Raw genomic sequence first — 72089 nt, forward strand, 5'->3', positions numbered from 1 at the left:
TAAGGTGCCCCCATAGCTGCGGGTCTGCCGATTTGATTCTTGGCTGTGTACCGCTGGAGCGTGTGACGCGTTGTGCGTCATTCAACTGTCGGAGCCAATCAGTGTGAGCGAATTCCCCCTCCCCTGCCTGTGACGGAGAAACACTCAGAGGAACAGTGTTCAGCTGCTGAGGATCGGTCAGTGTCGCGGTGGGAGTCACACTAAAGAGCCCGTGCCCCTGTCCTCCTTCCTCCTGTGGACATGCGGAGGAGGATGTAAAGTGATCCGGGTGAGCTACCACCTACCTGAGTCATCGGGCAGAGGCCAATCACCATGAGAAATCGGAGCAGCTGAGCACACAGCCATTGCGGAATCCATGCAGCAGTCGTGGGAGCACCTGGTCCATACTGGTTAATATATCTACATGCCAATTTTAATTATTCTTTCTGTACGTGCACACACTGCCTTTTATACATTATTCTCTCTGTACGTGCACACATTACCTTCTATACATTATTCTCTCTGTACGTGCACACACTGCCTTTTATACATTATTCTCCCTGTACGTGCATACACTGCCTTTTATACATTATTCTTTCTGTACGTGCACACACTGCCTTCTATACATTATTCTCTCTGTACGTGCACACATTACCTTTTATACATTTTTCATTTCTTAAATACTACACTGAGGATTTTGCGCTTTCTTTTTGCATCCCAGTACATTGGAATGGTACAATGTTACTGGGCCCAAGAGCTAACCCATGGGCACTTATACACGGAAGAGGGGTAACCAAAATGGGCTTGACCTTTATTGTAAAGCCTGGTTACCCTCCCGTCACACCTCTCTCTCTCCAGTCCCTTCAGGGTTAAGCTCCTGGAAATGGAGACCGCGCTCGTCTGTAAACTTCACGGGGAATCTTCAGAAAGGCCTCTTCTCCCGCTGCTCCTTCTCCCTCCGGTGATCAGCCGGCCACAATCAATCCAAAATACAAAACAAAGGGGGAGGTGGAGCGCAGAGAAAAAGAGAAATGCCAAGGTAAGATGAGGTCAATTTATTAAAACAACACTGCACAGTATTACTTACAATTAGTTAAAACCGCATGCATGTTGATGCTCCCACAAAGGTCTGTATACCGCGTCAGTTACAATCCCCCTGCCCCGACTGTGATCCACTGCTGCAGATTCTCACAGGGTCCCTGACCCGGAACCGGAAGTGCAGCAACACAAAGGTGGTAGGCGGGCTCTCAAACTAGGTCAAGAGCTATGGCAATAGCAGCAAACGCTAGCGAGATGACGGGGGGGATATCAAACAACTAATGTATGGGGAGAATCAAACGTGCTAAAACTGCACTCCTACCCAGGAGTGCAACTCAAAAGTAATGAGCAAACCCTCAACGCGTTTCGCGCATTACAGCGCTTCATCAGGAGGTATTAGGGCATTGCAGGAGGTGGTCTTATATAGGTCACCACCTGATTGCCCAACACAAAAAACATGTGTAGACATGCTACAAATTACTTCCTAATGGTAAATGTGACTATTGGTATGTACACATACATATATAAAGACACAAAACATACACATATCACCTAAAAACAATATATACATTGAAACCTGATGCTATATCTAATAATACATATCTACCTACACTTACAACAATGATTTAAATAATTTTTTTAAAATATGATTTAAATAGATAGCTGCCCCTTATTTACAATTAATACTACTACAATTAAACCTTAAAAGCATAGACTTCCTATTCCTAAAAACCATTATTAAAAAGAACACAATAATATATCCATACCTAAAATTATTTACCTAATACAAAGAATCCACATCAATGATTATAATTAGAAGGATGATCTATTTCTCATCTTAGGAAAGGATTTAATTCTATCATCTCATTAAGGCCACCTGGGATTTTACTTTTTAAAGTGTAGATCCAATATTGTTCTCGTTGGAGTACTTTTAGTTCTCTATTACCTTTCCTAATATTTCTTTGTATAATTTCCAACCCTCTAAAATGTAAACCTTTTGTTTCTCCATTATGGTGCTCTAAAAAATGCATTGCCAAATTGTGTACTTTCCTCCCTAATTCAATATTTCTTTTTGCATTTTTTATACCATTGATGTGTTCCCCAATTCGTACTTTTAGTGGGCGAATTGTCTTTCCAATGTAGTATTTTTTACACGGGCAATCGATTATATAGACCAAATGACTTGTTTGACATGTAATGAACTGATTTATTTTATATGTTAGTCCAGTCTGATGGCCATTAAAAACTTTCTCTGGAGACATATATTGACACATCACACATTTGCCACATTTGTAATTGCCCATCGGTTTACTTAAAAAACTCCCTTTTGCAACAGAATTAATCTTTGATTCTTTTAAAAGGCTTGGTGCTAAAATACTTTTTAGGTTTTTAGCCCTTCTAAAAACTACTTTCGGTTTATCAGCCAATTTATTATTAAAAACAGGGTCCATTAGTAGAATATTCCAATGTTTATTAATTAATGTCTTTATCTTAGATTCTTGTTTAATAAAATCAGTGATAAAAAAAACCCTCCAATAGTCAGCTGATACCTGATCTATCCATACCCACATCCAATTCCTTTCAAATTTTGAATGAAATATTAGAGCCGGGTCCAAGTGCCATTTTGGGGGCCCATTCTTCTCCTCCACCATCTTCTCTCGCCCCACTCCCTCCGGTCACCAATTCTACTCCTTTTTTAGGGAGGGGACCCCATCAGGGGATGGGGGCGATACCCAAACATGTAGTGTACCAAGTCTCCGGGCCTATTACCTTGGCTAAGGGGAGGAAGGGAAAAAGAGGGGTCAGGGCGGTCGGGGCAAGAGGGACCAAAGGACATCCTTGCCCGCAGACATCGTTGTCACAGAGGATAGTTTGAGTCAATGGGATATATAATTTTTCAAAGTTTCAACTTTCAACATCCCAATTCAGTGTGCTCAGTAAAGGGCTATAGTTTTCTCCAGTGAATAGGCCCAATGAGTTTAGCCTATACATTGACTTGCAAAAATGTATAAGAAAGCTGACATTAAAAAGACATTATGCCAAAACACAAGTCTATACTAATAGTGGTACAAATGGCCAAAGTCAAGAGCCTATTTCCAACCAAGGGACAGTGACACTAGACCAGGGTCTGATCATACCAATTGGGATTGATAATCCAGAGGAATGGATTGATCTTTTTGGAAGTAATATGTTTGATTTTTTGGGTAAGAATGTGATCCATGCTAATGAAGCCAATGTGTACCCAAATGACTCCCAGGTTTCACCGTCCTCCAATGTCAATGATAGCACTTATCAAAATCTTTTGGATCTATATGAAGAAAGCGATTTAAGGAAAAATTCTGTACATACAGTACAGGTTTGAAACCAAAATCCATTTTTTACCCCTATGAGTCTAAAGGACCCTATATAGAACTGTTTAGTAAACTAGTGGAGCAAGATATCCGAAGTTTATGTAAAAACAACAGGTATCATATGGTTCATGACAACCTTACACGTACAGAGAGAGAAGCGATAAAAAGTTTGAATACAAATGGGGAATTAATAATACTACAAGCCGACAAGGGAGGGGGGATAGTACTACAGAATCGTGAGGACTATATAGGTGAAGCAAATAGATTACTTGGGGACATTATCTCATATGGTAAATTGAGGTCAGATCCAACACAGGAATTTGAGACACTATTAGAGAGCTTTCTGATGGATGCTAGACAAAAAGGTATCTTAAATGCACAGGAATTTAAATTTATATTTACCTCACATTATATTTACCTCACACCCACGAGTACCGATTATGTACCATATCCCCAAAATTCACAAAACTTTGAATAATCCTCCGGGGCGACCAATTATATCCGGTATAGATTCCCTTACGGCTAATTTGTCGAAGTATGTAGATACGTTTCTAGCCCCTCTGACTGCGGCTCTCCCATCATATATAAAAGATAGTACGAATGTGCTTAACTCTCTGGATAAGATTGTATGGGAAAATCATTTTATCTGGGCCACATTGGATGTCAGTTCCCTGTATACATGTATCCAACATAGTTTGGGGATTAATGCGGTTGCCCATTTTTTGTATAAACAAAATACATTGTCGAGTACGCAGCAAGAATTCATTTTAGACAGTATTTTATTCATTTTACAACACAACTATTTTATGTTCGAGGGTGATTTTTATATCCAGACCAATCGCACAGCGATGGGCACACGATTCGCTCCCAATTATGCAGGACTTTTCATGGGACTATGGGAGGAGGACTATGTGTGGTCCAACAATTTACATCGTGAGCATTTAGTTTATTACGGTAGATATATAGATGATATTCTACTGATTTGGTCTGGATCCAAACTAGCCTTAGACGAATTCATTTCATTCCTAAACAGTAATGATCGTAACATAGTCCTTAGTGGTGATATCAATACAACAGAAATTAATTTTTTAGATTTACAAATAAAGGCAATAGGTAACAAAATAACTACGAAAACATTTTTTTAAAAGGTGGACGCCAATTCTTATTTAGATTACACGAGCAACCATTTTGTTAATTGGCTCAACAATATCCCCTATGGACAATTTTTAAGGATACGTAGGAACTGTTCTGAACAAAAGGACTGCGATGATCAAACAAATATTTTAACACAGAGGTTTATAGATAAGGGATACAATAAAGAGATTTTACAGAAATCATTAATGAAAAGTAGAACTAGACAAAGATCAAATTTATTAAGACCCAAAAAGAAGATATTAGAAGTCACAGAAAATTCCACACCTTTTTTTATCACTGATTTTATTAAACAAGAATCTAAGATAAAGACATTAATTAATAAACATTGGAATATTCTACTAATGGACCCTGTTTTTAATAATAAATTGGCTGATAAACCGAAAGTAGTTTTTAGAAGGGCTAAAAACCTAAAAAGTATTTTAGCACCAAGCCTTTTAAATGAATCAAAGATTAATTCTGTTGCAAAAGGGAGTTTTTTAAGTAAACCGATGGGCAATTACAAATGTGGCAAATGTGTGATGTGTCAATATATGTGAAAATATGGTCTGCTTTCCGCCTACGGTAGCAGGTCTACCCTGTGGACTAGACTGCCTCCCGGGAGATCCCTTTCAGGTTCAATGTGCTGGACAGGATAGCTGGACAGGCGCCTGGAGACAAGTGAATAATTCGGACACAATGTATCGTTCTCACTCACTGGTCTGATTTAATAGGCATATACATCAGTTCTTATAGCTTTTTCGGGGTGTTGTCACATAGTTACAATTCATTCAGGTTGCCGAGGTGCCATGTACACGTAACAGAAGCCAGTTGTCCTTAACAATGCCATATTCCTTTCAGTTATCCCCCAGCCCAGCTGTTATTGCTATAGTTATCCTTAACAATGCCATATTCCTTTCAGCTACCCCCCAGCCGAGCTGTCGTTGCTATAGTTATCCTTAACAAAGCTATTTTCTGTCAGCTAACCCCCAGTTGCCGTGGCTATCGTACATTGCTGACAAGACAGTTTGAATATATCAGGATTCTGGTCAAACAGGATATATGGGGCTTGATCTCAGCAAGGAGCAACTGTATTAGAAGTGACTTTTGCTCTCTGTGTTAAAACAGAGTTCCTATACTTTTCCCTACAGCTATACACATTGTACCTGAGCTGACAAAAATGGAGCATATATTCTTAAACATATAAACTTAGGACCCTTACCAAAATATACATTAACAATTCCCTCCTTTTGTCATAACATGACAACATTGCAAAATAGGAGGAGCACATAGTTAATACAGTTGAGGTAGCCAACGGTGTTTCTCTAAAAATCCTAGCACACATAATTTTGTACATCACAACTAGCGCATTATGACGACTAAAGGATTTCTGAGAATTGGTGGGGGCTAATTTCTACTGGGAGCGATTGCACAAATATCCTTGCACGCATCTTTCATACTGCATTTACTCAGAATTGCAAAACAGACAAAATGGCTGCCATGGTCAAAATGGGTGGCTTCCGTTTCTTTCCGTGTGGTTGACTCACGCCCCTGTGTGACCTCCCCGCCTTCCTCATATCCAATCTTCTCAGTTCCCCCATATCCTTAAGAGACAGTCTAATTAAAGAACAATTAACAATTTCATTGTCCTGCTGGACCAGTTATCCAATTCTGCATGACTTTATTCCTTTTCGGCCAACATATCGGCCCAGTTGATTTCTTCTTCGGTCTCTTCTTCTGGGGGACTGCCGACATCTTCATCACCGAAAAGAGACATAGCGTTGGTGGGGGGATTGCAGCGTACTTCTGGACCAAAGTTTTGCTGTACTTAACACATACATAGAGAGCAATGAGTAGGACAGACACACATACAAAAACATCCGCCAGCTTCGCTTCCAGAGAACCAATCCAACCACCAAGTCCCAATGGATACCCTCCCTCATCTCTACCTTTAAACGCTGGAACCACTCTTCCTAAATAACATAACCTGGTCTGGTGCAGGGTCCTCTATCTCTCCTTCTAACACAAAATCAGTAACTTCCCTAGGGCAAACTCATATTTCTACACCCTTCATAACAAATTATTATCCCTGTGAGAATCTGCAGCAGTGGATCACAGTCAGGGCAGGGGGATTATAACTGACGCGGTATACAGACCTTTGTGGGAGCATCAACATGCATGCGGTTTTAACTAATTGTAAGTAATACTGTGCAGTGTTGTTTTAATAAATTGACCTCATCTTACCTTGGCATTTCTCTTTTTCTCTGCGCTCCACCTCCCCCTTTGTTTTGTATTTTGGATTGATTGTGGCCGGCTGATCACCGGAGGGAGAAGGAGCAGCGGGAGAAGAGGCCTTTCTGAAGATTCCCTGTGAAGTTTACAGACGAGCGCGGTCTCCATTTCCAGGAGCTTAACCCTGAAGGGACTGGAGAGAGAGAGGTGTGACGGGAGGGTAACCAGGCTTTACAATAAAGGTCAAGCCCATTTTGGTTACCCCTCTTCCGTGTATAAGTGCCCATGGGTTAGCTCTTGGGCCCAGTAACATTGTACCATTCCAATGTACTGGGATGCAAAAAGAAAGCGCAAAACCCTCAGTGTAGTATTTAAGAAATGAAAAATGTATAAAAGGTAATGTGTGCACGTACAGAGAGAATAATGTATAAAAGGTAATGTATGCACGTACAGAGAGAATAATGTATAGAAGGTAATGTATGCACGTACAGAAAGAATAATGTATAAAAGGCAGTGTATGCACGTACAGGGAGAATAATGTATAGAAGGTAATGTATGCACGTACAGAGAGAATAATGTATAAAAGGTAATGTATGCACGTACAGAGAGAATAATGTATAAAAGGTAATGTATGCACGTACAGGGAGAATAATGTATAGAAGGTAATGTGTGCACGTACAGAAAGAATAATTAAAATTGGCATGTAGATATATTAACCAGTATGGACCAGGTGCTCCCACGACTGCTGCATGGATTCCGCAATGGCTGTGTGCTCAGCTGCTCCGATTTCTCATGGTGATTGGTCTCTGCCCGATGACTCAGGTAGGTGGTAGCTCACCCGGATCACTTTACATCCTCCTCCGCATGTCCACAGGAGGAAGGAGGACAGGGGCACGGGCTCTTTAGTGTGACTCCCACCGCGACACTGACCGATCCTCAGCAGCTGAATACTGTTCCTGTGAGTGTTTCTCCGTCACAGGCAGGGGAGGGGGAATTCGCTCACACTGATTGGCTCCGACAGTTGAATGAAGCACAACGCGTCACACGCTCCAGCGGTACACAGCCAAGAATCAAATCGGCAGACCCGCAGCTATGGGGGCACCTTATGGTGGATTATACGTCCAGGAAAGTCCAGAAAATAGCTTAAATAAGCCAAGTGAACCTAATACACTATTAGGACACCTCACACAACAAATCCAACGCGTTTCGTGACGCAAGGCCACTTCTTCCCTGAATAAGTATACATGGGAAGGATGTTGATCCAGGGATTAATCCGATTGCCAATTCTTGGAGTCAGGAAGGAATTTATTTTTCCCCTTATGAGAAATCATTGGATGATATGATACTGGGGTTTTTTGTTTGCCTTCCTCTGGATCAATAAGTATAGATATAGGATAAAGTATCTGTTGTTTAAATTTAGCATAGGTTGAACTTGATGGACGTACGTCTTTATTCAACCTCTTCTACTATGTAACTCTGGTCTCCCATGACTAAGTATATTTTTTATTTCAAACCCTTATTGTTTTTCTGAAAGGGCACATAAATATTACAGGGCTGTTTGTAGACAGTGTACATAATCATCACACACATTTAACAACCCGTAACATCTCAAAATTGGTTGATTGGGTTCGATCGACCTGCACCTTGCCTTTTGTAACTTCCTACGCTTTCAGAGTGCGCTGTATTGGTCCCGTCCGGGAAGATTAACATTTTTAGGAGGATCCATCTGACCCCTTAGACTATAAATGTAAAGGACAGATGGAGAGAGAGAGGGGGGGGGAAAGAGAGAAAAGATCAGAAGGGGGGAGTGGGGATGGAGGGGTGATAGTGGGGATGGAGGGGGTGGGATCGGGGGAGAGCAAAGAGGAGGGGGGGGGGGAAGTAGTGTCTTCCCCTCCACCCCATCGGCAGCCCTTTAATAGACATAAACCCCAACTCTGAGAGATCAGGGGCCGGGTGCGGTGCCCAACTGAATCATCCACGCCCCATTTTTAACCGCTTTAATTATAAGGCCACTGTACCCAAACTTTATCGAATTGTTCGATATTCTATTTCAGGAGCGCTGACAGGTATTCCATTAGCTTAACCTCTTTTACCCTTCAAAGTATCATCTGCTGAGATGGGGTTTAATCTTTTTCCAATTAGCTGCTATTGAGCAGCGAGCCGCAGTCAGGATGAACGAGGCCAGTTTCTTGAGAGGGGCTGAAATATCTTCGATAGGCTTCGCGAGAAGGATTACCAGCGGGTCCATCCGGACCTCAACCAGTGAGCTTACCCTACTCCAGAAGGTCTGGATTCCTGGGCATGTCACCAGATCTCCTCTCTGGCCACAACCCCTCCAGCAGGGTCTGACAGGCCCGGGAAGATCTGGCTCACCCTACTCGGGGTTAAGTACCATTGAAATAGAATTTGATAAATGTTTTCCTTAGTAGTAGTACAAATAGAAATTTTGGCTGCTGCTTCCCAAATATCCTCCCAGTCATCTGTCTATATCCAGATTGAGGTCTTCAGCCCATTTCATCATATAATTCTGGTTGACGGAACTCATGGACCATGCTATTCCCGCGTAAATCTCTGAGATCAGACCCTTCCGATATGTGCCCACCATACACATCTTTTCGAAAGACGTTGGACCTTCAAACATGGATGTTTGGGATATTGTTAGGAGAAAGTGTCTGATCTGGAGATAACCAAAAAGGGGGAGTTTCATGGGGAGGCATTTCTCCTGCAAATCAAGTAGTGGGATAAGAGTCCCTTTGTCTATTAAATCTCATGCTGATTTTATGTTGGCCAAACTGAATGTTTTAAGGTTCCCTGGGACGCAGCCCGGAGGGAAATCAGGGTTACCGAAAATGGGTGTAAGTATGGAGGGGGAAGATGTCAGTTTATGTCTAATTTTTGTTTTCGCCCATATTTTCTACATGCATCTCATAGCTCCCAGGCCTGTCTTACCCGATATTATCTCCTCTCCCCCTCCGGACCAAAGTATTGCCCCGAGGGAGAGGGGAGCGACACAGGAGGACTCAATGTCCAACCAGCAGCAAGACGCTGGGTCGTTGTTCCAAACTATTGCTTGTTTTAGGTGGGTCACTTGGTAATATTTAATTATATCTGGTACTTCCAGGCCTTCACATTACCGATCTAGCCACCCGCGGCTTTTGTCCTTCCAGATAAATTGGAAAATGCTATTCTGGATGCTTTTGAGGTCTGCCAGCGGTAAACAGACAGGGAGGGTCTGGAAGAAGTACAATAGTCTGGGGAGGATGTTCATCTTAACAGATGCCACCCTTCCGAGCCATGAAATGTGGTACTTGTTCCAGCACTGGAGTTTTTTTATTTTATTTCTGTAAATAGGGGCGGGAAATTACATTTGAATAGGGCAGCGTAAGAGTTTGCGATTTTGACCCCTAGGTATTTAATATTAGTAGAGCTCCATTTATAACCGAAATTAATTTGCAATAGTTTTACCTCAGGGGCGAGGAGCGAGAGGTTCAGGGCTTCTGATTTGTCGCTGATCATTTTATACCCTGATACTCGGCCAAATTTTTCCAGCTGTGACTGGAGATTAGGTAGGGTCGTAATTGGGGACGACAAGGACAAGATTATATCGTCTGCAAATAGAGATATCTTGTGTTCTCGTGCTACAATAACAACCCCTTTTATATCAGCGTACTGTAGCGCCCACGGTTATTCTAACACAAACCAGTGGCAATCGCCAAAAAGACCCAGGTACATGCTGGATAAATGCCTTAAACTTGCCTTAAACTTGCCTTAAACTAGACCCAGTTTTCTGCATTGATTAATGGCCCCTCAGATTAACAGTGGGGGTCCCTGGCAGTCCCATTCAAACTGAATGGGATTGCCAGGGACCCCTGCTGTGTTAATCCTATGGGTCATTAGTCAATGCAGAAATGCCTTAAACTTGCCTTAAACTAGCCAGGTTACACCCAGCACATACCCAGAATGTAACCGGGCTAGTTTAAGGCAAGCTTTAGAATACTTGTGGTCTCGTCTGTAGTTTGTGATTGTTGCCGCAAGGGGTTCAATCGACAATGCGAACAGAAGTGGGGACAAGGGGCAACCCTGTCTTGTACCATTCATAATTTTTATGGGACTTGAGTCTCCTCCTGGGAGTTTTACAAATGCTATTGGATTTTTGTACAGAGCTCTGACCCCCTCTAGAAAGGGGCCCTTGAAGCCAAATTTATTCAATGTTTGATCCAAGAAGTCCCACCTAATTCTATCAAATGCTTTTTCGGCATCCAAGGTCAATAAAAATGCTCTTGTACCTGAGAGATGCACGTGATCGACAATGTTTATTATTTTCCGCGTATTATCCGAAGCTTGTCTGCCCGAAATAAATCCCACCTGGTCTTTATGAATCAAGCTCGGAAGAATTGGATTTAGCCTGTTTGTTAAGATCTTACTGTCACGGGAGCTTGTGCAGGGTTATAATATACACCAAAAATCACTGGGTTGAATCGAATGCGACTAAGATATAATAAAGAAAGTTTATTCCTTGAAAAAGGTGAACACACAGAATATACAAATAACACACAGGATATATACACTTACTTTGGGGAATGGCAATGAAGCAATCAGGATCTGGATTGGCAATTCATTCAGCAATACAGGATACACACAAAGATGAAAACACTGGGCATAGAGATTACAATCAGTTATATAGGATTTAAGCCCTATACCCCAACATTGGGTGCCAGGTATTGGTTACCAATTACCTGCACCCAATTACCTTTTGCCAGTATTGGGAACTTTTGTCATTGTCTATCTAGACGACATTCTGATTTTTTCTAAAAGTTTGGAGCAACATATTCAACATACCAAACTTGTGCTCTCCAGGCTTCGTGCTAACCGTATTTACGCCAAAATGGAGAAATGTTTGTTTCACTAGGCCTCCACGTCTTTTTTAGGCTACATTATCTCCATCCTGGGTTTTTCCATGGACCCAGAGAAACTGAAGGCGGTTCTCGACTGGGCACTTCCCAATTCTCTCAAGGCTGTGCAACGTTTTCTTAGCTTTGCCAATTACTACAGGAAGTTTATAAAAAAAAATTATTCAATTGCATTTCCCATCACCGCCTTGACCAAAAAGGGCACCGACGTCTCATCTTGGTCACCTGAGGCCATTGCAGCCTTTGAGACTCTCAAAAAGGCGTTCGTGTCTGCCCCCATCCTTCGTCATCTGGATACCTCCCTCCCCTTTACTCTAGAGGTAGACGCCTCAGACGTAGGAGCCGGTGCAGTTCTTTCACAGAGGACTTCTCCTCAAGAGAAACTCCACCCTTGTGGGTTTTTTTCACGGAAATTCTCAGCAGCCGAGTAAAATTATGATGTCGGTAATCGTGAACTTTTGGCCATTAAAATGGTGCTCCAGGAGTGGAGACATCTTCTAGAAGGTTCCAAGGAACCAATCGCTTTCCTCACCGACCACAAAAACTTGTTATATATTGAGGGGGCTCGCCGCCTGGGCTCCCGCCAGGCTCGCTGGTCACTTTTCTTCTCCCGCTTCAACTACATCATATCCTGCATTCCGGGGACCAAGAATGTTAAAGCGGACGCTCTTTCCCGTCAGTTTGCCTCTGAGACCGAAGCTAAGGAAATCCCGGAACCTATTCTCCCGGCCAAGTGCATAATTGCTGCCAACAACTTTGACGTACTAGATGAGATTCACAAGGCACAAGCACACATTCCCAGCAGGTTCAGGGTACCAGAAGGACGTCTCTATGCAGCTCCCCGTTTCCGCCATAAAATCCTTCTTTGGGGTCATTCCTCTAGAGCAGTTGGTCATCCAGGCTTCAAGAGAACCGCAGACCTCATTAAACAGACTTTTTGGTGGCCTAAGATGAATCAAGACATTCTTGAATTCACGTCCGCCTGTCCTGTATGTGCCCAGAGTAAAACCCTCCATCATAAACCTTCGGGACTTCTTCTACCTCTTCCCATCCCTGAACAACCCTGGAAACACATCTCGATGGACTTTATTGTTGAGCTGCCTATTTCCAGGGGGATGAACACTATTTTAGTCGTGGTTGATAGGTTTTCGAAACAGGCTCACTTTGTACCCCTCAAGGGTCTTCCCAACTCTGCCACCTTGGCAGATGTCTTCTCTAAAGAGATCTTCAGGTTGCATGGCGTTCCCACTTCTATCGTCTCTGACCGTGGGTCGCAGTTCATCTTAAAATTCTGGCGGGCCTTTTCTCAAAGATTGGGTATCTCTCTCTTATTCTCATCAGGATACCACCCACAAACCACCGGTCAAACGGAAAGGATGAACCAAACCCTTGAACAGTATCTTAGATGCTTCATTTCCGACTCGCAGGATAACTGGGTGGACCTCCTACCATGGGCCGAATTTCCCATTAATTCCTTGAGGAACGAGTCTACTCAGGAGTCTCCGTTCTTCATCAACTGTGGCTTTCACCCCAGTAGTCTTCCTCTCTCCCACTCTCCTTCAGGTGTTCCTGCAGCCGACTCCCATATCACCAACCTACAAGAATCCAGGAAAAAGATTCTCAAATCCTTAGTCTGCGGTTGCCAAACAAAAAACCAAGGCTGATCGTCACTTCCAAAAGGGTCCTTCTTTCAAACCAGGTGATCTGGTCTGGCTGTCGTCCAAAAATATTAGGCTCAAGACTCCTTCGCCCAAACTGTCCTCTAGATTCTTGGGGCCATTTAAAATCTTAGAGAAGGTTAACCAAGTAGCCTATCGTCTGGAGCTTCCACCCTCTATGAAAATTCCGTCTGTGTTTCATGTTTCCCTTCTTAAGGAATTTGTGTCCAGTCCTCATTTTCCGGTCCCCTCTCGAAGACCCAAGCCAGTGTCCACCCTGGGCCAACAGGAGTATGAAATACAGTCTCATCGACTCGCGTTTTTCCAAAAAGGGACTTCAATTTTTGGTACATTGGAAGGGTTACGGTACCCAGGAACGGTCCTGGGTACCTGCAGATCATGTCCACGCCCCAAGGCTACTTTCCCAGTTTCACCAGAAATTTCCCCTTAAGCCGTGGATGGATCACTCGGAAATTGATCCTCACGGGGGGGATACTGTGACGACTCAGGAGATTCCTTGTACCTCTCTCCCATCTCCTGTTACCCCTTCTGCGCTTCTCCCCTTGCCGCAGCACGTCCCCCGCAGGTCCCGTGTACCCACGCGTTCCCTGAGCCCCTGCTTTGACACTTCCTGCTCCCTTGCTCCCGCGGTCATGGCATTACCTGTCCCAGTAGCGCCACCCGATCCGTTGCCTCCTCCTGGCGTGGTGCCCGTGGCGCGGCACTCCGTGCGCCTTGTGATGCGTCCGGTGCGCGCACACACTCTGCCACGGCTTCCCCTGACTCACCTGCCTCCTCCGCTCTGCCGCTGCATGCCATCTCGCGGTCTCAGGCCTTGCGCACGATCCCCTTCTCTGAGCTCCGTCCGCCCCCTGCAGTCTTCCCCTGCTCCCTCTCTGTGTTGCAACCAGTGTGCGCGCACTCCCACTTTACAGAGGGCACGCACACAGGTTCCTCTTGTCCTGTTGCTCAGGTCTCCACCTCCCAATCCCTACAGGCCTTTCCCCTGTCTGCCCCTGCTGTCTCCTCCTCTTCTCTCCCTGTCCAATCCCTGTCATCTCCCACTTCTCTCTCTACTCCTCCCCTGTCTCCCATTGGTAACTCCTCCTTTATAATCCCTGTCTGTCCACTTCTTCCCCGCTCTGCATAGTTCCTGTTTCCCTGTGTGTAACTGACCTATGCTTTGCTCTCTCTGTGTACTCCCTGCTTCCTGCTCCTGTGTTATCTTGCATCTCCCTGGTTTTGACCCCTGCTCGTCCTGGACTACTCTGCTCTCTGGTATCCCTGTGAACACTGCTACGCCTTCTACTACGTTAACCTCTGGACTCCTGAATCTGGCACACGGACACGACTACTCTTTCGGACACTCCCAAGCGTTGCAAGTATACTCTAACAACTCTTTCTACAGGCCCAGCAACGCTATACCACACTCCGGGCTTGCTCCCACTGCTGTGGGTGTGTGGTATCATACCGTTCCCACCTCGGTACTGGGGTCCTGCCAGGTCTGCGGGCATACAGGCGTGACACTCCAGTCCCTTAAGGGTTAAGCCCTAAAGTTCTCCTCACTAGAACATTTAGAAACTTTAACCCACAACAGTTTCTGGATGACCTTACCAACTGCCCATGGCACAGAATCGATTTAATTCCCGATCCTGATTCTGCGCTCGACTATTTCCAATCCGAGTTCTTAAAACTCTGCAATACCCATGCTCCACTACGCAAAATAAGGGTACGGGGGGCCCACCTTCCATGGGTTACACCTGACCTTATAGCACTCTACCAGTTCAGGGATGCCTTGTGGAAAAGCTACAAAGTAACTGGCACTACCAAGGATCTCAATCACTACAGATGCCTGCGGAACATGTGCACAAGGCAAACAAGGCATGCAAAAGCACAATATTACTCTCAAAATCTCCTCCAAAATACATCAAACCCAGCTAACTTCTGGAAGGTTATCAACAATATATTCCAGCCTCCTAACCATCAACAACCAAGTAATATCACTAAGGGGGATATTACTCTGACAAACCCCACTGACATTACAAATGCATTCAATGATTACTTTGTGGGGTGTGCCACTAACTTATTAGCGAAACGCAACTCAAACCACAAACCTGAAAATCATCCTGGGAGTACCCACATAGCCCCACCCCCTCCCAACACTGCCCACAATTTTCAATTTGGCCCAGTATCTGAAGAGGAGATTACACAAGCGCTCCTCAAATTAAAACTAAGCAGCCAATGTGGACCTGACTTACTACAATCTAAGTGCCTAAAACTTGGTGCCCCAGCCATTTCCAAACCAATTGCTTCCATAGTCAACTCTATCCTGTCTGCAGGCCATATCCCTAAGACCTGGAAAACTGCCAGAGTTGTCCCAATCTTCAAAAGTGGGGAGAAAAACACTTTCTCAAACTACAGGCCAATCTCACTTCTCCCGATCCTATCCAAAGTCATGGAAAAATGTGTCCACTCCCAATTAAGCGATTTCTATACCAAGACAAATTTCCCTAGCCAATTCCAATCTGGGTTTCGCCCCAAACACTCCACCGTAACTACCCTGCTAAAAGTTTGCAATGAAATCAAGTGTGGAATGGAACGGGGACAACTCACTGGTGCAGTATTCTTAGATTTTGCAAAGGCTTTTGATACTGTTGATCATGCTATCCTGCTTAACAAACTCCAGAGCTCTGGAATAGGGACGCATGCTTTAAACTGGTTTCAGTCCTACCTACAGTATCAGGTAGATCCCATCATGTGTTCATCTCAGGCTCTAACTCCAACCCCCTGGATATCACCTGTGGTGTCCCGCAAGGCTCTGTTCTGGGGCCCCTACTCTTCTCAGTGTTCATCAATGATCTTTCCACAGCTTGTAAGGAAGCCTCAATACACATGTATGCAGATGACACAATCCTTTATGCACACAGCCAAAGTCTCTCTGACCGGCAACACATACTTCAGTCTGACTTTTTGAGACTCGAAAACTGGATTTCCCACAACAAACTGTTTCTAAACACTGACAAGACTGTAACAATGGTGTTTGGGACCAAGACTAAATTTTTAAAGCTTCCAGTGACTGAGCTCCAGATCAGAACCATCGCGAACACCAGCCTAACTCCTGTTACTAGTTTTAAATACCTGGGCATATGGTTTGACTCCCACTTAACATTCGGAATGCATATTGATACCCTGACATCCAAAACCTATGCCAAACTAGGGGTACTTTACAGGAACAAATCCTCCCTAAGTCTCCTGGTCAGAAAGCGTATCGCACAGCAGATGCTAATGCCAATTATAGACTATGGAGATAGAGTATATGGCTCTGCACCCCAAACCCCACCTTGGCAAACTTGACACCCTCTACAATTCAATTTGTCATTTCATTCTCCAATGCAACTACAACACACATCACTGCGAAATGCTCAAAGAACTAGATTGGTCATCACTTGAGTCTAGGCGCAAAGTTCACCTTTCCTGTCTTTCCTTCAAATACTTTCTGGGCAAGCTACCCGCCTAACTGAACAAGCTCCTCAACCCTACCACATGCAGCACCTATCAACATATCATCATGGTCCCAAGGCTCAACAAAGTATCCGGACGCTCCTCCTTCTCTTACCGTGCACCCCAAAACTGGAACAACCTTCCAGAGACTCTCACATCCACCACCAGTTTAATTTCTTTCAAAACTAAGGCTGTCAATATTGGGAGAGAGTGGAGAAGATGGGGGAGAGAGGGAAAGAAAGCTGGCTCTTGCTACAGTCTATACACTGGCGACACACTTTATTCGAGCTTGGCTAGTCCCACGAATTCGGGTATACCCGGGTGTATTGAGGTTTGTGACTGTTTTCTGCCCGAGTGCATTGAGTTATTTTCCAAGCAGGGATTGAAGCATTTTATTCCCGCTGGCTGCAATACTGCACAGTATATATATATACTGCATTACAATTCATGAATTTATGCCATCTGGTAGACACGCGAAGCATTGCAGCCTATTAAATCCTAATCATTATCATTTAACAGATCAGCCGCCCATCAGCCAGGCATGAACCCAGGCTGGGAAGGCAAAGGCAACGGGGCTTGTCAGAGGTGAGGAGCGGCGCATTCCAGGTATCTGCCAGGTACATACTGGGTATTTGCTCGAATAAAGTGTGTCGGTGCAGTAGGATGGTGCAAGGGGTAAAGGGATAATGAACAAAACTACACTCGCCTAGACGAGTGAAAAAGGCCCCTATATAACTAGCACTCATTGGATAATGGTATACATGTACGTAGTAAAACGTAACCTTTATTGGTATATGAAATAATATATAAAATTAGGATGAACACCAAAACACAGACAAACAACACTTAGTACAACAAATTACATGAATAGTTAAAAAAAAAAATATTAAACAGCACACCTCCAAATCCCCACAGTGATTGGGGTGGTATACAGAGGGACTCGTAAGGACGGGCAACTTGGATACATTTATTTTATTTTAATCCTAATGTGAAAAATTTGCCTCAGGGTGATGAGTATATATAGGTCCGGAAAGTGTGGTGTATATGTGTATTAAGATAACAACCTAAACACCATCCAAACCACTCCTGATTAAATTGTCACTCATAAAATGGTTGTAAGTAAGCGGCCAAAGAAAACAATGAAGGGAGCGGTAGCACAAAGCGCCCCACTGATAGACGGTAGTAAAGTTCTACTAAAAGATCATTATATTTGTGACTAACAGTCAAAGTATCCATTCAACACACTGACAGCGGTATATAAATTCCTCCACATACCAGCGCCTAAAGAGAGCAGTATTTAACGTGCTAAACACTGATTTTTTGTTTCTCTCTAGCTCCCTCCTTTTCCTATCCAACATCTCACTCCTCTTTATGCTTTTCCTCCACCTTTTGTAGAGGGGAGCATCGGCCCACCTCTTCTCTCCGATACTCCATAAGAACGGACCCATTAAAGCACCTCAGTGCTCTATAGTTTCCTTTCTATTGCGTACAGTTAGTCTTCTATTTATTTTCCGTTCGTGTAAGAGCATAATTCTGATGGAATCTCATCTATTCATTAATCACGAAGAAACACCTTTGTCACAAAATTATATCATTTTACTAATTTTACACTTCCTATATTAATGTTCCATAATATTGTTCAGTATTTTTCCAGCGTTTTATACACAATTGAAAAAAAGGGGGGGGGGGGGGTGGGAAACCACATCTCAAATCCATGTTCTCCATTTTTTTGTTTCCAGATATCCTTTGTTCACTTATTTTCTTTTTAATCCATTATACTGATTAAGGTTACATATCTGTACACCATTCGCTGGGGCTTTATACCATATTTTAGGTACCCCTTATTTCTTAATTAGGTATCACTATTAAGTAACCGCTGCCATCACAGAGTAATGGAGCAACACTTTTCCACTCTTGAACCTAGAATTTATTATTAAATATTGGGTCTCACCAGAAACGGATCAGTGTTTAGCACATTAAATACTGCTCTCTTTAGGCTCTGGTATGTGGAGGAATTTATATACCGCTGTCAGTTTGTTGAATGGATACTTTGACTGTTAGTCACAAATATAATGAGCTTGTGGCTTTCCAGTCACCAATCACATATTCCTAGCTACACTGTAGCCCATTTTGATACTACTTAAGTTTTTAATTGCGTTGCTTACAAGGACTATTTGTAATTGTCACCCTTTTATTTTGAATAAATGTGAATACAATATATCAGGCTATATCCAGCCTAAAGTATTTACCTCATTAGGCTGCACTAAGTATATCTGGCTGGAATACTATGGACAAGGAATAGTTCCGTGGGCGCCTATATATATATATCTGGCTGGAATACTAATCTTTTATTAGAACTTAACTTCCGTCTATCAGTGGGGCGCTTTGTGCTACCGCACCCTTCATTGTTTTCTTTTGCAGCTTACTTACAACCATTTTATGAGTGACAATTTAATCAGGAGTGGTTTGGATGGTGTTTAGGTTGTTATCTTAATACACATATACACCACACTTTCCGGACCTATATATATTCATCACCCTGAGGCAAATTTCACATTAGGATTAAAATAAAATAAATGTATCCAAGTTGCCCGTCCTTACGAGTCCCTCTGTATACTGTACCACCCCAATCACTGTGGGGATTTGGAGGTGTGCTGTTTAATATTTTTTTTAACTATTCATGTAATTTGTTGTACTAAGTGTTGTTTGTCTGTGTTTTGGTGTTCATCCTAATTTTATATATTATTTCATATACCAATAAAGGTTACGTTTTACTACGTACATGTATACCATTATCCAATGAGTGCTAGTTATATGAGTGCTAGTTATATAGGGGCCTTTTTCACTCGTCTAGGCGAGTGTAGTTTTGTTCAAAACTAAGGCTGTCTCACATTTTAATCTGGTCTGTAACTGTTACATACGCCCATAATATACATCTTCTCTAACTGTGCATGCAATGTCTTGTATATAATGTATACCCTGCTCATTTATGTAACTGTATTTGTAACCATGTATTATTTGTCATATTAATTATGCCCAGGACATACGTGAAAACGAGAGGTAACTCTCAATGTATTACTTCCTGGTAACATATTTTATAAATAAAAATAAATAAATAAAGCATCTGACCCCACTCTCCAGTCCCTTAAGGGTTAATCACCTGACCCCTCTCTCCAGCCCCTTCAGGGTTAAGCGTCTGAACCCTCTCTATCCTTTCCCTTCAGGGTTAAGCGTCTGACCCCTCTCTCTCTCCAGCCCCTTAAGGGTTAAGCACCTGACCCCTCTCTCTCCAGCCCCTTCAGGGTTAAGCGTCTGACCCCTCTCTCTCCAGCCCCTTCAGGGTTAAGCGTCTGACCCCTCTCTCTCTCCAGCCCCTTAAGGGTTAAGCACCTGACCCCTCTCTCTCCAGCCCCTTCAGGGTTAAGCGTCTGACCCCTCTCTCTCCAGCCCCTTCAGGGTTAAGTGTCTGACCCCTCTCTCTCCAGCCCCTTCAGGGTTAAGCGTCTGACCCCTCTCTCTCCAGCCCCTTCAGGGTTAAGCGTCTGACCCCTCTCTCTCCAGCCCCTTCAGGGTTAAGCGTCTGACCCCTCTCTCTCCAGCCCCTTCAGGGTTAAGCGTCTGACCCCTCTCTCTCCAGCCCCTTAAGGGTTAAGCACCTGACCCCTCTCTCTCCAGCCCCTTCAGGGTTAAGCGTCTGACCCCTCTCTCTCCAGCCCCTTCAGGATTAAGCGTCTGACCCCTCTCTCTCCTGCCCCTTCAGGGTTAAGCGTTCTCTGAGAGGAGAAGAGATTGTTTTTCTGTAAACTTCGCCCCTCCAACCTGACACTGCTGATAAGGTATCTGCCTCCAGCTTACAAGGTGCGAATCTGTCACTACCTGAAGCTTATATAAAGAGAGAGAGAGGGGAGCTGCAGGAGCTGAGACAGGACAAGGTAAGAGAGACATGCAGAGGCAGAGAGATACAGGAGGAGATGTGTGTGCGAGAGAGACATGGAGGAGTATAGCAGAAGAATAGTATTTATTGAAGAGGAGAAATAACTGAAATCTTGAGCAGCGGGGTTTGGGGTTCACTTCTTGTTAGGAGATCTGCAGAAACCTCCTCTCTTCTCCCAGACAGAGCGGGTTTGGGGTTCACTTCTTGTTAGGAGATCTGCAGAAGCCACCTCTCTTCTCCCAGACTGAGTAGAGTTTGGGGTTCACTTCTTGTTAGGGAGGAGATCTGCGGAAGCCTCCTCTCTTCTCCCAGACAGAGCGGGATTTGGGGTTCATTTCTTGTTAGGGAGGAGATCTGCGGAAGCTTCCTCTCTTCTCCCAGACAGAGCGGGGTTTGGGGATCACTTCTTGTTAGAAAGGAGATCTGCGGAAGCCTCCTCTCTTCTCCCAGACAGAGGGGGATTTGGGGTTCACTTCTTGTTAGGAGGAGATCTGCGGAAGCCTCCTCTCTTCTCCCAGACAGAGCGGGGTTTGGGGAACACTTCTTGTTAGGAAGGAGATATGCGGAAGCTTCCTCTCTTCTCCCAGACAGAGCGGGATTTGGGGTTCACTTCTTGTTAGGAAGGAGATCTGCGGAAGCCTCCTCTCTTCTCCCAGACAGAGCGGGATTTGGGGTTCACTTCTTGTTAGGAAGGAGATCTGCGGAAGCCTCCTCTCTTCTCCCAGACAGAGCAGGGTTTGGGGATCACTTCTTGTTAGGAAGGAGATCTGCGGAAGCTTCCTCTCTTCTCCCAGACAGAACGGGGTTTGGGGATCACTTCTTGTTAGGAAGGAGATCTGCGGAAGCCTCCTCTCTTCTCCCAGACAGAGCGGGGTTTGGGGTTCACTTCTTGTTAGGAGGAGATATGCGGAAGCTTCCTCTCTTCTCCCAGACAGAGCGGGGTTTGGGGATCACTTCTTGTTAGGAAGGAGATCTGCGGAAGCCTCCTCTCTTCTCCCAGACAGAGCGGGGTTTGGGGATCACTTCTTGTTAGGAAGGAGATCTGCGGAAGCCTCCTCTCTTCTCCCAGACAGAGCGGGGTTTGGGGTTCACTTCTTGTTAGGAAGGAGATCTGCGGAAGCCTCCTCTCTTCTCCCAGACAGAGCGGGGTTTGGGGATCACTTCTTGTTAGGAAGGAGATCTGCGGAAGCCTCCTCTCTTCTCCCAGACAGAGCGGGGTTTGGGGTTCACTTCTTGTTAGGAAGGAGATCTGCGGAAGCCTCCTCTCTTCTCCCAGACAGAGCGGGGTTTGGGGTTCACTTCTTGTTAGGAAGGAGATCTGCGGAAGCTTCCTCTCTTCTCCCAGAGCGGCTTTGGGGTTCACTTCTTGTTTGGAAGGAGATCTGCGGAAGCCTCCTCTCTTCTCCCAAACAGAGCAGGTTTTGGGGTTCACTTTTTGTTAGGAAGGAGATCTGCTGAAGCTTCCTCTCTTTTCCCAGACAGTCGGGATTTGGGATTCACTTATTGTTAGGAAGGAGATCTGCGGAAGCCTCCTCTCTTCTCCAAGACAGAGCAGGGTTTGGGGATCACTTCTTGTTAGGAAGGAGATCTGCGGAAGCCTCCTCTCTTCTCCCAGACAGTCGGGATTTGGGGTTCACTTCTTGTTAGGAAGGAGATCTGCGGAAGCCTCCTCTCTTCTCCCAGACAGAGCGGGGTTTGGGGTTCACTTCTTGTTAGGAAGGAGATCTGCGGAAGCCTCCTCTCTTCTCCCAGACAGAGCGGGGTTTGGGGTTCACTTCTTGTTAGGAAGGAGATCTGCGGAAGCTTCCTCTCTTCTCCCAGAGCGGCTTTGGGGTTCACTTCTTGTTTGGAAGGAGATCTGCGGAAGCCTCCTCTCTTCTCCCAAACAGAGCAGCTTTTGTGGTTCACTTTTTGTTAGGAAGGAGATCTGCTGAAGCTTCCTCTCTTTTCCCAGACAGTCGGGATTTGGGGTTCACTTCTTGTTAGGAAGGAGATCTGCGGAAGCCTCCTCTCTTCTCCCAGACAGAGCGGGGTTTGGGGATCACTTCTTGTTAGGAATAAGATCTGCGGAAGCCTCCTCTCTTCTCCCAGACAGAGCGGGGTTTGGGGTTCACTTCTTGTTAGGAAGGAGATCTGCGGAAGCCTCCTCTCTTCTCCCAGACAGAGCGGGGTTTGGGGATCACTTCTTGTTAGGAAGGAGATCTGCGGAAGCCTCCTCTCTTCTCCCAGACAGAGCGGGGTTTGGGGAACACTTCTTGTTAGGAAGGAGATCTGTGGAAGCCTTCTCTCTTCTCCCAGACAGAGCGGGGTTTGGGGATCACTTCTTGTTAGGAGATCTGCAGAAGCCTCCTCTCTTCTCCCAGACAGAGCGGGGTTTGGGGATCACTTCTTGTTAGGAAGGAGATCTGCGGAAGCCTCCTCTCTTCTCCCAGACAGAGCGAGTTTTGGGGTTCACTTTTTGTTAGGAAGGAGATCTGCTGAAGCTTCCTCTCTTTTCCCAGATAGTCGGGATTTGGGGTTCACTTCTTGTTAGGAAGGAGATCTGCGGAAGCCTTCTCACTTCTCCCAGACAGAGCGGGGTTTGGGGTTCATTTCTTGTTAGGAAGGAGATCTGCGGAAGCCTCCTCTCTTCTCCCAGACAGAGCGGGGTTTGGGGTTCACTTCTTGTTAGGAAGAAGATCTGCGGAAGCCTCCTCTCTTCTCCCAGACAGAGCGGGGTTTGGGGATCACTTCTTATTAGGAGGAGATCTGCAGAAGCTTCCTCTCTTCTCCCAGACAGAGCGGGGTTTGGGGTTCATTTCTTGTTAGGAAGATCTGCGGAAGCCTCCTCTCTTCTCCCAGACAGAGCGGGGTTTGGGGTTCACTTTTTGTTAGGAGGAGATCTGCAGAAGCCTCCTCTCTTCTCCCAGACAGAGCGGGGTTTGGGGTTCACTTCTTGTTAGGAAGGAGATCTGCGGAAGCCTCCTCTCTTCTCCCAGACAGAGCGGGGTTTGGGGTTCACTTCTTGTTAGGAGGAGATCTGCGGAAGCTTCCTCTCTTCTCCCAGACAGAGCGGGGTTTGGGGATCACTTCTTGTTAGGAAGGAGATCTGCGGAAGCCTCCTCTCTTCTCCCAGACAGAGCGGGGTTTGGGGTTCACTTCTTGTTAGGAGATCTGCGGAAGCCTCCTCTCTTCTCCCAGACAGAGCGGGGTTTTGGGGTTCACTTCTTGTTAGGAGGAGATCTGCGGTAGCTTCCTCTCTTCTCCCAGACAGAGCGGGGTTTGGGGTTCACTTCTTGTTAGGAGATCTGCGGAAGCCTCCTCTCTTCTTCCAGACAGAGCGGGGTTTGGGGTTCACTTCTCTTCTCTTTTCCAGACCTCATGAGAATTCTCTCTTCTATCAGAGGAACATAAAGGAGAACCATGAAGCTTGTGGCTCTGCTGCTGACACTCGGGTTCCTGGCAGGTAATTATTGTGTGGATGTTGCATGCAGATCAATGCTGGGATACATGACAGAGCTAGTGATACTGAGGAACAAAAGAGGGAGTGCAAATTATAAGACCGACAAAGCAACAAGGAATTGGGTGTTGGAATATGTAGGGTATGGTATAACAGTGCAGAAAGTATAAGTTTTTTAGCAGCACCTAAAAAAATAAAGCATACAGAATTAAATAACAAAGTGGTGCATGGGAACAAGGGGGACCCCGATTCCCTCCAATGTTACACAATAGAACAAGAAATTTGTTCCCAGCACTTGAAATAATGATAGAAATGAATAATGTCAGAATAATAGTTTTTACTGGTATAGAAGAATAACAAACAGCAGCAGATATTCGTGCTGCGCAAATAACGGCCGAGGACAGAAGGGGAGATACACATTACATACATTAATGTGGCAAAGTACATAACACGAAAACTCCTCAGTGAGGGGAACACAAGGGATAAACAAGGAGAGAGAAAACAGGGGGGGGGGGGGGAAACAGGGGAACAAGGTGGGCAACGTAACGTTTCGGGGGGCACCTGGCCCCTTCTTCTGGCCTGTTCCCTTAGATCAACAGATCCAGGAACTTCCCGTGTCCCTGTCAACAAAAAAGTGTTCCCTAAAACGTGGTAGAGCAATAATAAATGCAAAAACAGTAGTGTATAGTACCCACTCTGGGGTCTCTAGGTATAGACACAATCCCTGTGTATAGTACCCACTCTGGGGTCTCTAGGTATACACACAATCCCTGTGTATAGTACCCACTGTGGGGTCTCTAGGTATAGACACAATCACTGTGTATAGTACCCACTGTGGGGTCTCTAGGTATAGACACAATCCCTGTGTATAGTACCCACTGTGGGGTCTCTAGGTATAGACACAAACACTGTTTTTGCATTTATTATTGCTCTACCACGTTTTAGGGAACACTTTTTTGTTGACAGGGACACGGGAAGTTCCTGGATCTGTTGATCTAAGGGAACAGGCCAGAAGAAGGGGCCAGGTGCCCCCCGAAACGTTACGTTGCCCCCCTTGTTCCCCTGTTTCCCCCCCCCCTGTTTTCTCTCTCCTTGTTTATCCCTTGTGTTCCCCTCACTGAGGAGTTTTCGTGTTATGTACTTTGCCACATTAATGTATGTAATTTGTATCTGCCCTTCTGTCCTCGGCCGTTATTTGCGCAGCACGAATATCTGCTGCTCTATGGTGTAACCGTGCAGGGTGTTGGGGTATATAGGGAGGGGTATAACAGGGCAGGGTGTTGGGGTATATAGGGAGGGGTATAACAGGGCAGGGTGTTGGTGTGTATAGAAAGGGGTATAACAGGGCAGGGTGTTGGGGTATATAGGGAGGGGTATAACAGGGCAGGGTGTTGGTGTGTATAGGGAGGAGTATAACAGGGCAGGGTGTTGGGGTATATAGGGAGGGGTATAACAGGGCAGGGTGTTGGTGTGTATAGGGAGGGGTATAACAGGGCAGGGTGTTGGGGTATATAGGGAGGAGTATAACAGGGCAGGGTGTTGGTGTGTATAGGGAGGGGTATAACAGGGCAGGGTGTTGGGGTATATAGGGAGGGGTATAACAGGGCAGGGTGTTGGGGTATATAGGGAGGGGTATAACAGGGCAGGGTGTTGGTGTGTATAGGGAGGGGTATAACAGGGCAGGGTGTTGGTGTGTATAGGGAGGGGTATAACAGGACAGGGTGTTGGGGTATATAGGGAGGGGTATAACAGGGCAGGGTGTTGGTGTGTATAGGGAGGGGTATAACAGGGCAGGGTGTTGGTGTGTATAGGGAGGGGTATAACAGGGCAGGGTGTTGGGGTATATAGGGAGGGGTATAACAGGGCAGGGTGTTGGTGTGTATAGGGAGGGGTATAACAGGGCAGGGTGTTGGTGTGTATAGGGAGGGGTATAACAGGGCAGTTTGTTGGGGTGTATAGGGAGGGGTATAACAGGGCAGGGTGTCGGGGTGTATAGGGAGGGGTATAACAGGCCAGTGAAGACAGCAGGATGTTTGGGTGTATAGGGCGGGGTATAAAGGGTACTGAGAAGGACAACAGGGTGTTTGGGTGTATAAGGAGGGGTATAATAGGGCAGTGAGGAGAGCAGCAGGGTGTTGGGGTGTATAGGGAGGGTTATAACAGGGCAGTGAGGAGAGCTGCAGGATATTGGGGTGTTTAGGGAGGGGTATAACAGGGCAGTGAGGAGGGTAGCAGGATGTTGGGGTGTATAGGGAAGGGTACAGTATAACAGGGCAGTGAGGAGGCAGCAGGATGTTGGGGTGTATAGGGAAGGGTACAGTATAACAGGGCAGTGAGGAGGGTAGCAGGATGTTGGGGTGTATAGGGAGGGGTACTGTATAACAGGGCAGTGAGGAGGGTAGCAGGGTGTTGGGGTGTATAGGGAGGGGTACAGTATAACAGGGCAGTGAGGAGGGCAGCAGGATGTTGGGGTGTATAGGGAGGGGTACAGTATAACAGGGCAGTGAGGGGGGTAGCAGGGTGTTGGGGTGTATAGGGAAGGGTACAGTATAACAGGGCAGTGAGGAGGGTAGCAGGGTGTTGGGGTGTATATGGAGGGGTACTGTATAACAGGGCAGTGAGGAGGGTAGCAGGGTGTTGGGGTGTATAGGGAGGGGTACAGTATAACAGGGCAGTGAGGAGGGTAGCAGGGTGTTGGGGTGTATAGGGAGGGGTACTGTATAACAGGGCAGTGAGGAGGGTAGCAGGGTGTTGGGGTGTATAGGGAGGGGTACAGTATAACAGGGCAGTGAGGAGGGTAGCAGGGTGTTGGGGTGTATAGGGAGGGGTACAGTATAACAGGGCAGTGAGGAGGGTAGCAGGATGTTGGGGTGTATAGGGAGGGGTACTGTATAACAGGGCAGTGAGGAGGGCAGCAGGATGTTGGGGTGTATAGGGAGGGGTACAGTATAACAGGGCAGTGAGGGGGTGGCAGGATGTTGGGGTGTATAGGGAGGGCTATAACAGGGCAGTGAGGAAGCGGCAGGATGTTGGGGTGTATAGGGAGGGGTACAGTATAACAGGGCAGTGAGGAGGGTAGCAGGGTGTTGGGGTGTATAGGGAGGGCTATAACAGGGCAGTGAGGAAGCGGCAGGATGTTGGGGTGTATAGGGAGGGGTATAACAGGGCAGTGAGGGGGGTAGCAGGGTGTTGGGGTGTATAGGGAAGGGTACAGTATAACAGGGCAGTGAGGAGGGTAGCAGGATGTTGGGGTGTATAGGGAGGGGTATAACAGGGCAGTGAGGGGGGTAGCAGGGTGTTGGGGTGTATAGGGAGGGGTACAGTATAACAGGGCAGTGAGGAGGGCAGCAGGGTGTTGGGGTGTATAGGGATGGGTACAGTATAACAGGGCAGTGAGGGGGCAGCAGGATGTTGGGGTGTATAGGGAGGGGTACAGTATAACAGGGCAGTGAGGAGGGTAGCAGGATGTTGGGGTGTATAGGGAGGGGTATAACAGGGCAGTGAGGGGGTGGCAGGATGTTGGGGTGTATAGGGAGGGCTATAACAGGGCAGTGAGGAAGCGGCAGGATGTTGGGGTGTATATGGAGGGGTACTGTATAACAGGGCAGTGAGGAGGGTAGCAGGGTGTTGGGGTGTATAGGGAGGGGTACAGTATAACAGGGCAGTGAGGAGGGTAGCAGGGTGTTGGGGTGTATAGGGAGGGGTACTGTATAACAGGGCAGTGAGGAGGGTAGCAGGGTGTTGGGGTGTATAGGGAGGGGTACAGTATAACAGGGCAGTGAGGAGGGTAGCAGGGTGTTGGGGTGTATAGGGAGGGGTACAGTATAACAGGGCAGTGAGGAGGGTAGCAGGATGTTGGGGTGTATAGGGAGGGGTACTGTATAACAGGGCAGTGAGGAGGGCAGCAGGATGTTGGGGTGTATAGGGAGGGGTACAGTATAACAGGGCAGTGAGGGGGTGGCAGGATGTTGGGGTGTATAGGGAGGGCTATAACAGGGCAGTGAGGAAGCGGCAGGATGTTGGGGTGTATAGGGAGGGGTACAGTATAACAGGGCAGTGAGGAGGGTAGCAGGGTGTTGGGGTGTATAGGGAGGGCTATAACAGGGCAGTGAGGAAGCGGCAGGATGTTGGGGTGTATAGGGAGGGGTATAACAGGGCAGTGAGGGGGGTAGCAGGGTGTTGGGGTGTATAGGGAAGGGTACAGTATAACAGGGCAGTGAGGAGGGTAGCAGGATGTTGGGGTGTATAGGGAGGGGTATAACAGGGCAGTGAGGGGGGTAGCAGGGTGTTGGGGTGTATAGGGAGGGGTACAGTATAACAGGGCAGTGAGGAGGGCAGCAGGGTGTTGGGGTGTATAGGGATGGGTACAGTATAACAGGGCAGTGAGGGGGCAGCAGGATGTTGGGGTGTATAGGGAGGGGTACAGTATAACAGGGCAGTGAGGAGGGTAGCAGGATGTTGGGGTGTATAGGGAGGGGTATAACAGGGCAGTGAGGGGGTGGCAGGATGTTGGGGTGTATAGGGAGGGCTATAACAGGGCAGTGAGGAAGCGGCAGGATGTTGGGGTGTATAGGGAGGGGTACAGTATAACAGGGCAGTGAGGAGGGTAGCAGGGTGTTGGGGTGTATAGGGAGGGGTACAGTATAACAGGGCAGTGAGGAGGGTAGCAGGGTGTTGGGGTGTATAGGGAGGGGTACAGTATAACAGGGCAGTGAGGGGGGTAGCAGGGTGTTGGGGTGTATAGGGAGGGGTACAGTATAACAGGGCAGTGAGGAGGGTAGCAGGGTGTTGGGGTGTATAGGGAGGGGTACAGTATAACAGGGCAGTGAGGAGGGTAGCAGGGTGTTGGGGTGTATAGGGAGGGGTACAGTATAACAGGGCAGTGAGGAGGGTAGCAGGGTGTTGGGGTGTATAGGGAGGGGTACAGTATAACAGGGCAGTGAGGAGGGTAGCAGGGTGTTGGGGTGTATAGGGAGGGGTACAGTATAACAGGGCAGTGAGGAGGGTAGCAGGATGTTGGGGTGTATAGGGAGGGGTACAGTATAACAGGGCAGTGAGGGGGTAGCAGGATGTTGGGGTGTATAGGGAAGGGTACTGTATAACAGGGCAGTGAGGAGGGTAGCAGGATGTTGGGGTGTATAGGGATGGGTACAGTATAACAGGGCAGTGAGGGGGTAGCAGGATGTTGGGGTGTATAGGGAGGGGTACAGTATAACAGGGCAGTGAGGAGGGTAGCAGGATGTTGGGGTGTATAGGGAGGGGTACAGTATAACAGGGCAGTGAGGAGGGTAGCAGGATGTTGGGATGTATAGGGAGGGGTACTGTATAACAGGGCAGTGAGGGGGGTAGCAGGGTGTTGGGGTGTATAGGGAGGGGTACAGTATAACAGGACAGTGAGGAGGGTAGCAGGATGTTGGGGTGTATAGGGAGGGGTACAGTATAACAGGGCAGTGAGGAGGGTAGCAGGGTGTTGGGGTGTATAGGGAGGGGTACAGTATAACAGGACAGTGAGGAGGGTAGCAGGGTGTTGGGGTATATAGGGAGGGGTACAGTATAACAGGGCAGTGAGGAGGGTAGCAGGGTGTTGGGGTGTATAGGGAGGGCTATAACAGGGCAGTGAGGAAGCGGCAGGATGTTGGGGTGTATAGGGAGGGGTACAGTATAACAGGGCAGTGAGGGGGTAGCAGGATGTTGGGGTGTATAGGGAAGGGTACTGTATAACAGGGCAGTGAGGAGGGTAGCAGGATGTTGGGGTGTATAGGGATGGGTACAGTATAACAGGGCAGTGAGGGGGTAGCAGGATGTTGGGGTGTATAGGGAGGGGTACAGTATAACAGGGCAGTGAGGAGGGTAGCAGGATGTTGGGGTGTATAGGGAGGGGTACAGTATAACAGGGCAGTGAGGAGGGTAGCAGGATGTTGGGATGTATAGGGAGGGGTACTGTATAACAGGGCAGTGAGGGGGGTAGCAGGGTGTTGGGGTGTATAGGGAGGGGTATAACAGGGCAGTGAGGAGGGTAGCAGGATGTTGGGGTGTATAGGGAAGGGTACAGTATAACAGGGCAGTGAGGAGGGTAGCAGGATGTTGGGGTGTATAGGGAGGGGTACAGTATAACAGGGCAGTGAGGAGGGCAGCAGGATGTTGGGGTGTATAGGGAGGGGTACAGTATAACAGGGCAGTGAGGAGGGTAGCAGGGTGTTGGGGTGTATAGGGAGGGGTACAGTATAACAGGACAGTGAGGAGGGTAGCAGGATGTTGGGGTGTATAGGGAGGGGTACAGTATAACAGGGCAGTGAGGAGGGTAGCAGGGTGTTGGGGTGTATAGGGAGGGGTACAGTATAACAGGGCAGTGAGGAGGGTAGCAGGATGTTGGGGTGTATAGGGAAGGGTACAGTATAACAGGGCAGTGAGGAGGGCAGCAGGATGTTGGGGTGTATAGGGAGGGGTACAGTATAACAGGGCAGTGAGGGGGTGGCAGGATGTTGGGGTGTATAGGGAGGGGTACAGTATAACAGGGCAGTGAGGGGGGGTAGCAGGGTGTTGGGGTGTATAGGGAGGGGTACTGTATAACAGGGCAGTGAGGAGGGTAGCAGGATGTTGGGGTGTATAGGGATGGGTACAGTATAACAGGGCAGTGAGGGGGTAGCAGGATGTTGGGGTGTATAGGGAGGGGTACAGTATAACAGGGCAGTGAGGGGGTAGCAGGGTGTTGGGGTGTATAGGGAAGGGTACAGTATAACAGGGCAGTGAGGGGGTAGCAGGGTGTTGGGGTGTATAGGGAAGGGTACAGTATAACAGGGCAGTGAGGAGGGTAGCAGGATGTTGGGGTGTATAGGGAGGGGTACAGTATAACAGGGCAGTGAGGAGGGTAGCAGGATGTTGGGGTGTATAGGGATGGGTACAGTATAACAGGGCAGTGAGGGGGTAGCAGGATGTTGGGGTGTATAGGGAGGGGTACAGTATAACAGGGCAGTGAGGAGGGTAGCAGGATGTTGGGGTGTATAGGGAGGGGTATAACAGGGCAGTGAGGAGGGTAGCAGGGTGTTGCGGTGTATAGGGAGGGGTACAGTATAACAGGGCAGTGAGGAGGGTAGCAGGATGTTGGGGTGTATAGGGAGGGGTACAGTATAACAGGGCAGTGAGGAGGTTAGCAGGGTGTTGGGGTGTATAGGGAGGGGTACAGTATAACAGGGCAGTGAGGAGGGCAGCAGGATGTTGGGGTGTATAGGGAGGGGTACAGTATAACAGGGCAGTGAGGAGGGTAGCAGGGTGTTGGGGTGTATAGGGAGGGGTACAGTATAACAGGGCAGTGAGGAGGGCAGCAGGGTGTTGGGGTGTATAGGGAGGGGTACAGTATAACAGGACAGTGAGGGGGGTAGCAGGGTGTTGGGGTGTATAGGGAGGGGTACAGTATAACAGGGCAGTGAGGGGGTAGCAGGATGTTGGGGTGTATAGGGAGGGGTATAACAGGGCAGTGAGGGGGTAGCAGGGTGTTGGGGTGTATAGGGAGGGCTATAACAGGGCAGTGAGGAGGGTAGCAGGGTGTTGGGGTGTATAGGGATGGGTACAGTATAACAGGGCAGTGAGGAGGGTAGCAGGGTGTTGCGGTGTATAGGGAGGGGTACAGTATAACAGGGCAGTGAGGAGGGTAGCAGGGTGTTGGGGTGTATAGGGATGGGTACAGTATAACAGGGCAGTGAGGAGGGTAGCAGGGTGTTGGGGTGTATAGGGAGGGGTATAACAGGGCAGTGAGGGGGTAGCAGGGTGTTGGGGTGTATAGGGAGGGGTATAACAGGGCAGTGAGGGGGGTAGCAGGGTGTTGGGGTGTATAGGGAGGGGTACAGTATAACAGGGCAGTGAGGAGGGTAGCAGGGTGTTGGGGTGTATAGGGAGGGGTACAGTATAACAGGGCAGTGAGGGGGTAGCAGGATGTTGGGGTGTATAGGGAGGGGTACAGTATAACAGGACAGTGAGGAGGGTAGCAGGGTGTTGGGGTGTATAGGGAGGGGTACAGTATAACAGGGCAGTGAGGGGGTAGCAGGATGTTGGGGTGTATAGGGAGGGCTATAACAGGGCAGTGAGGAGGGTAGCAGGGTGTTGGGGTGTATAGGGAGGGGTACAGTATAACAGGGCAGTGAGGGGGTAGCAGGATGTTGGGGTGTATAGGGAGGGGTACAGTATAACAGGACAGTGAGGAGGGTAGCAGGGTGTTGGGGTGTATAGGGAGGGGTACAGTATAACAGGGCAGTGAGGAGGGCAGCAGGGTGTTGGGGTGTATAGGGAGGGGTACAGTATAACAGGGCAGTGAGGAAGCGGCAGGATGTTGGGGTGTATAGGGAGGGGTACAGTATAACAGGGCAGTGAGGAGGGTAGCAGGGTGTTGGGGTGTATAGGGAAGGGTACAGTATAACAGGGCAGTGAGGAGGGTAGCAGGGTGTTGGGGTGTATAGGGAGGGGTACAGTATAACAGGGCAGTGAGGAGGGTAGCAGGGTGTTGGGGTGTATAGGGATGGGTACAGTATAACAGGGCAGTGAGGAGGGTAGCAGGATGTTGGGGTGTATAGGGATGGGTACAGTATAACAGGGCAGTGAGGAGGGCAGCAGGGTGTTGGGGTGTATAGGGAGGGGTACTGTATAACAGGACAGTGAGGAGGGCAGCAGGGTGTTGGGGTGTATATGGGTGGGGTATAACAGGGCAGTGAGGAGGGCAGCAGGGTGTTGGGGTGTATAGGGAGGGGTATAACAGGGCAGTGAGGGGGGTAGCAGGGTGTTGGGGTGTATAGGGAAGGGTACAGTATAACAGGGCAGTGAGGGTGGGTAGCAGGGTGTTGGGGTGTATAGGGAGGGGTACTGTATAACAGGGCAGTGAGGTACCTTTTTTGGTGGAGATTAATTGCCTTGTACATATGAAAGGGGAATTGGGGTAATTATAATGATCCTTTAAGCTGAGGATGGCATTATATTATTACTTTTATTAGTTACTGTATGTTGTTTATAATATTTTATCATAATGATTGTCCTGTGTAGAGGGGAGAAGAATATTTAATATGATCTTGCTATATAGTGATATTTAGGAGCTGCGAGTAGTGCATTGCTGGAATAAGTACCTGTTCCTCTCCCACAGGTGCCAGGGCCCGATTCCTACTCCGGGACGAGCCCAAGACAAAATGGGAGTCGGCTCTGGACAGTTTCTGGCAGACGCTCAGTAAGGTGGAGGAGGCAGCGGACGAGGCGTCCTCAACGATGAAAGATTCCCAACTCAGCAAAGAACTGGAGTAAGTACAGACAGAGACAGCAACTGAGTAATAACTGGAGTAATTAGAGACAGAAACGGAGTAATTACTGGAGTAAGTACAGACAGACAGCAACTGAGTAATTACTGGAGTAATTAGAGACAGAAACGGAGTAATTACTGGAGTAAGTACAGACCGAGACAGAAACGGAGTAATTACTGTAGTAAGGAGAGACAGACAGAGACAGAAATGGAGTAATTACTGGAGTAAGTACAGACAGAGACAGAAACTGAGTAATTACTGGAGTAAGTACAGACAGACAGAAGCTGAGTAGTTACTGGAGTAAGTAGAGACAGAAACGGAGTAATTACTGGAGTAAGTACAGACCAAGACAGAAAAAGAGTAATTACTGTAGTAAGGAGAGACAGACAGAGACAGCAACGGAGTAATTACTGGAGTAAGGAGAGACAGACAGAGACAGTAACGGAGTAATTACTGGAGTAAGCACAGACAGAGACAGAAACTGAGTAATTACTGGAGTAAGTACAGACCAAGACAGAAACTGAGTAATTACTGGAGTAAGTACAGACCAAGACAGAAACGGAGTAATTACTGGAGTAAGTACAGACCAAGACAGAAACGGAGTAATTACTGTAGTAAGGAGAGACAGACAGAGACAGCAACGGAGTAATTACTGGAGTAAGGAGAGACAGACAGAGACAGTAACGGAGTAATTACTGGAGTAAGTAGAGACAGAAACGGAGTAATTACTGGAGTAAGGAGAGACGCTCAGTAAGGTGGAGGAGGCAGCGGACGAGGCGTCCTCAACGATGAAAGATTCCCAACTCCGCAAAGAACTGGGGTAAGTACAGACAGAGACAGCAACTGAGTAATAACTGGAGTAATTAGAGACAGAAACGGAGTAATTACTGGAGTAAGTACAGACAGACAGCAACTGAGTAATAACTGGAGTAATTAGAGACAGAAACGGAGTAATTACTGGAGTAAGTACAGACAGAAACGGAGTAATTACTGGAGTAAGTACAGACAGAAACGGAGTAATTACTGGAGTAATTAGAGACAGAAACGGAGTAATTACAGGAGTAAGTACAGACAGAGACAGCAACTGAGTAATAACTGGAGTAATTAGAGACAGAAACTGAGTAATTACTGGAGTATGTACAGACCGAGACAGAAACGGAGTAATTACTGGAGTATGTACAGACCGAGACAGAAACGGAGTAATTACTGGAGTAAGTACAGACAGAGACAGCAACTGAGTAATAACTGGAGTAATTAGAGACAGAAACTGGGTAATTACTGCAGTAAGAACAGACCGAGACAGAAACTGAGTAATTACTAGAGTAAGGAGAGACCGAGACAGAAACGGAGTAATTACTGGAGTAAGTACAGACCGAGACAGAAACGGAGTAATTACCGGAGTAAGGAGAGACAGAAACGGAGTAATTACTGTAGTAAGGAGAGACCGAGACGAAACTGAGTAATAACTGGAGTAAGGAGAGACCGAGACAGAAACTGAGTAATAACTGGAGTAATTAGAGACAGAAACTGAGTAATTACTGGAGTAAGAACAGACCGAGACAGAAACTGAGTAATAACTGGAGTAATTAGAGACAGAAACGGAGTAATTACTGGAGTAAGTACAGACCGAGACACAAACGGAGTAATTACTGGAGTAAGTACAGACAGAAACGGAGTAATTACTGGAGTAAGTACAGACTGAGACAGAAACTGAGTAATTACTGGAGTAATTAGAGACAGAAATGGAGTAATTACTGGAGTAAGTACAGACCGAGACAGAAACTGAGTAATAACTGGAGTAATTAGAGACAGAAACGGAGTAATTACTGGAGTAAGTACAGACCGAGACACAAACGGAGTAATTACTGGAGTAAGGAGAGACCGAGACAGAAACGGAGTAATTACTGGAGTAAGTAGAGACAGAAACTGAGTAATTACTGGAGTAAGTACAGACTGAGACAGAAACTGAGTAATTACTGGAGTAAGTACAGACAGAAACGGAGTAATTACTGGAGTAAGTACAGACTGAGACAGAAACTGAGTAATTACTGGAGTAATTAGAGACAGAAACTGAGTAATTACTGGAGTAAGTACAGACCGAGACAGAGACTGAGTAATAACTGGAGTAATTAGAGACAGAAACGGAGTAATTACTGGAGTAAGTACAGACCGAGACAGAAACGGAGTAATTACTGGAGTAAGTACAGACCGAGACAGAAACAGAGTAATTACTGGAGTAAGGAGAGACAGACAGAGACAGAAACGGAGTAATTACAGGAGTAAGTACAGACAGAGACAGAAACGGAGTAATTACTGGAGTAAGTACAGACAGAAACGGAGTAATTACTGGAGTAAGGAGAGACCGAGACAGAAACGGAGTAATTACTGGAGTAAGTACAGACAGAGACAGAAACGGAGTAATTACTGGAGTAAGGAGAGACAGAGACAGAAACGGAGTAATTACTGGAGTAAGTACAGACAGAGACAGAAATGGCGTAATTACTGGAGTAAGGAGAGACCGAGACAGAAACGGAGTAATTACTGGAGTAAGTACAGACAGAAACGGAGTAATTACTGGAGTAAGTACAGACTGAGACAGAAACGGAGTAATTACTGGAGTAAGGAGAGACAGAAACGGAGTAATTACTGGAGTAAGTACAGACAGAGACAGAAACGGAGTAATTACTGGAGTAAGTACAGACAGAAACGGAGTAATTACTGGAGTAAGTACAGACAGAGACAGAAACGGAGTAATTACTGGAGTAAGGAGAGACAGAAATTGAGTAATTACTGGAGTAAGTACAGACAGAGACAGAAATGGAGTAATTACTGGAGTAAGGAGAGACGCTCAGTAAGGTGGAGGAGGCAGCGGACGAGGCGTCCTCAACGATGAAAGATTCCCAACTCAGCAAAGAACTAGAGTAAGTACAGACAGAGACAGCAACTGAGTAATAACTGGAGTAATTAGAGACAGAAACGGAGTAATTACTGGAGTAAGTATAGACGGAGACAGCAACTGAGTAATAACTGGAGTAATTAGAGACAGAAATGTGTAATTACTGGAGTAAGTAGAGACAGAAATGGAGTAATTACTGGAGTATGTACAGACCGAGACAGAAACTGAGTAATTACTGGAGTAAGTAAAGACAGAAACGGAGTAATTACAGGAGTAAGTACAGGCCGAGACAGAAACGGAGTAATTACTGGAGTAAGGAGAGACAGAGACAGAAACGGAGTAATTACTGGAGTAAGTACAGACAGAAACTGAAACTGAGTAATTACTGGAGTAAGTAAAGACAGAAATGGAGTAATTACTGGAGTAAGTACAGACCGAGACACAAACGGAGTAATTACTGGAGTAAGTACAGACCGAGACAGAAACGGAGTAATTACTGGAGTAAGGAGAGACCGAGACAGAAACGGAGTAATTACTGGAGTAAGTACAGACAGAAACGGAGTAATTACTGGAGTAAGGACAGACAGAGACAGAAACGGAGTAATTACTGGAGTAAGGAGAGACAGAAACGGAGTAATTACTGGAGTAAGTACAGACAGAGACAGAAACGGAGTAATTACTGGAGTAAGGAGAGACAGAAAAGGAGTAATTACTGGAGTAAGTACAGACAGAGACAGAAACGGAGTAATTACTGTAGTAAGGAGAGACAGACAGAGACAGAAACTAAGTAATTACTGGAGTAAGTACAGACCGAGACAGAAATGGAGTATTTACTGGAGTAAGGAGAGACCGAGACAGAAACGGAGTAATTACTGGAGTAAGTACAGACAGAAACGGAGTAATTACTGGAGTAAGTACAGACAGAGACAGAAACGGAGTAATTACTGGAGTAAGGAGAGACAGAAACGGAGTAATTACTGGAGTAAGTACAGACAGAGACAGAAATGGAGTAATTACTGGAGTAAGTACAGACCGAGACACAAACGGAGTAATTACTGGAGTAAGTACAGACAGAGACAGAAACGGAGTAATTACTGGAGTAAGTACAGACCGAGACACAAACGGAGTAATTACTGGAGTAAGTACAGACCGAGACAGAAACGGAGTAATTACTGGAGTAAGGAGAGACCGAGACAGAAACGGAGTAATTACTGGAGTAAGGACAGACAGAGACAGAAACGGAGTAATTACTGGAGTAAGGAGAGACGCTCAGTAAGGTGGAGGAGGCAGCGGACGAGGCGTCCTCAACGATGAAAGATTCCCAACTCAGCAAAGAACTAGAGTAAGTACAGACAGAGACAGCAACTGAGTAATAACTGGAGTAATTAGAGACAGAAACGGAGTAATTACTGGAGTAAGTACAGACGGAGACAGCAACTGAGTAATTACTGGAGTAATTAGAGACAGAAACGGAGTAATTACTGGAGTAAGTACAGACCGAGACAGCAACTGAGTAATAACTGGAGTAATTAGAGACAGAAATGTGTAATTACTGGAGTAAGTAGAGACAGAAACGGAGTAATTACTGGAGTATGTACAGACCGAGACAGAAACGGAGTAATTACTGGAGTAAGTAAAGACAGAAACGGAGTAATTACAGGAGTAAGGACAGACCGAGACAGAAACGGAGTAATTACTGGAGTAAGTACAGACAGAAACTGAAACAGAGTAATTACTGGAGTAAGGAGAGACAGAAATGGAGTAATTACTGGAGTAAGTACAGACAGAGACAGAAACGGAGTAATTACTGGAGTAAGTACAGACAGAGACAGAAACGGAGTAATTACTGGAGTAAGTACAGACAGAGACAGAAACGGAGTAATTACTGGAGTAAGTACAGACCGAGACAGAAACGGACTAATTACTGGAGTAAGTATAGATACAGAAACAGAGTAATTACTGGAGTAAGTACAGACAGAGACAAAACGGAGTAATTACTGGAGTAACTATAAACAGAGACAGAAACTGAGTAATTACTGGAGTAAGTACAGACAGAGACAGAAACGGAGTAATTACTGGAGTAAGTACAGACAGAAACTGAAACTGAGTAATTACTGGAGTAAGTAAAGACAGAAATGGAGTAATTACTGGAGTAAGTAAAGACAGAAATGGAGTAATTACTGGAGTAAGTATAGATACAGAAACAGAGTAATTACTGGAGTAAGTACAGACATACAGAGACAGAAACTGAGTAATAACTGGAGTAACTATAAACAGACAGAAACTGAGTAATTACAATCACAGTATTTTTATTAAAATTTTAATGTGTGCGGGAGCAGGGGGTCTCCGGAGCAGAACCGCATTAATTTCAGGTCCGGGGACCCCCTGCTTCCCGAGTTACAGGCGCCGGTATCTCCTGTTCATTTCAATGTCTCGGTAACGTGAACAATGCAGGGGATACCGTCACCCCATACCAGGGCCTGTAACTCGGGAAGCAGGGGGTCCCCGGACCTGAAATGAATTTGGTTCTGCTCTGGAGACCCCCTGCTCCCGTACACTAGTATTAAAATGTAAATAAAAACAGCTTAATTAGTGGCTAGCCGCTAAGGCAATGAAGGGGTTAACCAGAGTACCCTGTTTATTGGGGGTACAGGGGGTGAATGAAGGGGGTAGTTGCAGGTCCGTTTTAAGACCTTCGTAGGCCCCAGGAACTTTTATTTCATTAGGCCTGTGTGTCCGATATTTTTACTCACTTTTATGCTAATTTCATCATTTGCTTGTTTATTTTGATACTAGCGATATTTGGCATTGATACTTTTGTTTCGATATTTAAAGGTATCGATACTTCGAAGGCCTTTTAAATTAAAATGAGCTGTTTTCTCTTATTTTGTGATTTTTTTTTTGTTTTAGGTATTTTTTCAAGTGAAATATTGTAGGCCCTAAAAGGTTTGTAGGCCCTAAAAGGTTTGTAGGCCCTAAAAGGTTTGTAGGCCCTAAAAGGTTTGTAGGCCCTAAAAGGTTTGTAGGCCCTAAAAGGTTTGTAGGCACTAAAAGGTTTGTAGGCCCGAGGCACTGTGCCTAGTCGGCCTAATGTATAAACCTGCCCTGGGTAGTTGCCCCTGTGTTGGTGGCTAGGCCTCTGGGTGGGTACCAGGAGTGGTTAAACCCTTCATTACCTTAGCGGTATACACCTAAACATCCTGCTGCCCTCCTTACTGCCCTGTTATACAGTACCCCTCCCTATACACCCCAACACCCTGCTGCCCTCCTCACTGCCCTGTTTACCCCTCCCTATACACCCCAACATCCTTCTACCATCCTCACTATCCTGTTATACCCTGACATTCTACTGCCCGGTTATACCGCTTCCTATACACCCCAACATCCTGCTGCCCCCTCACTCCCCTGTTATACCCATCCCTCTATACCCCAACACACTGCTGCACTCCTCAATGCCCTGTTATACCCCTTCCTATACACCCAAACACCCTGCTGCCCTCCTAAATTAGAGCTCTGTTTTATACATCTCTCCGGTATCTCCCGATAGTTACATATCGCTCTGTTTTATACATCTCTCCGGTATCTCCCGTTAGTTATATATCGCTCTGTTTTATACATCTCTCCGGTATCTCCCGTTAGTTATATATCGCTCTGTTGGATACATCTCTCCGGTATCTCCCGTTACAGTTATATATCGCTCTGTTGGATACATCTCTCCTGTATCTCCCGTTACATATCGCTCTGTTGGATACATCTCTCCTGTATTTCCAGTTACTTATATATCGCTCTGTTGGATACATCTCTCCGGTATCTCCCGTTACATATCGCTCTGTTGGATACATCTCTCTGGTATCTCCCGTTAGTTATATATCGCTCTGTTTGATACATCTCTCCTGTATCTCCCGTTACATATCGCTCTGTTGGATACATCTCTCCTGTATCTCCCGTTACATATCGCTCTGTTGGATACATCTCTCCTGTATCTCCCGTTACATATTGCTCTGTTTGATACATCTCTCCTGTATCTCCCGTTAGTTACATATCGCTCTGTTGGATACATCTCTCCGGTATCTCCCGTTACATATCGCTCTGTTTGATACATCTCTCCGGTATCTCCCGTTAGTTATATATCACTCTGTTTGATACATCTCTCCGGTATCTCCTGTTATATATCGCTCTGTTTGATACATCTCTCTGGTATCTCCCGTTAGTTATATATCGCTCTGTTTGATACATCTCTCCTGTATCTCCCGTTAGTTACATATCGCTCTGTTGGATACATCTCTCCGGTATCTCCCGTTACATCTCGCTCTGTTGGATACATCTCTCTGGTATCTCCCGTTACAGTTACATAGAGCTCCGTTTGATACATCTCTCCGGTATCTCCTGTTACATATTGCTCTGTTTGATACATCTCTCCGGTATCTCCCGTTAGTTACATCTCGCTCTGTTGGATACATCTCTCCGGTATCTCCCGTTAGTTATATATCGCTCTGTTTGATACATCTCTCCTGTATCTCCCGTTAGTTACATATCGCTCTGTTGGATACATCTCTCCGGTATCTCCCGTTACATCTCGCTCTGTTGGATACATCTCTCTGGTATCTCCCGTTACAGTTACATAGAGCTCCGTTTGATACATCTCTCCGGTATCTCCCGTTAGTTATATATCGCTCTGTTATATACATCTCTCCGGTATCTCCCGTTAGTTATATATCGCTCTGTTTTATACATCTCTCCGGTATCTCCCGTTAGTTATATATCGCTCTGTTGGATACATCTCTCCGGTATCTCCCGTTACATATCGCTCTGTTAGATGCATCTCTCCGGTATCTCCCGTTACAGTTATATATCGCTCTGTTGGATACATCTCTCCTGTATCTCCCGTTACATATCGCTCTGTTGGATACATCTCTCCTGTATTTCCAGTTACTTATATATCGCTCTGTTGGATACATCTCTCCGGTATCTCCCGTTACATATCGCTCTGTTGGATACATCTCTCTGGTATCTCCCGTTAGTTATATATCGCTCTGTTTGATACATCTCTCCTGTATCTCCCGTTACATATCGCTCTGTTGGATACATCTCTCCTGTATCTCCCGTTACATATCGCTCTGTTGGATACATCTCTCCTGTATCTCCCGTTACATATTGCTCTGTTTGATACATCTCTCCTGTATCTCCCGTTAGTTACATATCGCTCTGTTGGATACATCTCTCCGGTATCTCCCGTTACATATCGCTCTGTTTGATACATCTCTCCGGTATCTCCCGTTAGTTATATATCACTCTGTTTGATACATCTCTCCGGTATCTCCTGTTATATATCGCTCTGTTTGATACATCTCTCTGGTATCTCCCGTTAGTTATATATCGCTCTGTTTGATACATCTCTCCTGTATCTCCCGTTAGTTACATATCGCTCTGTTGGATACATCTCTCCGGTATCTCCCGTTACATCTCGCTCTGTTGGATACATCTCTCTGGTATCTCCCGTTACAGTTACATAGAGCTCCGTTTGATACATCTCTCCGGTATCTCCTGTTACATATTGCTCTGTTTGATACATCTCTCCGGTATCTCCCGTTAGTTACATCTCGCTCTGTTGGATACATCTCTCCGGTATCTCCCGTTAGTTATATATCGCTCTGTTTGATACATCTCTCCTGTATCTCCCGTTAGTTACATATCGCTCTGTTGGATACATCTCTCCGGTATCTCCCGTTACATCTCGCTCTGTTGGATACATCTCTCTGGTATCTCCCGTTACAGTTACATAGAGCTCCGTTTGATACATCTCTCCGGTATCTCCCGTTAGTTATATATCGCTCTGTTATATACATCTCTCCGGTATCTCCCGTTAGTTACATCTCGCTCTGTTGGATACATATCTCCGGTATCTCCCGTTAGTTACATATCGCTCTGTTTGATACATCTCTCCGGTTTCTCCCGTTAGTTATATATCGCTCTGTTATATACATCTCTCCGGTATCTCCCGTTAGTTACATATCGCTCTGTTTGATTCATCTCTCCGGTATCTCCCGTTATATATCGCTCTGTTGGATACATCTCTCTGGTATCTCCCGTTAGTTATATATCGCTCTGTTTGATACATCTCTCCGGTATCTCCCGTTAGTTATATATTTATTTATTTATTTATTTATAAAATATTTTACCAGGAAGTAATACATTGAGAGTTACCTCTCGTTTTCAAGTATGTCCTGGGCACAGAGTAAAACAAATAATACATGGTTACAAATACAGTTACATAAATGAACAAGGTATACATTATATACAAGACATTGCATGCACAGTTAAACAAAATATATATTATGAGCGTATGAAACAGTTACAGACCAGATTAAAGTGTGAGACAGCCTTAGATTTGAAAGAACTTAAGCTGGTGGTGGATATGAGAGTCTCTGGTAGGTTGTTCCAGTTTTGGGGTGCACGGAAGGAGAAGGAGGAACGTCCGGATACTTTGTTGAGTCTTGGGACCATGAATAGTCTTTTGGAGTCTGATCTCAGATGATAGGTACTGCATGTGGTAGGGGTGAGGAGCTTGTTCAGGTAGCTGGGTAGCTTGCCCAGAAAGTATTTGAGGGTGAGACAGGAAAGGTGAACTTTGCGCCTATATATCGCTCTGTTGGATACATCTCTCCGGTATCTCCCGTTACATATCGCTCTGTTGGATACATCTCTCCTGTATCTCCCGTTAGTTATATATCGCTCTGTTGGATACATCTCTCCTGTATCTCCCGTTACAGCTCTTTTGTTTGTGTCTCCTGGCACAAAACTTGTCAAAACCAGTGAGAAAAAGAGGCCCATATTTTTGAAAGGCAGGATTCCCATTGAGAGAAGTTGGAGTTTTTCTGTGATAAATGTGGGTTTTGCAACTGGGAGACTTTATTAAATGACTGGTTAAAGGACAGACAACAGAGGGTTGTCATAAATGGAACTTTTTCAGGTTGGGCTAAAGTCACGAGTGCAGTACCTCAGGGATCGGTACTGGGACCCCTGCTTTTTAACTTGTTTATTAATGACCTTGAGGTTGGCATCGAGAGCAAAGTCTCCATCTTTGCTGATGATACTAAATTGTGTAAGGTAATAGAATCAGAGCAGGATGTAATTTCTCTTCAGAAGGACTTGGAGAGGCTGGAAACGTGGGCAGGTAAATGGCAGATGAGGTTTAATACAGATAAATGTAAGGTTATGCATTTTGGATGCAAGAATAAAAAGGCGACTTACAAATTAAATGGGGATAAATTGGGGGAATCCTTGATGGAGAAGGATTTAGGAGTGCTTGTAGATAGCAGGCTTAGCAATAGTGCCCAATGTCATGCAGTAGCTGCAAAGGCAAACAAGATCTTATCTTGCATTAAACGTGCAACGGATGGAAGGGAAGTAAACATAATTATGCCACTTTACAAAGCATTGGTAAGACCACACCTTGAATATGGAGTACAATTTTGGGCACCAATCCTAAGAAAAGTCATTATTGAACTAGAGAGAGTGCAGAGAAGAGCCACCAAATTAATAAAGGGGATGGACAATCCAACTTATGTGGAGAGGCTAGCTAAATTAGATTTATTTACATTAGAAAAGAGGCGTCTAAGAGGGGATATGATAACTATATACAAATATATTCGGGGACAATACAAGGAGCTTTCAAAAGAACTATTCATCCCACGGGCAGTACAAAGGACTCGGGGCCATCCCTTAAGGTTGGAGGAAAGGAGATTTCACCAGCAACAAAGGAAAGGGTTCTTTACAGTAAGGGCAGTTAAAATGTGGAATTCGTTACCCATGGAGACTGTGATGGCAGATACAATAGATTTGTTGAAAAAAAGGTTGGACATCTTTTTAGATGGGAAAGGTATACAGGGATATACCAAATAAGTATACATGGGAAGGATGTTGATCCAGGGATTAATCTGATTGCCAATTCTTGGAGTCAGGAAGGATTTATTTTTCCCATTATGAGATATCATTGGATGATATGACACTGGGGTTTTTTGTTTGCCTTCCTCTGGAACAATAAGTAAGTATAGATATAGGATAAAGTATCTGTCGTCTAAATTTAGCATATGTTGAACTTGATGGACGTACGTCTTTTTTCAACCTCATCTACTATGTAACTATGTAACTATGACCCCCATAATTCCTTCCTAAGCACTCACTGTTGTGTGTATAAACATGCCCACTGATTGTGCCCTACAGGGGATATAAATATCACATGAGTTTGACCTTCAGAAAACTTTCAGGACTGCAAGGAATGTAACATAGGAATGAGTTTGACAGGATAGGACACGTGTATGAGTTACAGATTCTGTGTGCGTGTCTGAATATATGTTTCTGGGGGTTAAATTACTAATGTCTGTATGGAAGAACTTAGACGACAGATACTTTATCCTATATCTATACTTATTGATCCAGAGGAAGGCAAACACAAATCCCCAGTGACATATCATCCAATGATATCTCATAAGGGTAAAAAGAAATTCCTTCCTGACTCCAAGAATTGGCAATCGAATTACTCCCTGGATCAACATCCTTCCCATGTATACTTATTTGGTGTATCTCTCTATACCTTTCCTTTCTGAAAAAGGCGTCCAACCTATTTTAACATATTTATTGAATCTGCTATCAGTCTCCATGGGTAATGAATTTGTAACTGCCCTTACTGTAAAGAACCCTTTCATTTGTTGCTTGTGAAATCTCCTTTCCTCCAACCTCGAGGGATGGCCCGAGTCCTTTGTACTGCACGTGGGATAAATAGTTCTTTTGAAAGCTCCTTGTACTGTTCCCGCATATATTTGTATATAGTTATCATATCCCCTCTTAGACACTTCCTTTCTAATGTAAATAAATCTAATTTAGCTAGCCTCTCCTCATAAATTAGATTGTCCATCCCCTTTATTAATTTTGTGGCTCTTCTCTGCACTCTCTCTAGTTCCATAATGTATTTTGTAAGGAGTGGTGCCCAAAATTGTACTCCATATTCAAGGTGTGGCTTTGTCACAGGAGACCAGTACTTTTAACACCTTTACCTTCTAGGATCAATTTCACTAGGCAGGACAAGGTAAAACCAGCAGACACACAATGTTACACAGAACAAGGGAAAACACCACAACTGGGGCTCTAGGGGGGAGACACTAGCCTCAACTAGGTGCAGGGCGACTGCTTCAGGAAGGCTTACCCTGTCCGCTCCACGTCCAGGAACACCCGGTACTATCTACGGGGTAGATACCTGGCTTGCCCCTCTGGCCGGGTCTTCGTTCGATTGTAGAACTTTGCCGTGTCTCTAGAACTTGTTCTCAGCTTTGGCACGATTCTCTGTCACCACAATGCTGAGTGTTTTGGTATTGTGAGCAAAGCACCTTTGAAAAGCCTGCCTATGCTTCACCGGACCAAGCCTAGAAATAGTCTGGTACTTTGATCGGGCAGTCCTCTTACATAGACCTTGGTGTCCTATGTCTAACATGGAACAGGGACTGGCGGTCAATCGGAGTACAGATCGTAATGCAACTACTCACAGGCTGGAGGCTCGGCTTGTTGCACTCGTCAGAGGAGGGTGCATACCAAGGGGCTCAGGTAGCTGGAGAGTGGGAAATTTGAACTGGCCAATGGGAACCATGCCTACGAGCACTGGCTTCCCCTTGGCAGTCTGGGAGAACAAAGCGTCTTTGTCTTTGGACCTTGTTCTCCACCCTTCTCTGCTCAACCAAATGGCCTGACACCACCCATCATCCCCTTTGATCCACAATCTCCATACAGACATCCTGGCTCATTGAATTACCGGGGCTGCCACCATAGAGATGAGTACACTTTTTAAACGCATTTCTTTTCTACATCTTGGGCTCAGGAGTTTGGGTGGTAAAACATGTCCTAGCTGTCCAAGTTTTAAAACCAAGTTCTGAGAACTTGCTGGCTGGGCAATATTAATAGGGAATCATAACGTTATGACAATGCATACGCGTACCCGCAAATTATGGGACCACCGGTAACTTTGTCCCAAAACATTTTACAGATATAACTCTGTTTGCCCTCCCAGTATCCACTATTAAAGTCCCGTTTCCGAAGTCCCAGGTTTCTAGCTAAAACACGTAGAGGGTCAAAACACACATATTGTCCCTGGCTTATAGGTGCTGATAAGCTGCCGGGGAACCATGGTTTAAGGGGTAGCCAGCTGGGCTTCACCTTAATTATGAAGGCTGGCTACCCCCACCGTCATTTATGAAGGGGCCTTATTATGTTTACTTCCCTTCCATCCATTGCCAATTTAATGCACGATAAGATCTTGTTTGCCTTTGCAGCTACTGCATGACATTGGGCACTGTTGCTAAGCCTGCTGTCTACAAGCACTCCTAAATCCTTCTCCATCAAGGATTCCCCCAATTTATCCCCATTTAATTTGTAAGTCGCCTTTTTATTCTTGCATCCCAAATACATAACCTTACATTTATCTGTATTAAACCTCATCTGCCATTTACCTGCCCACGTTTCCAGCCTCTCCAAGTCCTTCTGAAGAGAAATTACATCCTGCTCTGATTCTATTACCTTGCACAATTTAGTATGATCAGCAAAGATGGAGACTTTGCTCTCGATGCCAACCTCAAGGTCATTAATAAACAAGTTAAAAAGCAGGGGTCCTAGTATCAATCCCTGAGTTACTCCACTTACGACTTTAGCCCAACGTGAAAAAGTTCCATTCATGACAACCCTCTGTTGTCTGTCTTTCAACCAGTTTTCACTCCAGGTGAATATATTTTTTTAGTGAGTCCAATTTGTTTTATTTTGTACACCAACCTCTTGTGTGGAACCGTATCAAAAGCCTTTGCAAAATCTAAGTAGACCACATTAACTTCATTACCCTGCTCTAAATTCCTACTTATAATTATGTTTACTTACCTTCCATCCATTGCCTGTTTGATGCAAGATAAGATCTTACTGCCTGACTTTGGGCACTATTGCTAAGACTGCGGTCTAACAGTACTCCTAAATCCTGCTCCATCAAGGATTCCCCTAATTTATCCCCATTTAATTTGTTTGTCCCCTGTTTATTCTTGTTTTCCAAATGCATAACCTTACATTTATCTGTATTATGCCTCATCTGCCATTTACCTGATCTTTTTTCAATATGTCTAGAAAAGTCCCTGCTGAGTTCTATTACTGTAACTTTTAGTTGTTGGGGTCTAAATATTTAAAGACAATGACCCATAAATAACTGGTAACAATTTATAACTAGGAATCTTTGAACTAAAATAAGATTTAGTGAGCAATTCTTGGGAATTTCTGGCCCATAATTGTCAACCAAAGAGCTGGAACTGGGTATAAACAGCCTATCACTGGGAAGCAATAAGTCACATGGTTATTTCCGAATACATGTTATTATGTAAACAAAGCCCGTGTGAGATTTTATGAAGTGATTTGAGAAGTGAATTGGCGCCCATGTGACATTGTATCGTATCAATTTCTTCCTTTCCTTGTGTCAATCTTCTCCCATTTTATTGTGTCATTTTAAAGTTGTGTGCCTGTGCTGGCATTAAACTTGCCAAACGAAAGACTTTGGTGTCAAATGACCTGTTTTATAAATGCAAAGTATCAGTCATTCTGTACTCAGCACCAAGGCAGGTGGACCTTCCAGCGATAGTATACTTTATTATAAAGAACAAAGTAAAAGGAACATCTCCTTTTGAGAAAAACATGGAAATAGTGGGTTCTCCCTCCCTCTCCGTGACTCTCCCTCCCTCTCCGTGACCCTCCCTCCCTCTCTGTGACTCTCCCTCCCTCTCCGTAACTCTCCCTCCCTCTCTGTGACTCTCCCTCCCTCCCTCTCTGTGACTCTCCCTCCCTCCCTCGCTGTGACTCTCCCTCCTACCCCGGGACTCTCCCTCCTTCACCATGACTCTCTCTCACTCCCTCACCATGACACTCCCTCCCTCTCCGTGACTCTCTCTCCCTCACCGTGACTCTCTTTCCCTCACCGTGACTCTCTCTCCCTCACCGTGACTCTCCCTCCCTCACTGTGACTCTCCCTCCCTCACCGTGACTCTCCCTCCCTCTCTGTCACTCTCCCTCCCTCACCGTGACTCTCCTTCCCTCACTCACCGTGACTCTTCTTCCCTCCCTCACCGTGACTCTCCCTCCCTCACCGTGACTCTCCCTCCCTCACCGTGACTCTCCCTCCCTCACTGTGACTCTCCTTCCCTCCCTCACCGTGTCTCTCCTTCCCTCCCTCACTGTGACTCTCCCTCCCTCCTCACCGTGACTCTCCCTCCCTCCCTCACGGTGACTCTCCCTCCCTCACTGTGACTCTCGCTCCCTCCCTCACTGTGACTCTCCCTCCCTCACCGTGACTCTCCTTCCCTCCCTCACCGTGACTTTCCTTCCCTCCTTCACCGTGACTCTCCCTCCCTCCCTGACTCCCTCCCTCACCCACCGTGACTCTCCCTCCCTCACCGTGACTCTCCCTCCCTCACCGTGACTCTCCCTCCCTCGCAGTGACTCTCCCTCTCCGTGACTCTCCCTCCCTCTCCGTGACTCTCCCTCCCTCACCGTGCCTCTCCCTCCCTCACCGTGACTCTCCCTCCCTCACCGTGACTCTCCCTCCCTCCCTCACCGTGACTCTGCCTCCATCCCTCACCGTGACTTTGCCTCCCTCCCTCACCGTGATTCTCCCTCCCTCCCTCACTGTGACTCTCCCTCCGTCCTTCACCGTGACTCTCCCTCCCTCCCTCACCGTGACTCTCCCTCCCTCCCTCACGTGACTCTGCCTCCCTCACCGTGTCTCTCCCTCCCTCACCGTGTCTCTCCCTCCCTCACCGTGTCTCTCCCTCCCTCCCTCACCGTGTCTCTCCCTCCCTCCCTCACTGTGACTCTCCCTCCCTCCCTCACCATGACTCTCCCTCCCTCTCTGTGACTCTCCCTCCCTCTCTGTGACTCTCTCTCCCTCTCTGTGACTCTCCATCCCTCACCGTGACTCGCCCTCCTACCCCGGGACTCTCCCTCCTTCACCATGACTCTCTCTCCCTCCCTCACCATGACACTCCCTCCCTCTCCGTGACTCTCTCTCCCTCACCGTGACTCTCTCTCCCTCACCGTGACTCTCCCTCCCTCAATGTGACTCTCGCTCCCTCACCGTGACTCTCCCTCCCTCACCGTGACTCTCCCTTCCTCCCTCACCGTGACTCTCCCTCCCTCCCTCACCATGACTCTCCTTCCCTCCCTCACCATGTCTCTCCTTCCCTCCCTCACTGTGACTCTCGCTCCCTCCCTCACCGTGACTCTCCCTCCCTCCCTCACCGTGACTCTCCTTCTCTCCCTCACCGTGACTCTCCCTCCCTCCTTGCCTCCCTCCCTCACTCACCGTGGCTCTCCCTCCCTCACCGTGACTCTCCCTCCCTCCCTCACAGTGACTCTCCCTCACCGTGACTCTCCCTCCCTCCCTCACCGTGACTCTCCCTCCCTCACCGTCACTCTCGCTCCCTCACTGTGATTCTCCCTCCCTCCCTCACCGTGACTCTCCCTCCCTCACCGTGACTCTCCCTCCCTCAACGTGATTCTCCCTCACCGTGACTCTCCCTCCGTCACCGTGATTCTACCTCCCTCCCTCACCGTGACTCTGCCTCCATCCCTCACCGTGACTTTGCCTTCCTCCCTCACCATGATTCTCCCTCCCTCCCTCATCGTGACTCTCCCTCCCTCCCTCACCGTGACTATCCCTCCCTCCCTCACCGTCACTCTCCCTCCCTCACTGTGACTCTTGCTCCCTCCCTCACCGTGACTCTCCCTCCCTCCCTCACCGTGACTCTCCTTCCCTCCCTCACCGTGACTCTCCTTCCCTCCCTCACCGTGACTCTCCCTCCCTCCCTGCCTCCCTCCCTCACTCACCGTGACTCTCCCTCACCGTGACTCTCCCTCCCTCCCTCACCGTGACTCTCCCTCCCTCCCTCACCGTGACTCTCCCTCCCTCACCGTGACTTTGCCTCCCTCACTCACCATGATTCTCCCTCCCTCCCTCACTGTGACTCTCCCTCCCTCCCTCACCGTGACTCTCCCTCCCTCCCTCACCGTGACTCTCCCTCCCTCACCGTCACTCTCGCTCCCTCACTGTGATTCTCCCTCCCTCCCTCACCGTGACTCTCCCTCCCTCACCGTGACTCTCCCTCCCTCAACGTGATTCTCCCTCACCGTGACTCTCCCTCCGTCACCGTGATTCTCCCTCCCTCCCTCACCGTGACTCTGCCTCCATTCCTCACCGTGACTTTGCCTCCCTCCCTCACCATGATTCTCCCTCCCTCCCTCACCGTGACTCTCCCTCCCTCCCTCACCGTGACTATCCCTCCCTCTCTCACCGTCACTCTCCCTCCCTCACTGTGACTCTCGCTCCCTCCCTCACCGTGACTCTCCCTCCCTCCCTCACCGTGACTCTCCTTCCCTCCCTCACCGTGACTCTCCTTCCCTCCCTCACCGTGACTCTCCCTCCCTCCCTGCCTCCCTCCCTCACTCACCGTGACTCTCCCTCACCGTGACTCTCCCTCCCTCCCTCACCGTGACTCTCCCTCCCTCCCTCACCGTGTCTCTCCCTCCCTCACCGTGACTTTGCCTCCCTCACTCACCATGATTCTCCCTCCCTCCCTCACTGTGACTCTCCCTCCCTCCCTCACCGTGACTATCCCTCCCTCCCTCACCGTCACTCTCCCTCCCTCACTGTGACTCTCGCTCCCTCCCTCACCGTGACTCTCCCTCCCTCACCGTGACTCTCCTTCCCTCCCTCACCATGACTCTCCTTCCCTCCCTCACTGTGACTCTCCTTCCCTCACTCACCGTGACTCTCCCTCCCTCACCGTGACTCTCCCTCCCTCCCTCACAGTGACTCTCCCTCACCGTGACTCTCCCTCCCTCCCTCACCATGACTCTCCCTCCCTCACCGTCACTCTCGCTCCCTCACCGTGATTCTCCCTCCCTCACCGTGACTCTCCCTCCCTCACCGTGACTCTCCCTCCCTCACCGTGATTCTCCCTCACCGTGACTCTCCCTCCGTCACCGTGATTCTCCCTCCCTCCCTCACCGTGACTCTGCCTCCATCCCTCACCGTGACTTTGCCTCCCTCCCTCACCATGATTCTCCCTCCCTCCCTCACCGTGAGTCTCCCTCCGTCCTTCACCGTGACTCTCCCTCCCTCCCTCACCGTGACTCTCCCTCCCTCCCTCACGTGGCTCTCCCTCCCTCCTTCCCTCACCGTGTCTCTCCCTCCCTCACCGTGTCTCTCCCTCCCTCACCGTGTCTCTCCCTCACCGTGTCTCTCCCTCCCTCACCGTGACTCTCCCTCCCTCACTGTGACTCTCCCTCCCTCACCGTGACTCTCCCTCCCTCTCCGTGACTCTCCCTCCCTCTCTGTGACTTTCCCTCCCTCCCTCTCTGTGACTTTCCCTCCCTCACCGTGACTCGCCCTCCTACCCCGGGACTCTCCCTCCTTCACCATGACACTCCCTCCCTCTCCGTGACTCTCTCTCCCTCACCGTGACTCTCTCTCCCTCACCGTGACTCTCCCTCCCTCACTGTGACTCTCGCTCCCTCACCGTGACTCTCCTTCTTTCACCGTGACTCTCCCTCCCTCCCTCACCGTGACTCTCCTTCCCTCCCTCACCGTGTCTCTCCTTCCCTCCCTCACTGTGACTCTCCCTGCCTCCCTCACCGTGACTCTCCCTCCCTCCCTCACCGTCACTCTCCCTCCCTCACTGTGACTCTCGCTCCCTCCCTCACAGTGACTCTCGCTCCCTCCCTCACAGTGACTCTCCCTCCCTCCCTCACCGTGACTCTCCTTCCCTCCCTCACCGTGACTCTCCTTCCCTCCCTCACCATGACACTTCCTCCCTCCCTGCCTCCCTCCCTCCCTCACTCACCGTGACTCTCCCTCCCTCACCGTGACTCTTCCTCCCTCCCTCACAGTGACTCTCCCTCACCATGACTCTCCCTCCCTCCCTCACCGTGACTCTCCCTCCCTCACCATCACTCTCGCTCCCTCACCGTGATTCTCCCTCCCTCCCTCACGGTGATTCTCCCTCTGTCACCGTGATTCTCCCTCCCTCCCTCACTGTGACTCTCCCTCCCTCACCGTGACTCTCCCTCCCTCTCCATGACTCTCCCTCCCTCTCTGTGACTTTCCCTCCCTCCCTCTCTGTGACTTTCCCTCCCTCACCGTGACTCGCCCTCCTACCCCGGGACTCTCCCTCCTTCACCATGACTCTCACTCCCTCCCTCACCATGACACTCCCTCCCTCTCCGTGACTCTCTCTCCCTCACCGTGACTCTCTCTCCCTCACCGTGACTCTCCCTCCCTCACTGTGACTCTCGCTCCCTCACCGTGACTCTCCTTCTTTCACCGTGACTCTCCCTCCCTCCCTCACCGTGACTCTCCTTCCCTCCCTCACCGTGTCTCTCCTTCCCTCCCTCACTGTGACTCTCCCTGCCTCCCTCACCGTGACTCTCCCTCCCTCCCTCACCGTCACTCTCCCTCCCTCACTGTGACTCTCGCTCCCTCCCTCACAGTGACTCTCGCTCCCTCCCTCACAGTGACTCTCCCTCCCTCCCTCACCGTGACTCTCCTTCCCTCCCTCACCGTGACTCTCCTTCCCTCCCTCACCATGACACTTCCTCCCTCCCTGCCTCCCTCCCTCCCTCACTCACCGTGACTCTCCCTCCCTCACCGTGACTCTTCCTCCCTCCCTCACAGTGACTCTCCCTCACCATGACTCTCCCTCCCTCCCTCACCGTGACTCTCCCTCCAACACCGTCACTCTCGCTCCCTCACCGTGATTCTCCCTCCCTCCCTCACGGTGATTCTCCCTCTGTCACCGTGATTCTCCCTCCCTCCCTCACCGTGACTCTTCCTCCATCCCTCACCGTGACTTTGCCTCCCTCCCTCACCATGATTCTCCCTCCCTCACCGTGAGTCTCCCTCAGTCATCGTGATTCTACCTCCCTCACCGTGACTCTCCCTCCCTCCCTCACCGTGTCTCTCCCTCCCTCCCTCTCTTCCTCACCGTGTCTCTCCCTCCCTCCCTCACCGTGTCTCTCCCTCCCTCCCTCCCTCACTGTGTCTCTCCCTCCCTCCCTCACAGTGTCTCTCCCTCCCTCCCTCACAGTGTCTCTCCCTCCCTCCCTCACCGTGACTCTCCCTCCCTCCCTCACCGTGACTCTCCCTCCCTCCCTCACCGTGACTCTCCCTCCCTCACCGTGACTCTCCCTCCCTCACCGTGACACTCCCTCCCTCTCCGTGACACTCCCTCCCTCTCCGTGACACTCCCTCCCTCTCCGTGACACACCATCTACGTGACTCTCCCTCCCTCTCCGTGACTCTCCCTCCCTCTCCGTGACACTCCCTCTCCATGACACACCTTCTCCGTGACTCTCCCTCCCTCTCCGTGACTCTCCCTCCCTCTCTGTGACTCTCCCTCCCTTACCGTGACTCTCCCTCCCTTACCGTGACTCTCCCTCTCCGTGACTCTCCCTCTCCGTGACTCTCCCTCCATCACCATGACCCTCCCTCACTGTGACACTCCCTCCCTCTCCATGACACTCCCTCCCTCTCCGTGACACTCCCTCCCTCTCCGTGACACTCCCTCCCTCTCCGTGACTCTCCCTCCCTTTCCATGACTCTCCCTCACCGTGACTCTCCCTCCCTCACCGTGACTATCCCTCCCTCCCTGTGACTCTCCCTCCCTCACCGTGACTCTCCCTCCCTCCCCGTGACTCTCCCTCCCTCACTGTGACACTCCCTCTCTCTCCATGACACTCCCTCCCTCTCCATGACACTCCCTCTCCGTGACTCACCCTCCCTCCCCGTGACTCTCCCTCCCTCCCCGTGACTCTCCCTCCCTCACCATGACTCTCCCTCCTGTGACTCACCCCCCCTCACCGTGACTCTCCCTCCGTTACCGTGACTCTCCCTCCCTTACCGCGACTCTCCCTCCCTCCCTCACCGTGACCCTCCCTCCCTCACCGTGACTCTCCCTCCCTCACTGTGACTCTCCCTCACCGTGACTCTCCCTCCCTCACCATGACTCTCCCTCCCTCACCGTGACTCTCCCTCCCTCCCTCACTGTGAATCTCCCTCCCTCACCGTGACTCTCCCTCCCTCCCTCACGGTGACTCTCCCTCCCTCCCCGTGACTCTCCCTCCCTCATGTGACTCTCCCTCCCTCCCCGTGACTCTCCCTCCCTCATGTGACTCTCCCTCCCTCAATGTGACTCTCCCTCCCTCCTTCACCGTGACTCTCCCTCCCTCACCGTGACTCTCCCTCCCTCCCTCACCGTGACTCTCCCTCCCTCCCTCACTGTGACTCTCCCTCCCTCCCTGTGACTCTCCCTCCCTCACCGTGACTCTCCCTCCCTCACCCTGACTCTCCCTCCCTCACCGTGACTCTCCCTCCCTCACTTTGACTCTCCCTCCCTCACCGTGACTCTCACTCCCTCCCTCCCTCACCGTGACTCTCCCTCCCTCACTGTGACTCTCCCTCCCTCACTGTGACTCTCCCTCCGTTACCGTGACTCTCCCTCCCTTACCGCGACTCTCCCTCCCTCCCTCACCGTGACCCTCCCTCCCTCACCGTGACTCTCCCTCCCTCACTGTGACTCTCCCTCACCGTGACTCTCCCTCCCTCACCATGACTCTCCCTCCCTCACCGTGACTCTCCCTCCCTCCCTCACTGTGAATCTCCCTCCCTCACCGTGACTCTCCCTCCCTCCCTCACGGTGACTCTCCCTCCCTCCCCGTGACTCTCCCTCCCTCATGTGACTCTCCCTCCCTCCCCGTGACTCTCCCTCCCTCATGTGACTCTCCCTCCCTCAATGTGACTCTCCCTCCCTCCTTCACCGTGACTCTCCCTCCCTCACCGTGACTCTCCCTCCCTCCCTCACCGTGACTCTCCCTCCCTCCCTCACTGTGACTCTCCCTCCCTCCCTGTGACTCTCCCTCCCTCACCGTGACTCTCCCTCCCTCACCCTGACTCTCCCTCCCTCACCGTGACTCTCCCTCCCTCACTTTGACTCTCCCTCCCTCACCGTGACTCTCACTCCCTCCCTCCCTCACCGTGACTCTCCCTCCCTCACTGTGACTCTCCCTCCCTCACTGTGACTCTCCCTCCATCACCGTGACACTCCCTCCCTCTCCATGACTCTCTCTCCCTCTCCATGACTCTCCCTCCCTCTCCATGACTCTCCCTCCCTCTCCGTGACTCTCCCTCCCTCTCCGTGATTCTCCCGCCCTCTCAGTGACTCTCCTTCCCTCTCCGTATCTCTCTCTCCCTCTCCGTGACTCTCCCTCCCTCTCCGTGACTCTCCCGCCCTCTCAGTGACTCTCCTTCCCTCTCCGTTACTCTCTCTCCCTCTCCGTGACTCTCCCTCCCTCTCCGTGACTCTCCCTCCCTCTCCGTGACTCTCCCGCCCTCTCAGTGACTCTCCTTCCCTCTCCGTAACTCTCCCTCTCTCTCCGTGACTCTCCTTCCCTCTCCATGACTCTCCCTCCCTCTCCGTGACTCTCCCACCCTCACTGTGACTCGCCCTCCCTTTGCCTTTCAGTGGCTTGATCAGAGACACTATGGAGGAGCTGAGCAGTTATGCTGATGATCTGAAGAGTAAGGTCAGTCCCATGGCTCAGGATGCTCAGCAGCGCTTCACTGAAGAGATCTCAGCCTTGGCTGACAAGCTCAAGACAGACATGGAGGACACTAAATCCAGGGCCATACAGTACTCGGGGGACCTGCGCATGATGTTTACCAGAACCTAGAGGATGTGCAGGGAAAAGTGAACATGTACATGAAGAAGCTGAAGAAACGTTTGGGCAAGGATACAGAGGATCTGAAGAGGAAGCTAAGCCAGTACGGGGACGAGATTCGCAGGAACACTGACAAGAAGGTTGATAGCCTCCGCAAGACCATCGAGCCATATGTGTCCAACCTCAAGGACAAGGGACAACAGCGCCTCATGTCTCTGAAAGAGGCCATGGATGATCAGGGGAAAGCACTCAGGGACAGATTCGCCTCAGTGGCCAAAGACGTGCAAGGAAAGATGAAGAAGACGGTCGGTGATGTGAAAAGCAGTCTAGAAAAATTGGGGGATCAGATTCGCAAGTGGTTCAACCCCAATGTGGAAAATATCCGCAACCAGCTACAATCCCTGGCAAAGAGCCTGCAGCCCAAGGGCAAGCAGTAAGCCTGGGACCCAATACTCCAATACACAACCTGCCACTCATAACCTCTCATGTGTAAGAAACATCAGAAGCCCGAGGGCAAGCAGTAACCCAGGGACCCAATACTCCTATTCACAACCTGCCACCCATAACCTCTCGTGTAACAAGCATCTGAAGCCCGAGGGCAAGCAGTAAGCCTGGGACCCAATATACTCCTATTCACAACCTGCCACCCATAACCTCTCGTGTAACAAGCATCTGAAGCCAGAGGGAAAGCAGTAACCCTGGGACCAATATACTCCTATTCACAACCTGCCACCCATAACCTCTCGTGTAACAAGCATCTGAAGCCAGAGGGAAAGCAGTAACTACTTTATGGGACCAAGCAATCTGATCCCCATGCTGTCACCAATCACTCCTCACTGGTTGAGTTGAGTAATCTATCCCTACTGCAGACACCCCTAAAAGCTCCAGTAATGCTGTGTATTTGGGACCCCAGGGCGCATCTAGAGATCCCCACAGTATTTCTAACAGGGTGCCTGGAGTGATCCATGTGAGACCTTGAACATTCTCAGCACTCATTATACTGCATAGGTGTTGTATACAGTGCCATGTGTGTCCGTATATAGTTTGATGACTCTTTGTATATGCGATTGTCTTCCTCTGTTTAGAGCTCCCACTCCTTATGTAAACTTTATATATCAGCCCATGTGACCCTCTATATTATGCCTTGTGTCCTTCTATATGTTGCCTTGTGTTTACTACCATATTTCGCTCCATAAAAGACCTTGGCCTCTTTAAATAGTGTCTTGTGTCTCTCTACAGTATATACTGCCATGTGTCTCTCTACAGTATATACTCCCATGTGTCTCTCTATAGTATATACTGCCATGTGTCTCTCTACAGTATATACTGCCATGTGTCTCTCTACAGTATATACTGCCATGTGTCTCTCTATAGTATATACTCCCATGTGTCTCTCTACAGTATATACTGCCATGTGTCTCTCTACAGTATATACTGCCATATGTCTCTCTACAGTATATACTGCCATGTGTCTCTCTACAGTATATACTCCCATGTGTCTCTCTACAGTATATACTGCCATGTGTCTCTCTAGAGTATATACTGCCACGTGTCTCTCTACAGTATATGCTGCCATGTGTCTCTCCTACAGTATATACTGCCACGTGTCTCTCTACAGTATATACTGCCACGTGTCTCTCTACAGTATATGCTGCCATGTGTCTCTCTACAGTATATACTCCCATGTGTCTCTCTACAGTATATACTCCCATGTGTCTCTCTGCAGTATATACTGCCACGTGTCTCTCTACAGTATATACTGCCACGTGTCTCTCTACAGTATATGCTGCCCATGTGTCTCTCTATAGTATATACTCCCATGTGTCTCTCTACAGTATATACTGCCACGTGTCTCTCTACAGTATATGCTGCCATGTGTTTCTCTCTATACCACACGGTGTCTCTCTAATGCCCGCATCTCTCTCTCTAATGCCCGGCATCTCTCTCTCTAATGCCCGGCGTGTCTCTATACTGCCTGTTTTCTCTTTCTCTCTCTCTATACCGCCCGCCGTCCCTCTTTATATGGCCCGGCATCTCTCTGTATACCACTCGGGGTCTCTATATATGGCCCAGTGTCTCTCTCTATACCGCCCTGTGTCTCTCTATATACCGCCCTGTGTCTCTCTATATACCGCTCTGTGTCTCTCTCTATACCGCCCTGTGTCTCTCTCTATACCGCCCTGTGTCCTCTCTCTATACCGCCCTGTGTCTCTCTATATACCGCCCTGTGTCTCTCTATATACCGCTCTGTGTCTCTCTCTATACCGCCCTGTGTCTCTCTCTATACGCCCTGTGTCTCTCTCTATACCGCTCTGTGTCTCTCTCTATACCGCCCTGTGTCTCTCTCTATACCGCCCTGTGTCTCTCTCTCTATACCGCTCTGTGTCTCTCTCTATACCGCCCTGTGTCTTCTCTATACGTACCTTTGTACTGTATGTTTTTACATTATGCCACATAGCTGTTAAATTTATTTTTGTCTATTTCAATGCCATTTTTCTCCAAACAAAACAAAATAAAACTGATTTATACATCTTGCTACTGGTTCCTCCCATAGGTAATACATGCAGATATATAATGCACCGGGCAATAATAGGGATATGTTACTCACAGGTGTAATAGTGTGAGTATGCTATATCACCCCCTTAGGAATAATAATGGAGATATATCACATTCAGGGGTAATAATGGGGATACAGTACAGGTATATCCTCACACACACAGATACTGTAACCAGAAGCACTGAGGGTGCAGTGAGGGTGCAGTGAGGGTGCAGTGAGGGTGCAGTGAGGGTGCAGTGAGGTGCAGTGAGGGTGCAGTGAGGGTGCAGTGAGGGTGCAGTGAGGGTGCAGTGAGGGTGCAGTGAGGGTGCATCTCAAATATAAATCAATCATTTATTACATAGCACAATACAAATTAGCAAAATAAAAACTCTTAAAAGCAGGGTTAGCACACAGCCGCGGCAGTGCCAGGGTTAGTACATAGCCGCGGCAGTGCCAGGGTTAGCACATAGCCGTGGCAGTGCCAGGGTCAGCACATAGCCGCGGCAGTGCCAGGGTTAGCACATAGCCGCGGCAGTGCCAGGGTTAACACATAGCCGTGGCAGTGCCAGGGTCAGCACATAGCCGCGGCAGTGCCAGGGTTAGCACATAGCCGCGGCAGTGGCAGGGTCAGCACATAGCCGCGGCAGTGCCAGGGTTAGCACACAGCCGGTGCCAGGGTTAGCACATAGCGGCGGCAGTGCCAGGGTTAGCACATAGCCGCGGCAGTGCCAGGGTTAGCACATAGCCGCGGCAGTGCCAGGGTCAGCACATAGCCGCGGCAGTGCCAGGGTTAGCACATAGCCGCGGCAGTGCCAGGGTTAGCACATAGCCGCGGCAGTGCCAGGGTCAGCACATAGCCGCGGCAGTGCCAGGGTTAGCACATAGCCGCGCAGTGCCAGGGTCAGCACACAGCCGCGGCAGTGCCAGGGTCAGCACATAGCCGCGGCAGTGCCAGGGTCAGCACACAGCCGTGGCAGTGCCAGGGTTAGCACATAGCCGCGGCAGTGCCAGGGTTAGCACATAGCCGCGGCAGTGCCAGGGTCAGCACAAAGCCGCGGCAGTGCCAGGGTTAGCACATAGCCGCGGCAGTGCCAGGGTTAGCACATAGCCGCGGCAGTGCCAGGGTTAGCACATAGCCGCGGCAGTGCCAGGGTTAGCACATAGCCGCGGCAGTGCCAGGGTTAGCACATAGCCGCGGCAGTGCCAGGGTTAGCACATAGCCGCGGCAGTGCCAGGGTTAGCACATAGCCGCGGCAGTGCCAGGGTTAGCACATAGCCGCGGCAGTGCCAGGGTCAGCACATAGCCGCGGGCAGTGCCAGGGGTTAGCACATAGCCGCGGCAGTGCCAGGGTTAGCACATAGCCGCGGCAGTGCCAGGGTCAGCACATAGCTGCGGCAGTGCCAGGGTTAGCACATAGCCATGGCAGTGCCAGGGTTAGCACATAGCCGCGGCAGTGCCAGGGTCAGCACATAGCCGCGGCAGTGCCAGGGTCAGCACACAGCCGTGGCAGTGCCAGGGTTAGCACATAGCCACGGCAGTGCCAGGGTTAGCACACAGCCGTGGCAGTGCCAGGGTCAGCACACAGCCGCGGCAGTGCCAGGGTCAGCACATAGCCCCGGCAGTGCCAGGGTTAGCACATAGCCATGGCAGTGCCAGGGTCAGCACATAGCCGCGGCAGTGCCAGGGTTAGCACATAGCCGCGGCAGTGCCAGGGTTAGCACATAGCCGCGGCAGTGCCAGGGTCAGCACATAGCCGCGGCAGTGCCAGGGTTAGCACATAGCCGCGGCAGTGCCAGGGTTAGCACATAGCCGCGGCAGTGCCAGGGTTAGCACATAGCCGCGGCAGTGCCAGGGTTAGCACATAGCCGCGGCAGTGCCAGGGTTAGCACATAGCCGCGGCAGTGCCAGGGTCAGCACATAGCCGCGGCAGTGCCAGGGTCAGCACATAGCCGCGGCAGTGCCAGGGTCAGCACATAGCCGCGGCAGTGCCAGGGTCAGCACATAGCCGCGGCAGTGCCAGGGTCAGCACATAGCCGCGGCAGTGCCAGGGTTAGCACATAGCCGCGGCAGTGCCAGGGTCAGCACATAGCCGCGGCAGTGCCAGGGTTAGCACATAGCCGCGGCGGTGCCAGGGTTAGCACATAGCCGCGGCAGTGCCAGGGTCAGCACATAGCCGCGGCAGTGCCAGGGTTAGCACATAGCCGCGGCAGTGCCAGGGTTAGCACAAAGCCGCGGCAGTGCCAGGGTTAGCACATAGCCGCGGCAGTGCCAGGGTCAGCACATAGCCGCGGCAGTGCCAGGGTCAGCACATAGCCGCGGCAGTGCCAGGGTCAGCACATAGCCACGGCAGTGCCAGGGTTAGCACACAGCCGTGGCAGTGCCAGGGTTAGCACACAGCCACGGCAGTGCCAGGGTTAGCACACAGCCGTGGCAGTGCCAGGGTCAGCACATAGCCGCGGCAGTGCCAGGGTCAGCACATAGCCCCGGCAGTGCCAGGGTTAGCACATAGCCATGGCAGTGCCAGGGTTAGCACATAGCCGCGGCAGTGCCAGGGTTAGCACATAGCCGCGGCAGTGCCAGGGTTTGCACATAGCAACGGCAGTGCCAGGGTTAGCACATAGCCACGGCAGTGCCAGGGTTAGCACACAGCCGTGGCAGTGCCAGGGTCAGCACATAGCCGCGGCAGTGCCAGGGTTAGCACATAGCCGTGGCAGTGCCAGGGTTAGCACACAGCCGCGGCAGTGCCAGGGTCAGCACACAGCCGCGGCAGTGCCAGGGTCAGCACACAGCCGCGGCAGTGCCAGGGTCAGCACACAGCCGCGGCAGTGCCAGGGTTAGCACACAGCCGCGGCAGTGCCAGGGTCAGCACACAGCCGCGGCAGTGCCACGGTTAGCACATAGCCGCGGCAGTGCCAGGGTCAGCACACAGCCGCGGCAGTGCCAGGGTTAGCACATAGCCGCGGCAGTGCCAGGGTCAGCACACAGCCGCGGCAGTGCCAGGGTTAGCACATAGCCGCGGCAGTGCCAGGGTTAGCACATAGCGGCGGCAGTGCCAGGGTTAGCACATAGCCGCGGCAGTGCCAGGGTCAGCACATAGCCGCGGCAGTGCCAGGGTCAGCACATAGCCGCGGCAGTGCCAGGGTTAGCACATAGCCGCGGCAGTGCCAGGGTTAGCACATAGCCGCGGCAGTGCCAGGGTCAGCACATAGCCGCGGCAGTGCCAGGGTTAGCACAACGCCGCGGCAGTGCCAGGTTCAGCACACAGACGCGGCAGTGCCAGGGTCAGCACATAGCCGCGGCAGTGCCAGGGTCAGCCCAGGGTTAGCACATAGCCGCGGCAGTGCCAGGGTTAGCACATAGCCGCGGCAGTGCCAGGGTTAGCACATAGCCGCGGCAGTGCCAGGGTTAGCACATAGCCGCGGCAGTGCCAGGGTTAGCACATAGCCGCGGCAGTGCCAGGGTTAGCACATAGCCGCGGCAGTGCCAGGGTTAGCACATAGCCGCGGCAGTGCCAGGGTTAGCACATAGCCGCGGCAGTGCCAGGGTTAGCACATAGCCGCGGCAGTGCCAGGGTTAGCACATAGCCGCGGCAGTGCCAGGGTTAGCACATAGCCGCGGCAGTGCCAGAGTTAGCACATAGCCGCGGCAGTGCCAGGGTTAGCACATAGCCGCGGCAGTGCCAGGGTCAGCACATAGCCGCGGCAGTGCCAGGGTCAGCACATAGCCGCGGCAGTGCCAGGGTCAGCACATAGCCGCGGCAGTGCCAGGGTCAGCACATAGCCGCGGCAGTGCCAGGGTCAGCACATAGCCGCGGCAGTGCCAGGGTCAGCACAAGCCGCGGCAGTGCCAGGGTCAGCACATAGCCACGGCAGTGCCAGGGTTAGCACACAGCCGCGGCAGTGCCAGGGTTAGCACATAGCCACGGCAGTGCCAGGGTTAGCACACAGCCGTGGCAGTGCCAGGGTCAGCACATAGCCGCGGCAGTGCCAGGGTCAGCACATAGCCCCGGCAGTGCCAGGGTTAGCACATAGCCATGGCAGTGCCAGGGTTAGCACATAGCCGCGGCAGTGCCAGGGTTAGCACATAGCCGCGGCAGTGCCAGGGTTAGCACATAGCCGCGGCAGTGCCAGGGTTAGCACAGAGCCACGGCAGTGCCAGGGTTAGCACATAGCCGCGGCAGTGCCAGGGTTAGCACATAGCCGCGGCAGTGCCAGGGTTAGCACATAGCGGCGGCAGTGCCAGGGTTAGCACATAGCCGCGGCAGTGCCAGGGTCAGCACATAGCCGCGGCAGTGCCAGGGTCAGCACATAGCCGCGGCAGTGCCAGGGTTAGCACATAGCCGCGGCAGTGCCAGGGTTAGCACATAGCCGCGGCAGTGCCAGGGTCAGCACATAGCCGCGGCAGTGCCAGGGTTAGCACAACGCCGCGGCAGTGCCAGGTTCAGCACACAGACGCGGCAGTGCCAGGGTCAGCACATAGCCGCGGCAGTGCCAGGGTCAGCCCAGGGTTAGCACATAGCCGCGGCAGTGCCAGGGTTAGCACATAGCCGCGGCAGTGCCAGGGTTAGCACATAGCCGCGGCAGTGCCAGGGTTAGCACATAGCCGCGGCAGTGCCAGGGTTAGCACATAGCCGCGGCAGTGCCAGGGTTAGCACATAGCCGCGGCAGTGCCAGGGTTAGCACATAGCCGCGGCAGTGCCAGGGTTAGCACATAGCCGCGGCAGTGCCAGGGTTAGCACATAGCCGCGGCAGTGCCAGGGTTAGCACATAGCCGCGGCAGTGCCAGGGTTAGCACATAGCCGCGGCAGTGCCAGAGTTAGCACATAGCCGCGGCAGTGCCAGGGTTAGCACATAGCCGCGGCAGTGCCAGGGTCAGCACATAGCCGCGGCAGTGCCAGGGTCAGCACATAGCCGCGGCAGTGCCAGGGTCAGCACATAGCCGCGGCAGTGCCAGGGTCAGCACATAGCCGCGGCAGTGCCAGGGTCAGCACATAGCCGCGGCAGTGCCAGGGTCAGCACATAGCCGCGGCAGTGCCAGGGTCAGCACATAGCCACGGCAGTGCCAGGGTTAGCACACAGCCGCGGCAGTGCCAGGGTTAGCACATAGCCACGGCAGTGCCAGGGTTAGCACACAGCCGTGGCAGTGCCAGGGTCAGCACATAGCCGCGGCAGTGCCAGGGTCAGCACATAGCCCCGGCAGTGCCAGGGTTAGCACATAGCCATGGCAGTGCCAGGGTTAGCACATAGCCGCGGCAGTGCCAGGGTTAGCACATAGCCGCGGCAGTGCCAGGGTTAGCACATAGCCGCGGCAGTGCCAGGGTTAGCACAGAGCCACGGCAGTGCCAGGGTTAGCACATAGCCGTGGCAGTGCCAGGGTTAGCACATAGCCGCGGCAGTGCCAGGGTTAGCACATAGCCGCGGCAGTGCCAGGGTCAGCACATAGCCACCGCAGTGCCAGGGTTAGCACACAGCCGCGGCAGTGCCAGGGTTAGCACATAGCCGCGGCAGTGCCAGGGTTAGCACATAGCTGCGGCAGTGCCAGGGTCAGCACATAGCCAACGCAGTGCCAGGGTCAGCACATAGCCGCGGAAGTGCCAGGGTTAGCACATAGCCGCGGCAGTGCCAGGGTCAGCACATAGCCACTGCAGTGCCAGGGTTAGCACATAGCCGCGGCAGTGCCAGGGTTAGCACATAGCCACGGCATTGCCAGGGTTAGCACATAGCCACGGCAGTGCCAGGGTTAGCACATAGCCACGGCAGTGCCAGGGTTAGCACATAGCCGCGGCAGTGCCAGGGTCAGCACATAGCCGCGGCAGTGCCAGGGTTAGCACATAGCCGCGGCAGTGCCAGGGTCAGCACACAGCCGCGGCAGTGCCAGGGTCAGCACATAGCCGCGGCAGTGCCAGGGTCAGCACATAGCCGCGGCAGTGCCAGGGTCAGCACACAGCCGCGGCAGTGCCAGGGTCAGCACATAGCCGCGGCAGTGCCAGGGTCAGCACATAGCCGCGGCAGTGCCAGGGTCAGCACATAGCCGCGGCAGTGCCAGGGTCAGCATACAGCCGCGGCAGTGCCAGGGTCAGCACATAGCCGTGGCAGTGCCAGGGTTAGCACATAGCCGTGGCAGTGCCAGGGTCAGCACATAGCCGCGGCAGTGCCAGGGTCAGCACATAGCCGCGGCAGTGCCAGGGTTAGCACATAGCTGTGGCAGTGCCAGGGTCAGCACATAGCCACCGCAGTGCCAGGGTCAGCACATAGCCACCGCAGTGCCAGGGTCAGCACATAGCCGCGGCAGTGCCAGGGTTAGCACACAGCCGCGGCAGTGCCAGGGTCAGCACATAGCCGCGGCAGTGCCAGGGTTAGCACATAGCCGCGGCAGTGCCAGGGTTAGCACACAGCCGTGGCAGTGCCAGGGTTAGCACATAGCCGCGGCAGTGCCAGGGTTAGCACATAGCCGCGGCAGTGCCAGGGTTAGCACATAGCCGCGGCAGTGCCAGGGTTAGCACATAGCCGTGGCAGTGCCAGGGTTAGCACATAGCCGCGGCAGTGCCAGGGTCAGCACATAGCCGCGGCAGTGCCAGGGTTAGCACATAGCCGCGGCAGTGCCAGGGTTAGCACATAGCCGCGGCAGTGCCAGGGTCAGCACATAGCCGCGGCAGTGCCAGGGTCAGCACATAGCCGCGGCAGTGCCAGGGTTAGCACATAGCCGCGGCAGTGCCAGGGTCAGCACACAGCCGCGGCAGTACCAGGGTCAGCACATAGCCGTGGCAGTGCCAGGGTCAGCACATAGTCGTGGCAGTGCCAGGGTTAGCACATAGCCGCGGCAGTGCCAGGGTCAGCACATAGCCCCGGCAGTGCCAGGGTTAGCACATAGCCATGGCAGTGCCAGGGTTAGCACATAGCCGCGGCAGTGCCAGGGTTAGCACATAGCCGCGGCAGTGCCAGGGTTAGCACATAGCCGCGGCAGTGCCAGGGTTAGCACAGAGCCACGGCAGTGCCAGGGTTAGCACATAGCCGTGGCAGTGCCAGGGTTAGCACATAGCCGCGGCAGTGCCAGGGTTAGCACATAGCCGCGGCAGTGCCAGGGTCAGCACATAGCCACCGCAGTGCCAGGGTCAGCACATAGCCGCGGCAGTGCCAGGGTTAGCACACAGCCGCGGCAGTGCCAGGGTCAGCACATAGCCGCGGCAGTGCCAGGGTTAGCACATAGCCGCGGCAGTGCCAGGGTTAGCACACAGCCGTGGCAGTGCCAGGGTTAGCACATAGCCGCGGCAGTGCCAGGGTTAGCACATAGCCGCGGCAGTGCCAGGGTTAGCACATAGCCGCGGCAGTGCCAGGGTTAGCACATAGCCGTGGCAGTGCCAGGGTTAGCACATAGCCGCGGCAGTGCCAGGGTCAGCACATAGCCGCGGCAGTGCCAGGGTCAGCACATAGCCGCGGCAGTGCCAGGGTCAGCATACAGCCGCGGCAGTGCCAGGGTCAGCACATAGCCGTGGCAGTGCCAGGGTTAGCACATAGCCGTGGCAGTGCCAGGGTCAGCACATAGCCGCGGCAGTGCCAGGGTCAGCACATAGCCGCGGCAGTGCCAGGGTTAGCACATAGCCGCGGCAGTGCCAGGGTTAGCACATAGCCGCGGCAGTGCCAGGGTTAGCACAGAGCCACGGCAGTGCCAGGGTTAGCACATAGCCGTGGCAGTGCCAGGGTTAGCACATAGCCGCGGCAGTGCCAGGGTTAGCACATAGCCGCGGCAGTGCCAGGGTCAGCACATAGCCACCGCAGTGCCAGGGTCAGCACATAGCCGCGGCAGTGCCAGGGTTAGCACACAGCCGCGGCAGTGCCAGGGTCAGCACATAGCCGCGGCAGTGCCAGGGTTAGCACATAGCCGCGGCAGTGCCAGGGTTAGCACACAGCCGTGGCAGTGCCAGGGTTAGCACATAGCCGCGGCAGTGCCAGGGTTAGCACATAGCCGCGGCAGTGCCAGGGTTAGCACATAGCCGCGGCAGTGCCAGGGTTAGCACATAGCCGTGGCAGTGCCAGGGTTAGCACATAGCCGCGGCAGTGCCAGGGTCAGCACATAGCCGCGGCAGTGCCAGGGTCAGCACATAGCCGCGGCAGTGCCAGGGTCAGCATACAGCCGCGGCAGTGCCAGGGTCAGCACATAGCCGTGGCAGTGCCAGGGTTAGCACATAGCCGTGGCAGTGCCAGGGTCAGCACATAGCCGCGGCAGTGCCAGGGTCAGCACATAGCCGCGGCAGTGCCAGGGTTAGCACATAGCTGTGGCAGTGCCAGGGTCAGCACATAGCCACCGCAGTGACAGGGTCAGCACATAGCCACCGCAGTGCCAGGGTCAGCACATAGCCGCGGCAGTGCCAGGGTTAGCACACAGCCGCGGCAGTGCCAGGGTCAGCACATAGCCGCGGCAGTGCCAGGGTTAGCACATAGCCGCGGCAGTGCCAGGGTTAGCACACAGCCGTGGCAGTGCCAGGGTTAGCACATAGCCGCGGCAGTGCCAGGGTTAGCACATAGCCGCGGCAGTGCCAGGGTTAGCACACAGCCGTGGCAGTGCCAGGGTTAGCACATAGCCGCGGCAGTGCCAGGGTTAGCACATAGCCGCGGCAGTGCCAGGGTTAGCACATAGCCGCGGCAGTGCCAGGGTTAGCACATAGCCGTGGCAGTGCCAGGGTTAGCACATAGCCGCGGCAGTGCCAGGGTCAGCACATAGCCGCGGCAGTGCCAGGGTTAGCACATAGCCGCGGCAGTGCCAGGGTTAGCACATAGCCGCGGCAGTGCCAGGGTCAGCACATAGCCGCGGCAGTGCCAGGGTCAGCACATAGCCGCGGCAGTGCCAGGGTTAGCACATAGCCGCGGCAGTGCCAGGGTCAGCACACAGCCGCGGCAGTACCAGGGTCAGCACATAGCCGTGGCAGTGCCAGGGTCAGCACATAGTCGTGGCAGTGCCAGGGTTAGCACATAGCCACGGCAGTGCCAGGGTTAGCACATAGCCACGGCAGTGCCAGGGTTAGCACATAGCCACGGCAGTGCCAGGGTTAGCACATAGCCACGGCAGTGCCAGGGTTAGCACATAGCCACGGCAGTGCCAGGGTTAGCACATAGCCGCGGCAGTGCCAGGGTCAGCACATAGCCGTGGCAGTGCCAGGGTCAGCACATAGCCGCGGCAGTGCCAGGGTCAGCACATAGCCGCGGCAGTGCCAGGGTTAGCACATAGCCACGGCAGTGCCAGGGTTAGCACATAGCCACGGCAGTGCCAGGGTTAGCACATAGCCACGGCAGTGCCAGGGTCAGCACATAGCCGCGGCAGTGCCAGGGTTAGCACATAGCCGCGGCAGTGCCAGGGTTAGCACATAGCCGTGGCAGTGCCAGGGTTAGCACATAGCCACGGCAGTGCCAGGGTTAGCACACAGCCGTGGCAGTGCCAGGGTTAGCACATAGCCGTGGCAGTGCCAGGGTTAGCGCATGACCACGGCAGTGCCAGGGTCAGCACATAGCCGCGGCAGTGCCAGGGTCAGCACACAGCCGCGGCAGTGCCAGGGTCAGCACATAGCCGTGGCAGTGCCAGGGTTAGCACATAGCCGTGGCAGTGCCAGGGTCAGCACATAGCCGCGGCAGTGCCAGGGTTAGCACATAGCCGTGGCAGTGCCAGGGTTAGCACATAGCCGTGGCAGTGCCAGGGTTAGCACATAGCCACCGCAGTGCCAGGGTTAGCACACATAGTCGTGGCAGTATCAGGGTTAGCACATAGCCGCGGCAGTGCCAGGGTTAGCACATAGCCGCGGCAGTGCCAGGGTTAGCACATAGCCGCGGCAGTGCCAGGGTTAGCACATAGCTGTGGCAGTGCCAGGGTTAGCACATAGCCGCGGCAGTGCCAGGGTCAGCACATAGCCGCGGCAGTGCCAGGGCTAGCACATAGCCGCGGCAGTGCCAGGGTCAGCACATAGCCGCGGCAGTGCCAGGGTCAGCACATAGCCGCGGCAGTGCCAGGGTTAGCACATAGCCGCGGCAGTGCCAGGGTCAGCACACAGCCGCGGCAGTGCCAGGGTCAGCACATAGCCGCGGCAGTGCCAGGGTCAGCACATAGTCGTGGCAGTGCCAGGGTTAGCACATAGCCACGGCAGTGCCAGGGTTAGCACATAGCCACGGCAGTGCCAGGGTTAGCACATAGCCACGGCAGTGCCAGGGTCAGCACATAGCCACGGCAGTGCCAGGGTTAGCACATAGCCATGGCAGTGCCAGGGTTAGCACATAGCCGCAGCAGTGCCAGGGTTAGCACACAGCCACGGCAGTGCCAGGGTTAGCACATAGCCACGGCAGTGCCAGGGTCAGCACACAGCAGCGGCAGTGCCAGGGTCAGCACATAGCCGCGGCAGTGCCAGGGTCAGCACATAGGCGCGGCAGTGCCAGGGTAAGCACATAGCCGCGGCAGTGCCAGGGTCAGCACATAGCCGCGGCAGTGCCAGGGTCAGCACACAGCCGCGGCAGTGCCAGGGTTAGCACATAGCCGTGGCAGTGCCAGGGTCAGCACATAGCCGCGGCAGTGCCAGGGTCAGCACACAGCCGCGGCAGTGCCAGGGTTAGCACATAGCCATGGCAGTGCCAGGGTCAGCACACAGCCGCGGCAGTGCCAGGGTTAGCACATAGCCGTGGCAGTGCCAGTGTCAGCACATAGCCGCGGCAGTGCCAGGGTCAGCACATAGCCGCGGCAGTGCCAGGGTTAGCACATAGCCACGGCAGTGCCAGGGTTAGCACATAGCCACGGCAGTGCCAGGGTTAGCACATAGCCGCGGCAGTGCCAGGGTCAGCACATAGCCGCGGCAGTGCCAGGGTCAGCACATAGCCGCGGCAGTGCCAGGGTTAGCACATAGCCGTGGCAGTGCCAGGGTTAGCACATAGCCTCCGCAGTGCCAGGGTTAGCACACAGCCGTGGCAGTGCCAGGGTTAGCACATAGCCGCGGCAGTGCCATGGTTAGCACATAGCCACGGCAGTGCCAGGGTTAGCACATAGTCGCGGCAGTGCCAGGGTTAGCAAACAGCCGCGGCAGTGCCAGGGTCAGCACATAGCCGCGGCAGTGCCAGGGTCAGCACATAGCCGCGGCAGTGCCAGGGTTAGCACATAGCCGCGGCAGTGCCAGGGTCAGCACACAGCCGCGGCAGTGCCAGGGTCAGCACATAGCCGCGGCAGTGCCAGGGTCAGCACATAGTCGTGGCAGTGCCAGGGTTAGCACATAGCCGCGGCAGTGCCAGGGTTAGCACATAGTCGTGGCAGTGCTAGGGTTAGCACATAGCCGCGGCAGTGCCAGGGTCAGCACATAGCCACGGCAGTGCCAGGGTCAGCACACAGCCGCGGCAGTGCCAGGGTTAGCACATAGCCGCGGCAGTGCCAGGGTCAGCACATAGCCGCGGCAGTGCCAGGGTTAGCACATAGCCGCGGCATTGCCAGGGTTAGCACATAGCCGTGGCAGTGCCAGGGTTAGCACATAGCCGCGGCAGTGCCAGTGTTAGCACATAGCCGCGGCAGTGCCAGGGTTAGCACATAGCCGCGGCAGTGCCAGGGTTAGCACATAGCCGCGGCAGTGCCAGGGTCAGCACATAGCCGCGGCAGTGCCAGGGTCAGCACACAGCCGCGGCAGTGCCAGGGTTAGCACATAGCCGCGGCAGTGCCAGGGTCAGCACATAGCCACGGCAGTGCCAGGGTTAGCACATAGCCGCGGCATTGCCAGGGTTAGCACATAGCCGTGGCAGTGCCAGGGTTAGCACATAGCCGCGGCAGTGCCAGGGTTAGCACACAGCCACGGCAGTGCCAGGGTCAGCACATAGCCGCGGCAGTGCCAGGGTCAGCACAAAGCCACGGCAGTGCCAGGGTTAGCACATAGCCGCGGCAGTGCCAGGGTCAGCACACAGCCGCGGCAGTTCCAGGGTCAGCACATAGCCGCGGCAGTGCCAGGGTCAGCACATAGTCGTGGCAGTGCCAGGGTTAGCACATAGCCGCGGCAGTGCCAGGGTTAGCACATAGCCGCGGCAGTGCCAGGGTCAGCACATAGCCGCGGCAGTGCCAGGGTCAGCACACAGCCGCGGCAGTGCCAGGGTTAGCACATAGCCGCGGCAGTGCCAGGGTCAGCACATAGCCGCGGCAGTGCCAGGGTTAGCACATAGCCGCGGCATTGCCAGGGTTAGCACATAGCCGTGGCAGTGCCAGGGTTAGCACATAGCCGCGGCAGTGCCAGGGTCAGCACATAGCCGCGGCAGTGCCAGGGTTAGCACACAGCCGCGGCAGTGCCAGGGTCAGCACACAGCCGCGGCAGTGCCAGGGTCAGCACATAGCCGCAGCAGTGCCAGGGTCAGCACATAGTCGTGGCAGTGCCAGGGTTAGCACATAGCCGCGGCAGTGCCAGGGTTAGCACATAGTCGTGGCAGTGCCAGGGTTAGCACATAGCCACGGCAGTGCCAGGGTTAGCACATAGCCACGGCAGTGCCAGGGTTAGCACATAGCCAAGGCAGTGCCAGGGTTAGCACATAGCCGCGGCAGTGCCAGGGTTAGCACATAGCCACGGCAGTGCCAGGGTTAGCACATAGCCGCAGCAGTGCCAGGGTTAGCACACAGCCACGGCAGTGCCAGGGTAAGCACACAGCCACGGCAGTGCCAGGGTCAGCACACAGCCGCGGCAGTGCCAGGGTCAGCACACAGCCGCGGCAGTGCCAGGGTCAGCACATAGCCGCGGCAGTGCCAGGGTTAGGACATAGCCGTGGCAGTGCCAGGGTTAGCACATAGCCGCGGCAGTGCCAGTGTCAGCACACAGCCGCGGCAGTGCCAGGGTCAGCACATAGGCGCGGCAGTGCCAGGGTCAGCACATAGCCGTGGCAGTGCCAGGGTTAGCACACAGCCACGGCAGTGCCAGGGTTAGCACACAGCCACGGCAGTGCCAGGGTCAGCACACAGCCGCGGCAGTGCCAGGGTCAGCACATAGCCACGGCAGTGCCAGGGTTAGCACATAGCCACGGCAGTGCCAGGGTTAGCACATAGCCGCGGCAGTGCCAGGGTCAGCACATAGCCGCGGCAGTGCCAGGGTCAGCACATAGCCGCGGCAGTGCCAGGGTCAGCACATAGCCGCGGCAGTGCCAGGGTCAGCACATAGCCGCGGCAGTGCCAGGGTCAGCACATAGCCGCGGCAGTGCCAGGGTCAGCACATAGCCGCGGCAGTGCCAGGGTCAGCACATAGCCGCGGAAGTGCAAGGGTTAGCACATAGCCGCGTCAGTGCCAGGGTTAGCACACAGCCGCGGCAGTGCCAGGGTCAGCACATAGCCGCGGCAGTGCCAGGGTTAGCACATAGCCGCGGCAGTGCCAGGGTCAGCACACAGCCGCGGCAGTGCCAGGGTTAGCACATAGCCGCGGCAGTGCCAGGGTCAGCAC

The 72089-nt window shown here is 50.9% G+C and overlaps 1 protein-coding gene across 1 annotated transcript; it reads left to right on the forward strand.

Annotated features, from left to right (window-relative positions):
- Window positions 1-20622: 20622 nt before the first annotated feature.
- APOE (apolipoprotein E) lies at window positions 20623-58664 on the forward strand. The gene is given in 5 exon segments (XM_075580613.1): window positions 20623-20735; window positions 24093-24182; window positions 33301-33451; window positions 55934-56127; window positions 56130-58664. Coding segments are annotated over 4 exon segments (825 nt in total). The 5' UTR covers window positions 20623-20735; window positions 24093-24139; the 3' UTR covers window positions 56567-58664.
- The last annotated feature ends 13425 nt before the right edge of the window (window positions 58665-72089 follow it).

This window comes from Ascaphus truei, assembly GCF_040206685.1.
Source record: "Ascaphus truei isolate aAscTru1 chromosome 6 unlocalized genomic scaffold, aAscTru1.hap1 SUPER_6_unloc_2, whole genome shotgun sequence".
NCBI lineage: Eukaryota > Metazoa > Chordata > Amphibia > Anura > Ascaphidae > Ascaphus > Ascaphus truei.